The 72,089-nt window shown below is 36.6% G+C and overlaps 4 protein-coding genes across 4 annotated transcripts; 3 read left to right on the forward strand and 1 right to left on the reverse strand.

The window, feature by feature from the left end:
• Positions 1-1,117: 1,117 nt before the first annotated feature.
• LOC123886444 lies at positions 1,118-2,911 on the reverse strand. The gene has a single exon (XM_045935758.1). The coding sequence runs from the start codon at positions 2,909-2,911 to the stop codon at positions 1,118-1,120; it is 1,794 nt and encodes a 597-aa protein (XP_045791714.1).
• A 26,091-nt stretch (positions 2,912-29,002) lies between these two features.
• LOC123882841 lies at positions 29,003-32,378 on the forward strand. Its single transcript, XM_045931475.1, has 3 exons — positions 29,003-29,468; positions 29,838-29,861; positions 31,821-32,378. Exons 1-3 carry the CDS (start codon positions 29,258-29,260, stop codon positions 32,120-32,122), a joined length of 537 nt encoding a protein of 178 aa, XP_045787431.1. The 5' UTR covers positions 29,003-29,257; the 3' UTR covers positions 32,123-32,378.
• A 6,276-nt stretch (positions 32,379-38,654) lies between these two features.
• LOC123882842 (calmodulin-binding protein 60 F-like) lies at positions 38,655-43,052 on the forward strand. The gene is made up of 7 exons (XM_045931476.1): positions 38,655-39,328; positions 39,693-39,768; positions 40,069-40,127; positions 40,355-40,848; positions 41,079-41,239; positions 41,458-41,661; positions 42,113-43,052. Exons 1-7 carry the CDS (start codon positions 39,204-39,206, stop codon positions 42,812-42,814), a joined length of 1,821 nt encoding a protein of 606 aa, XP_045787432.1. The 5' UTR covers positions 38,655-39,203; the 3' UTR covers positions 42,815-43,052.
• A 12,652-nt stretch (positions 43,053-55,704) lies between these two features.
• Positions 55,705-58,706, forward strand: LOC123886445 (the record flags this gene model as incomplete). Its single annotated transcript, XM_045935759.1, has 2 exons — positions 55,705-56,823; positions 58,017-58,706. Coding segments are annotated over 2 exons (1,809 nt in total), but the record flags the coding sequence as incomplete, so codon positions are not given.
• Positions 58,707-72,089: the final 13,383 nt, after the last annotated feature.

Raw genomic sequence — 72,089 nt, forward strand, 5'->3', positions numbered from 1 at the left:
GTCCATAATATATTTTTGCAGCAACTTCCTTGAAGCACAAAAATATTTAAATCAAATCTTTTTGATTCCTTAATCTTTTTATAACAAACTTGAGGAACAAATCAAACTAGGAAATCTTTTGTTGACAGCTGGAGAAAGCAATGGCCAGCACACAAGATATTCTTCAAATATTTCTTCAAAAAAGATTCACTCCAAAAAAAAAATTCTTCAACAAAGATTTGATGCAAAAATATTGAAACATATTTTTGTAACAAATAAAACAAACCGCTTTTTGATTAACTTGCAGTAGAAGGCGCTTTTAGCTTGTTGGATAAGCATGAACATATTTGTAAATCAAATCTTCAAAAGATATAAAAACAGAGTATTATAACACGCGCAGCTTCGGGAGACACATGTTGTACGAACATGCTACAACATCTTGGTCCAACAGTTGGCTATTGTTGTTTTTGCAAAATTGTAGCAAACATTCAAAACCCAACAATCTCCCCCTTTGGCAAATTTTGGCTAAAAAATCTTAGACCAATGTTTATGAGAGATGCGGAGAACATTTTCCTTCAAGTCAACTTGAACACACAGCTAAGAAAGAAAGTATAATCATAGCAACGTTATTTCTAAGAGAAAGCTAACGAGCTATTAACATCAGAGGCATGCTACAGCGGATGGAAACACAACTTGCCTCATGCAGTACAACTAGAGAGAAATAAACTCTCACATAGTGGATTCAGATATAAGGAGAAATAAACTCCTTTATTTAGAGCAATCTTCATATCATGGAAAAATAAATTTCACACATAAAATATGCATATGCTAAGAGTAGCAGAAAAATAAATTCTACTCTCCCTCACTTCATGCATTCATATAACTACTACTACTACTACTACTACTACATATGCCAGATGCTAGAGCATCTGTCTTCACATCATCCAGATCAGAGAATCAGAGAAGTGAGAAGTTATATTACTCCTCCTTTTTAGCCCAAAATTCTGACAAATAAAGTCAGTAGCATAGAAAACCTGGAGTATCAGAGCGTAAAGAGCATATTGTGCATGTTACAAACCAGTGGCATATGCAGGTGCTCAGAAATCAGGGCCTAGCCCACACAGAATAGATTATAGAATCAGATAGAGGCACTTTCATCAGAGCCCTCCACTTGCATAACAGTACCATCATCATCCAATCCTCCTTCCTTAGCCACTTCAACTTCAAAAACCTGAATCACATGATCAACATACAGCTTCCTTTCCTCAAGATCCTTGCTAGTTGCCTTCAGGTCTGCTATCATCTGTTGTTTACTCAAAGTGTCACTAGACTTCTTGCCAGATGGTCCAACAATGTCTGCAGCATGTGACCCTTTAAACAATCTGTAGTTCAAAGACAGATTTGCCTCTCTAGCACAAGGTACATCAGCAGCAATGCATATATCTAGATGCTGACTCAAAATAATACCACATATCAGAGTGGGAAATGCAATAGGCATTTGCACAACAAGTGACTTGGCATGTTTATAGGTTTGATCAAAGATATATGAACCAAAATCAAACGCAGTCCTAGTGCCAATAACATAGATGAATTTGGCCATACTTATAGATACCTCTAAAGTGTGACTGGTAGGCACCCAATTGGCAACACCAATCTTGTTCAGCAGAGCATACTTGGCAATGAGTTTTGCAGAGAAAATTTTACTTGGCCATTTCCTCACTTGATTGTTGGTGAAAGTTTGGAAAATTTCATCATTAGATACTTTCATCTCATGTACACCATTTGTACTTCTACCAAGAAAATCATTCACAATAGCAGGGGAGAACTCAGTGCATCTTCCTCTGACACACACCTTCCTATACTCAGGGTTCTCTGGATCGTAACAATCTTCACCAATGTTGATAAAAAATTCTTTGACAAGTTTTTCATAACAACTCCCTAAGTCCTTAACAGTTTTCACCAGCCCAGCAGCTTCAATCAATTCTATAAGCACTTTGTAGTTCAGAAGATCAGAGCTCAAATTTCTTTCAAGTGAAAGTCTTCTATAGAAAATAAATCTCCACTTGGATGAACCATCTTCTAAGTGAAAGGACACATTATTAAGGGGAGTAGGACAGACATTCAATTGTGCTTTCTTTCCCTTCACAGTCTTCCTAGATGAGCCACCAGTTGTGACTTTCACTGCTTCTTCTTTAAATTCAGAATCACTGGATAGTGGTTCTTTTCTTTCTGAACTCTTCTTCTCTTTAGCAGATGATACATTGACCTTACTAGCACTTCTAGGAGGTCCAAAATTAACAGGTTTCTTAGTAGGGGTTGAAGTTTTCTTTCCCTTGCTTGGTGTATTGGTTTTCTTACTTCTTGTAGCAACACCCTTACCAGACCTACTTCTCAATCTTTTAGCAATAGGAGCAAGAGTCTTCTCAACTTGACTTTCTCCATAGTTGAGATTGTCCACATCAATCAAATTCAGATCTGCATTTTTGTCCTTCTTAGCAGATTCACTATGCTCAGACACAGTTTTCAAACTCTCATCAGATTGAGAGATCACAACAATATTATCACCAGAAACATTGTCAACCTTAGTTGTTTTTGGAGATTTCTCCTTTTCAGGAATATTCGCAGTATCTGGAGATTCGGGTATGACAATTTTCTCCAAATTTCCCTGTACTGCAGATGTTGTAGCATCAGGTGCAACATCTGTCTCAAGAACATTTTCCTTGAGTGATTCCAATACAGAGTTACTTTTGGCCTCAGTGGGAGCGCCAATATTAACATCAATATCATCATAACAGCCTAGACCAAGTTTCCCCAAATTTTCAGCAGTCCTATGATTTTCTAAACCTAGGGTTTCATAATCTTTAACAATTTCTTCATTAGGATTCTCAAAATTCTTGACATTATCATCTTCCTTAGAATTTGTTAAATACATCGGGGGAGAACTCCACACATTGTCCTATGACAAACACTTTCTTACCACCAGAAACATCCATCTTATCATCAATAAATACAAAATTCTTACCAAATCTCTAGATGTTTCAACATTACCCTTAACAGCGTGCATTACTAAACATAGACAAAATAAATTAATTGTTGCACGCCACACTAGCAATAATTGCTATAACTCCTCAAAAGTGCAGATGCCTAATTCGCCCATCAACTTCTCAAACGAATTTGCATCTAAAGCCTTTGTAAATATATCTGCCAGTTGCTTCTCAGTGGCCACATGTTCAAGAGTAACAATTTTGTTTTCAACAAGATCCCTAATAAAATAATGACATATGCCAATATGCTTAGTCTTGATGTGTTGAATGAGATTCTTGGAAATATTGATGGTACTTAGATTATCACAGTTCAATGTCATGACATCTTGCTCCACATTATACTCCTTCAGCATCTGCTTCGTCAATTGAGATCAACTACTTCCAACTCCTACATATTCGGTCTCAGTTGTTGACAAATGAACACAATTTTTCTTCTTACTGAACCATAAAATTAATTTGTTGCCCAAAGAGAAACATCCTCCAGAAGTTCTTTTTCTATCATCAGTACTTCCTACCCCGTCAGCATCACAATATACCACTAAAATTGAATTATCTGGTCTAGGGACTAAATCCCATACTTCATTCCTTTTAAACCAACTCAATTCTTTCTGCATAGCATTTACCCATAATTCATCAGTGAGAGCTTCCTTGACATTCTTGGGTTCAAACTTAGATACAAAACAAGAATTAGAATCTAAGTCATCTGTCATCTTCCCACCTGCTGAATCATCTATTACAACATTATTTGACTTCGTCATAGTTTTGGTTCTTGAATTGAACACATTGTAGGCTCTGCTGTTTGTAGAATAGCCCATAAATATTCCATTATCACGATGATTCTTCTGAATTCTGATTAATGGCCCTTTGTTGGTTTGAGAATCTTCAAAATCAATACTACATGACTCAATGTTGGACTCTTTGTCTAGGATATCTTCTGTGACATCAGTCTGTTGCAAAGATACATTACTTTCATGATCCACATCTTCTTTGGATATCAAACAAGTTAAGGGTTGAATCTTGTTTTGAGGGACCATAAATAACAATTGTCATTTGACTTTACACCTCTCATCAAAACATCATTCTTCTCATTAGTCACCAAACATTCTGATTTTGTGAAATTTACTTTTAAACCATGATGACATAATTGACTAATACTGATCAAATTTGCAGTCAATCCTTTCACAAGAAGAACATCATCTATTCTAGGAAGTTTGGTATGCACTACTTTTCCTACTCCCTTAATTTCACATTTAGCTTTATCTCCAAACGTGACAACACTAGTAGAATAAGATTTTATGTCAACCAAAAAATTCTTCACACCCGTCATGTGTTTAGAACACCCACTGTCAAAGTACCAGTCCTCTTTAGATGAAGGTCTAAAAGAGGTATGAGCTATTAAGCTTACATCATCACCCTTGGGTTTCCATTCTTTCTTGGTTGTAACCACTAATGGATCAGTCCTTGGCTGGTAAGATCAGTCAGGTTAACCATATAATTTAAAACAGAAAGGTCTTATATGTCCCTTTCTACCACAATAATGACATACCCAAGACTTGGACTTACGATTGGAATTTTTTCTTTGATGTTGCTTAGGATGCTGCAGCAGCTGTCTTGACATTGTTGGATCATATGCTTCCTTAGAGGGCATGTACTTCAGTTCTCGGTTGTAATCCTTTTCTTTATTAAGACCATGATAATTAAAACCAATACCTTTTGGTTTTCCAGAAATTTGCTTGTCTAAACTCTCATCTAATGCATCTGTGTTATTATGCATCAATACTAATTGTTTTTTCATGTGCTCAAGTTTTGAGTTTAGTTGTGTTACCTCGTTGTTGAGCTCAGATATTTTAGATAGGTTATCATACTTTTTAGCTTGTAGTTGACCAATGACCTTTTTCTGCTTTTCAAGTGTTCTACACACTTCTTCACTCCTGAGGCAAAGCTCCTTATAAGATGCAGCAAGTTCTTCAAAAGAAAGATCTTCATCACATGATTATGTATCAGATTGACATACTCCTGTGAGGACTGTGACATGCTTTCCAACTTCACTATCAAGTTCACCTTCAGAATCATCTTCATCAGACCAAGATACAATTAGGCCTCTCTTTTGATTCTTGAGATATGTGGCACATTCTGATCTAATGTGACCAAAGCCTTCACACTCATGGCATTGAACACCTTTTCCTTCATTGGGCTTTTCATTAATATTTGACTTTCTTTGAAAGTTAATGTTTCCACTAATGTCATTAGCATTGTTCCTGACATTTGTCCTTGGTCTTCTGTCCATCCTTTTCACGACTTCATTGAATTTCCTTCCAAGGATAACAATAGCTTCAGAAATGCTATCACTGGAGTCTACATCAACCTCCTGCTCTTCTTCATCAGTACTTGACCTAAAAGCGATGCTCTTATGCTTCTTTGCTAATTTTTCATTTTGGCTGCTGCTTCAAAGGTTTGTAACGAGCCTATTAATTCATCAAATTTCATGCTGGAGATGTCTTGTGCTTCTTCTATAGCTGTTACTTTCATATCAAATTTCTTAGTGAGAGACCTGAAAATTTTCCTTACTGATTTCTCATCATTCATCTTCTCTCCCAAGATATCAAAGTTGTTGGCATATTCCATAATTGTCATGTAGAAGTCATGAATACTCTCATCTTCTTTCATTGAGAGATTCTCAAACTTTCTGGTTAGCATCTGGAGTCTTGAGATTTTTACTTTGGAAGTTCCTTCATGAGTGGTTTTCAAGATTTCCCAAGCCTCTTTAGCAACAATACACTTCTTGATTAGTTTGAACATGTGTTGATCAACTCCACTGAATAAAGCATTCAATGCTTTGGAGTTTCCAAGAGCTGTTATATCTTCTGCAGGAGTCTTGTCTTCCTCTCATTTCAATTCTTCTGTATCAGCTCCATTAGCATCCTTTATTCTAGGATGTTTCCAGCCTTTGAGTACAGCTTTCCAAGTCCTGGTATCAATTGATTTTAGGAAAGCTACCATGCGTGACTTCCAGTAGTCATAGTTAGAACCATCCAGAAGAGGTGGTCTGCTCACATATCCTCCTTCCTTGTCCATATTGCCAGAAAATATCTTCCCTATAGCTCACCTAACATAACAGGGTGTCTGCTCTGATGCCAATTGAAATTCCTGGCACGTAGTGGACAAGTGCTGTGACAGATGCTACATCAGTTGTCTAATATAAAGTACATAACAGACAAACAAAATATAAACTGCAGAATAGTAAATAACACAATAGGTTTGTTAACCTAGTTCAGTGTAAACACACCTACTCTGGGGGATACCAATCCAGGAAGGAAATCCACTATCAGCAATATTACTTCAGAGCTAAACTCCCCCGTTTACAACTCCTCACTTAATCACTACCCGTTCTAACTTCTACCTAGGAACTCCTAGATATGAGACCCCTCTCACTTCCTCTCAATCACACAACCTGTGATTTAAACCCAGTAACAAACCAATTGTGAAGATACTCTTCAAAGACAAACCCTAACTCTATACTTCAAAGCTTAAGAGTAGGTTCACATAAACTAATAGCAACCCGTACTTAAAAGCTTAAGGTTACGATCACACACTACCTAACCTCCTTGCTTAAAAGCTTTGGAGTTAGTACACAAATTAAAACTTAAACACAGTCCTAAGCTTGCATCAAAGTGAAGCAAGGAAGGCTCACAATTAAAAGACTAAAACCCTAAAATACTCAATTTGTGATCGATGGCTTCAGTAAGTAAAATAGGTTTAGCCTCTTCCTTTATATAGGCACAACCTCGTGGGCTTTTCACAAAGCTTCACCTCCAAGAAATCTTCTAGAGGCAAAATATATTTTTGCCAAATCTTTTTTTTTGCATCAAATATTCCTTCCATAGATATATTTGTTGTAAATATATTTTAAAATCAAATCTTCAAATCTTCTTGAAGCACAAAGATATATTTGAAATATATCTTTTTTTAATTGTGCAACAATCTTCAAAATATATTTCAAAATTAAATCTTTCACAAAAATATTTGCATCAAATATTTTTGTTGTCCATAATATATTTTTGCAGCAACTTCCTTGAAGCACAAAATATTTAAATCAAATCTTGTTGATTCCTTAATCTTTTTATAACAAACTTGAGAAACTTGAGGAACAAATCAAACTAGGAAATCTTTTGTTGATAGCTGGAGAAAGCGATGGCCAGCACACAAGATATTCTTCAAATATTCATTCAAATATTTCTTCAAAAAAGATTCACTCCAAAAAATAATTCTTCAACAAAGATTTGATGCAAAAATATTGAAACATATTTTTGTAACAAATAAAACAAACCGTTTTTTGATTAACTTTCAGTAGAAGGCGCTTTTAGCTTGTTAGATAAGCACGAACATATTTGTAAATCAAATCTTCAAAAGATATAAAAACAGAGTATTAACGCGCGTAACTTCGGGAGACACATGTTGTACGAACATGCTACAACATCTTGGTCCAACAGTTGGCTATTGTTGTTTTTGCAAAATTGTAGCCAACATTCAAAACCCAACAAATATCTCACCAGATTCAGCGAGGCAACAATCAGGGTTTCAAACCCAAATCAGAAGATGTTCGTGGCAACATTTCACAACGGCTTGAAGGCGGGACAATTCAATGAGTCTCTGGCACAAAAACCAGCGGCCACAATGCATGAAGTTATGAAGCGAGCAGAATGCTATATTAAGGGTGAAGAAAGCAACGCAGAAAAAAGGAGCAGAGACTCAAGCTGAGGAAGCGGATATAGGGCCCCAAGAGGGTACAAAGCTGAAGAAGAATATACACGCCTCAACGATATCAGAGTACATGTACTAGATGAAATATTGAAAGCCGGACTAGCGAGACGGCCACCAGCGCCGGATAGAGGTGTAATAATGGGGCAAAATATAGATGTGTGGTGCCACTACCACAGATGCAAGGGTCACGACACAGAAAGGTGCTTTAGACTAAAGGATTTGATAGAGCAATTGATAAGTAGTGGACACTTGTTTAAATTCCTAGAAAAAGCAGAAAAAGGTAACTTACATGAGCGAACGCCGCCAAGCTCGCCAAGAAAGTCACCTAAGAATGACGAAGATGAGAAGGACCAGAAATGAGTAGCCGTCAACACTATTGCGGGAGGCTTCGTAGGAGGAGGCGAATCCGGAGTAGCCAGGAAGAGATATCTCAGGAGAATAATATAGGAAACAAGCTTGGTGGGGCAGGTGTCCTTCGCACCGGTACTAGAAATTTCTTTCTCGGCCAAAGATGGGAATGAAGTGTTTCCCCATGAAGATGACGGCCCATTTGGTTATTCAAGTTCAAATCTTGAATTACGACGTTAAGCGTGTACTCATCGACTCAGTGAGCTCATCCGATATAATGTATTGGGAAGCATTCAAACCGTTGCAGCTGGCAGAGGAGCAGTTAACGCCATATAATGGGACGCTCATAGGGTTTTCTAGCGAACAAGTGGAAGTCATGGGCCATATCACGTTGATGACGACGTTTGGCGAGAAAGAGAACGCCAAAGCGATCAAGGTACGTTATTTGGTAGTAAAAACGCCATTTACATCATACAATATCATAGTAGGCCGCCCAATTTTCAACTCTATAGGTGCGGTAATGGTAACTTTGTATTTGGCGATGAAATACCCTCTAGACAATGGGAGAGTCAGAATGGTTAGAGGTGATCAAGCCTTGGGTCGCCAATGTTATGAATCGAGCCTAAGAGTTAGGTGCAGCAAAGCCCCGGCAGAACAATTGCATATAGGTGAAACAGAGAATACACAGGCAAAATCAATAGAAGCTGCGGACTTAGACCCAAGGGAAGAGTTTCAGGATAAAAGAGTGAGTCCCTTGGAGGAGTTGGAGCCAATCCAAATTGGCGAGGCAGATCATCAAGTAACGAGTATAAGCACCAGTTTAGGTCACGAGGAATGGGAAAAGGTTATCGCAATATTAAAAAATAATGCTGACCTATTCGCTTGGAAGCCATCAGATATGTCAGGGATCGATGGAAACATCATAACCCACAAATTGAGTATCTCGCCAGAAGCAAAACCAGTATCACAAAGAACGAGGAAAGTTGGCGAGGAACGAAGAGCAGCGATAGACAAAGAAGTTGCAAAGCTGAAGGAAGCAGGATTTATAGACGAAATCAAGTACCCAGAGTGGTTAACTAACGTGGTGTTGGTTAAGAATTCAAGTGGAAAATGGGGAATGTGCGTTGATTTCACAGACCTTAACAAAGCATGTCCTAAAGATCCATACCTGTTACCCATTATCGACAGGCTAATTGGCGGAGCCTCCGGATGTAAAACTTTAAGCTTTATGGATGCTTACTCAGGGTACAACCAAATCAAGATGAACACCTTAGAAGCACCGCATACGACATTCATGTCCATGACATGCAACTATCATTACAAAGTAATGCCTTTTGGCCTGAAGAACGCATGAGCTACATACCAGAGATTAATGGATAACGTTTTCGCCCACCAAATTGGAAACAATCTAGAGGTTTACATAGTTGATATGGTAGTTAAGAAAATGAATGAGGGAATCCATCACCAAGATTTGGAGGACATACTAACGTCTGTAATAAAATACAACATGAGGTTAAATCCAGTGAAGTGTTCGTTTGGAGTACAAGCAGGGAAGTTTTTGGGATTCATGCTTACAAATAGGGGAATTGAAGCCAACCCAGAAAAGTGGCAGGCAATAATAGATATGAGGAGCCCAACGTCAGTAAAAGAGGTCCAACAGCTCACAAGGCGAATAACAGCATTATCAAGGTTTTTGTCTTGCGCTGGGGAGAAGGCGTTCCATTTTTTCACCACTTTGAAAAATGGTGAAAGATTCTGTTGGACAGAGAAGTGTGAGGAAGCGTTTCATCAATTGAAACGATTTTTGGCCTCACCCCCAATACTTACTCACCCACAAATAGGGAAGCCTTTGCATTTATACCTCGCTGTATCAGAGAATGCTATAAGCTCGGCGTTAGTACAAGATATAGAGGGGGAAGAAAGACCGATTTATTTCGTTAGTAGAGTGTTTAAGGGAGCGGAGGTCAGATATCAGAAGATAGAGAAGCTCCCCCTGACAGTAATAGTCACGGCTAGAAGGTTGCGCCAATATTTTCAAAGCCACATGATAATTGTCAAAACGGACCACCCGATTAAGTGTGTCTTAAAGAAACCAAATTTAGCAAGAAGGATGGTGGCTTGGGCAGTTGAGTTATCAGAGTACGACATTACCTTCGTGGTGAGGGGAGTATCAAATCCCAAGTCCTAGCGGATTTCATCTGATGACAGCCAATTATATGATGTTTTTAGTAGTAGATTAGAGTAGTTTTTATAGTAATTGAAGCTCAAAAGCAAGCAAATATCGGGAAAAGTGAAGTTACAAGGATTAGAAGCAAGAAAAGTGGAAAAAACAGCAAAAAAGGCCAAAAACGTAATAAACAGCACAATCCATCGTATCTATGATGAGATCCAGCGTGGCGCAATGAGAATGCGGTTTAAATTGAAGAAAATCTGCATAAAATCTTTACCATCGTAGCACGATGGCTTGTCATCGTGGCACAATGATGACTTAAAAAATAAGCAGAAAATCCTGATCAAATCTTCCATCGCACCACGATAGGATCCATCGTGGCCACAATGAGGCAAAATTACACGCCATCGTGGCCACGATGGGTGCGATGGAAGCGCAGAAAAAGCCCAAACCCAGCTGAAAAACAATAAATAGAGCCTTCCTCCTTATTCATTAAGAAATATTGAGACTTGTTCAATATTCACTCTAGAGTAGGAGAACTCTAAGGAGGATGCAAGGAGGCCAAGGAACTCCAAGGCCAATAAGGTTCTTTTCTTTCTGTCTTTGTAATTTTTTTCCTAGGTTTGGTAGAGTCGAGAAACTCCCTTACGAATGCTTGGTTGTATTATTTATATTATTTGGGTATAAATTCAGTTATTTCTATTTCAAACTCTTATTATCTGGTTTTAGTTATTTTAATATTGATCACATTAGAATAAAATCTAAGGACCTAGTGGATATCGCATAGGAAACGAAGCTAGTAATCCTGACTGGAGGACAATATGCTAGGGCCTACATGAGACCATTAAATTCAGTATCTGCCGTCTTAGTATAGGATTGGAAAGTACGATAATTTCTACCTTGCAGAGTATTCCTGTGGGTAGGTGACTAGTTTTAGGCACACGTGACAGCTTATAATTTAGGGGTCACTAAGGTGATGAGACCAAAGTTTAAACGAAAAATTGGAGCTCTGGATAATGGTGTCTAAATAAAGTAAGGGTAACGTTTAACTAGGCTCTATAAAGCTTGTAATAGAAATAGGAACAGATATTGCTTCAAACCTATTTTCAACAGTCTAAATCCTAATAGAGGGAAATAATTGAGCAACCAAGCAGGAGTAAGGGAGGGATCCGACCACACTTAACCACCCCGTGTGGTCACACACACACACCTTTTATTTTCCGCAATTTACTTTTCCGCACTTTTATTTCTTGCATTTACTAAAGTACCCGCAAAGATACCTTTAAACAAACAAAGCGAAGGCAACTATCATATTTTTAAGCGAAACTAGTAACCATAGCACAATCCCTGTGGAGAACGATAAACTTACTAATTTATTACTTGGTAGCGATTATGTGCACTTGAAGAACCACCGTCAAGTTTTTGGCGCCGTTTCCGGGGATTGTGTTTACAAGGCAATTAGCGTAATTTAGGAATTTTATTTTTCAAAAAATCCAAAAAAAAAAATATATTATTTTCGAAGAAAAAAAAATCAAAAAATCGTTCTTGCAAAGATTGAACTATCAGACGATTCTGGCTATGCAAGATTTGGTAATTAAGCGATCCTTTTTGTTAAAAACCTAAAGAGAGATCTTTTTGTTAAAAATCCTTTCTTGAATCTATATTCTCTTTTTCTTCAAACGTTACTACTAATCAGTTTCTTTGAGTTTAAGAAATGACATTAAGATGGAACTATGATGAACGTTGCGAGATTCGCGATTTCATCCTTGAAGTTAGTAAAAGTCACAACAGACCCGAATTTGAAGCCTGGGAATATATCAATGAATTCATCTTGAGACCTAGGAAACACTTGTCTGTTGAGAAAGCCTGGCATGCCTTTGTAGAAGAAAAGAATAATGAATAACTTGGCTGGGTTTTGATGATAACAAACTCACATCACAAAAGAAGAAAGCTTATGGAGGCTCAACATGAGGAAACAACATGAAGACCAAAGTATTAGACTTAGTATTTAAATTATTTGTAAGTATGGTCCTTATCTTTGATTTATTACTTTTAATAAATATATAACTTAGAATGCTCAGAAATTATTTTAAAATTAATTACACATAAATTTCTAAGTTAAATATAAAAGTCCATATGAAGCAAGCTTTTAAAATTATAATAAGCTGATTTTGAAAAATAGGTGTCAGGACCTTTTAAATCTGTCCGATCGTTAACCGAGTTAAAAAGATATGTAGCTGTTTGTAATCCCAAACTGTGCAACGTTTGAATTTTGAAAACATATCTGTTTACATCGGCTTTTCGTAACAACAGATTTAATTTGTTATGGACAGAATACACCTTTTGTGAACCATTGTGATTTTTAAACATAACTTTTTATTATAAGATTTTTTTGAAGAGTTGTTTTGCTTCATGGACATTTTCTAAAGCCTCTATAGATATATTTGTGATCATTACAATTGTTAAAAAAAAAACAACTTTCATATTCACAATATTTCTAAGTTATTAATATCACTTTTCTCATAAACTTTCAAACATATATCTTGTGAAACTTTGCCTATATTTTCATATCCATAAAAGTTTCTGAGCACTAATTAAGATATATACATTATTAAAGTGATATTGATTTGATAACAACCATACATGGTTTTCTTCATTGTAACTTTGTATTGTTGCTTGTTTTCCAAGGTTGTGGAAACAAGTGTTGTTTAAGATAGTGGGGTGCTATCTTGTGTTGTATGAGAATTTCACCGTAGGGTTTGGTGAAGATTCTTGTTGTTAAAGATAGTGGGGTGATATCTTGTGTTGTATGTTAGAAAGATTGTTAGGGGGTCTTGGGGTAAGATTGCTTGTAACAAAGATTCTAACATAGTGAAATCCTTCACGGGGTGTGAAGGTACTGGACGTACCCTTAGGTTAGGAGGGGAACCAGTATAAATCTTTTGTGTCCATTTTCTCTTTCCCTTCTCTCTTTTATTTTTCAACATACTGTTATTACCTTCATCATAACTTTCAAGAAAAATAAAACGAATCCAAAACATCTCTAAAATAACCAAAAAGTCTTCAAACCTAATTCCCACTCTCTTAGGTTGCACTCTTAAACTTACATTTTTGTTAAAAATCCTATCTTGAATCTATATTCTCTTTTTCTTCAAAAGTTACTACTAATCAGTTTCTTTGAGTTTAAGCAATGACATTAAGATGGAACTATGATGAATGTTGCGAGATTCGTGATTTCATCCTTGAAGTTAGTAAAAGTCACAACAGACCCGAATCTGAATCTTGGGAATATATCAATGAATTCATCTTGAGACCTAGGAAACACTTGTCTGTTGAGAAAGCTTGGCATGCCTTTGTAGAAGAAAATAATAGTGAATACCTTGAAGCACAAGAAGGGGCATCAGCTGAATCAGTTACCACCTAGATTGAGCTAGATTCCAAAGGCAAGGAAGGTGAAAACTCTGAAGCTGGTAAAGCAGTAGAAACTTTGAAAGGTGAGGAAGATGTACACATGGACGATGAGGAACCATCACAAACCAAGGAAACAGATGTCACAGACTTGGAGAGATTTAAGGAAACATTGAAGGAGTTAGAAACAAGTTCACTAAAAGAAAAGCAACAACCAGATGACTGGATATTCCTATGTGAAGGATGTGGCGAAGTTCTCTCAAAGAAGCCTCAACAAAAGCGGGACGATTTCAAAAGTCTCCCAATACCTTGTTCTATTGGGGAGGCAGATATTGAGGGAGCATTATGTGACCTAAACACTAACATAAATTTAATGACTCTATCTCTTGTAAACAAGTTAATGACAGATCCTTGGAAGCTGGAAACCACACTCATGACACCGGCGTAAAAAGACGAGAACTACCTGGTCGATAACGTCACAATCTTCCCATTGGGTATTCTAAAAGATGTGCCTGTCAAAGTCAATGACCTATTTATTCTGGTAGACTTTGTCATTATAGGTAATGAAGATAAGGACATGCCTATCATCTTTGGAAAGTCGTTCTTAGAAGCAAGTCGTGCATTGATACCAAATGAAGAAAAGGAACTTGTCTAAGAACTGATTGCATGGAAGAAGCACATATTGAAGATAAAAAGGAGGATAAAGACAAGCTTGTTGGAACAAAATTGATTTAAAGTTGTTGCCCCTAAATCCATTAAGGTTTTGATGATAACAAAGTATTAATGTACAATTGGAGATACTAAAAATTTATTTTAAGTGTGCAGAACTTATATACAGGCAAGCTCTGAAGAAGGCTCAGAAGTTAGTTCTCAGAGTTTCTCAAAAACTCAGAAGATAAGAATCTTCAGAAGTTATATGCGTCAGAGGATGAAGACATCAGAACTTGTTAAAGTCTGAAGTTAATCAAACTCTGATGTGTATCTTGGGTTGTGTGAAGATTCGTATTTGAAGGTCAACTCTTTTATCAATGAAGAAAAGGACCTCTCAACCTTGATCAGAACAACTACTTACATTTTATCTGTCCATAAGGGAGAACTTGACTTGTCTGGCTTCTTAGCTTAATAAGGAAAGTCTTCTCTGCACATGGTCAAAGTTACTGAAACTCTTACTTAGTTTTAGTAACATCCAAACTGCATCAAGACAGACACATGAAGACAAAAGGTTATCTCCATCAACGGTTATTTTGCAACGACTCTTTCTCTGTATTATATATACTAGAAGAGATGAACTGCAATATATAAAACATGCACGAACATTTCTTCATTCGCTAATACAATCTCTCAACCTCTGAACCGAGAATTTCACTCTTAGTCTAAATACTCTGAAGTCTTTGTGTACTCACTGTATTTGATCTTAAAGGTTCTCTTAAGAGCATTTGTATTACAATCAACGAACTTTATTTACTTTTGTTAGATTGAGAAGTCTCTTGCTGTGTGCTTGAGCATTGTGGTGAAGTCTCTTGCTAAGTGCTTAAGCAATTGTAATCTTGTGTGATTATAGTGAAATCCCTTGGAAGTGCAATGAGACTGGACTACTCTCATTTTGTGAGAGGAACCAGTATAAATCTGTTGTGTGCTTTTCTCTCTCTCTGATCTTGTTTATTGTTATTGCTTTTATCCGCTGCAAACGTAGTTAAGTTAAGAACTTTGAAAATGTTTTAACTTAGCTAAAACACAATTCAACCCCCCCTTCTTGTGTTTTCACACCTTCAAAGCTTTTTCAAGATTATGAGTCTCAACAAATGGAAAATGGAAAATTAAAAGTTTATGCAGGAACTTGAATACATGCTCTCTCCAGAGTATGATATGTTGGCCACCAATCAAGCTTCCGTTGATAATATTGAAATTCAATGTGGTGATCAAGTTGAGAAAGCATATGATTTGGAAAGGTAATTGGTTGAAATAGAAATAGACCGACGTGATGCAGAAGCTATAAAACCAACGTCAAACGTACGAGATGATTTCTATAGGGGAGCTGAACCCCAACCAAGGAAGATTCAAGAGCAAGATCTCTAAAAAAAGAGTATCCTAGCGACAAAGCCGAGGAAAAAACATAAATTGATAAAGTCATAGACATGATTTGTGCTTTGTTTGCTACCATCAAGCTGAAGAGGATATGGAAGCAACATCCTCTCTTCCTCAAGTTCATGGGATTCTTAACAAAGAAGAGGAAGAAGACGGATGATATATTCCTCTCTTCCTCCTCTCAATCACAGGCACTGTGATCGTACACGTTACAGTTTGTAGATGAAGACACACTTCTTAAACATTCACCAATTCCGTACTTCAAAGCTTAGGAATGGTTCACACACACTATCTCCTTGCTTAGAAGCTCCAGAGATATTACACCACAATTAACACACATTCCTTAATCTTGCATCAAGGTAACACAAGAACAAGAACACAAAGACACAATACTAAAACCCTAAACACACGCTTTGTCAAACACAATTGCGGCTTCGATACTTTGCACAAGGGTTTAGGCTTCCTTTATATAAACTGAGCTAGTAGGGGCTAGGTCTTGAATTGGGCTTCAAAAACGCAGCAGGTCTGAAAGTTGCTTCAAGGAATATTCTTCAATCGAATGTTTTGTTTCCATAAATAGTTGATGCATTCTGAAACAAAACTAGGTCATGACCTTCTTCTGGAACAATAGAAACGGCGCTACTTGGCGCACAAGTAAAATGATCGTGGATTCCATAAATATAAAAAGCGCAATATTAATAACAAGTCAGGCCCCGCCCACTGGATGTGGTATCCAATGTTGATGCATTCTATCCAACATTTTGCTTGTATCTGATGTTGACACCTTCAGTTCAACATCTAGCTTGAACATTTGTTTTAGCAAAATGAGGCCAACATAAAACTCCACCAATCTCCCCCTTTGGCAATTTTTGGCTAAAACAACCTAAGATCATTTCAACCAATCTAGAGAAATACATCACCTACCTTTCTTCAAAATCAACATAAGCACACAGTCATGAATTAAAGTAGAACATCGTCACATGTAACTTTCAGTAGAGCATCTCAGATGAAAATAGCATCTTCACATGCAACCTAAGAGTAGACGTATCACAAAAGAATAACAGAGGCATGCAACAATGGAATAGTGAACACAACTAGCCTCACAGAAAAAACGCGAATGGAGAGAAAAACATTCTCATAAAAAGAATCACTGGGAAAAATAAATTCCCTCAAAGCTGAGAAAAGTATATTCTCAGGTAGCATGATGCTTCAACATTTGTTAGCACATCGCGTCACACCAAATAATACTACTCCCCCTCAATATCAGAGATGAGCAAAAATTTAATCAAACATCATTGCTCCCCCTAAATAAGTGAATATCAAGACAAGCATATCAGAGCACCACATGCATATCAGAACTTACTCCCCTCAAGGCAGGCATGGCAAACATAAGCAAACCACTAAAATTATCAGATGTTGCATCATCAGATGGCACTTCAAAGATAGACGCATCATATAGCACATCATAAATCACAGCTACTACTACTAACTACTCACCCTTTTAGCCAGAAAATAGACAAAACAGGGTCTTCGTAGAATAGCAGAGAATATCAAGAAATAGTGCAGAGAATACCAGAACATAAAGTGCAGATTATTACAGACCATGCACACTAGGTGCCAAATTCAGGGCATAGCCCATAAATTGAAAATAAGTCCAAATGAAAATAAAGAAAATTACACATAAGCACTTTCTGAGGAGTCACTTTCCTCTTCTTCAACCTCTGAGTCCGCTTCCTCTTCTTCACCACTTGCCTCATCACTCATTGTTTCATCAACACTTGCATTAGCTGCTTCAACTGCAGCTTCTTCAAGCTTCAAAGTATGGATCATGCGCTCATATTGCAGCTTCTTTTCATCTAACTCCTTACAGGTTGCTTCCAGCATGGCAATGATCTCCTTCCTTGTCATAGGGGTATCAGCAGCAGCATTGGATGGTCCAACAATGTCTGGCACATGCTGTTTGCTAAACAATTTCTGATGAATGGTCAGAGGAGACTCCCTAGCTTTAGAGGATTCATCATCATGTCTTATGCTGGTATGCTGGGACAAGATAATCTCACAGAGAAGATAAGCGAAAGCAATAGGTTGCTTTGTGACAGAAGTTTTTGCATGTTGAACAATTTGATTAAAAATGTATTGACCAGAGTTAAACTTTGTACCTGTACCAATCATGATCAGCTTACCTAGACCTGTGGCAATGTCAGATGAGTGCTTAGTAGGTACCCAATTTGTAGCAGCAATGCGGTTAAGAATGACATACTTCCGAGTCAGCTTCATAGCAGGAACGTTTTGTTTCTTGGGCCATACCTTCACCTGGTTGGCTATGATTGTCTTGCACACCACATGGTCAGATACCTCTATGTCAGGATGAGGTTAATCAGGATTCTCTAGGGCCTTGTTGATAATACTTGGAGAGAATTCCACACACTTTCCCCTAACAAACACTTTCTAAAATTCCCTGCTTAGTGGATTGTCACAACTGTAACACCCTCAGCTAGCTACCCTTAAAAACGTGATCTTAAAAACTTTTTAAAGATAAGTAGCCGGAGCGCTACGGAAAAACATTTTCAAAAACGATCGTGCACATAACACGAAACGTCGCAGCGGAAAACATAACATAAAGGATTTTCAAAGCAATGAACAAAATAGTTCAAAAGATAATTCATTAACATAAAACATAAGTTAAGATGTTCGCATCGATATACGACGGAATACAAACGATCCCCGACTCGATGTTACAAACTACCAGAGCACTAATATACATCTCAACCAAACTAAACTTAACAAAACTATACAAAGGTAGCCTACACTAGCTCCTCACCAAAAGTGCTCCACACCAAAACGATCTGCAGCTAAAACTCGATCGAAACCTCGACCTGAATACCTGAACCCCCAAAGGTCCAGCACATAACAAATAGGTAGAGAGTTAGTAAACATAATCACATACATACGAATATAGAAACGCACCTATATTCAACCTATCACGTAATACTAACTCACACACATGCCTCGATAAGCAATACACCAGATAACACATACTCACAAATACACAACCAGATAGTTTCGCGTCGTTTCGGACCACACAAAGAACTCACATAACACATAACACATAATTGCACATTTACTCAAATGCGACTAATGCCAAACATTCAATGTCATGCCAACCTAGACACGACTAATGCATGTGGTACCATCTTCTTTATCAAGGAACTTACCATTGATATCCTTCTTTATTGGACAAGTCCAATATCCTTCTTTATCAGACAAGTCTGATATCCCTAAATAATGCATGAATTTATGAATGCCATGCATTTACCAAACATATGATAATCACTTAGCACGAAGCTACTGCTCACTACATGGATAACATAATCCATTAAACTTCTTTATCAGACAAACTGATATTCTTCTTTATCGGACGACCCGATATACAAACATACATATACTTCTTTGACATTTTATACAAATGTCATCACACAACACAATTATTAAACATATAATAATTCAAAACCAAAATAAAACCATGTTACAAGTGCCCAGATACACTTATAAACAATTACAAAAGTTGCAGGTTCAGTACTGTTCGCTAAGCGAATCCATAGCGAACAGGTAGCGAACTTATTCGCTAAGCGAATCTCCTTTCGCTGTAGCGAACTACATCAGAGGATTACAGGTACATGGCGAACAGGTAGCGAACTTGTAGCGAACATATTCGCTGCAGCGAACTCCTGTTCGCTAAGCGAACAACACCAGAAAAATATCTGTTCTTGAGTTTTCCAAAGGCGGTTTAACACTCAAATCCATCAAAAATACATCTAGACATGTTATAAATGCATAACAAGTGATCAATCATGTATATACCATACATATATACATGTATCAACAATCAAAAACACCAAAACACATCACACATACAAAATCATGCCAATTTCTTGCCAATTAAGCAAATTTGCAAAAACATGCAAAACCATCATCAAACATATACATATTCCCTCCTAGATGTTCATTAAGCATACTAAGATGAAAAGACATGTTTATGATAAAGAAACTTCACCCAAACCCCAAAGAAATTGGATGAGAGAGTTTAGGAATGGAGGCTAGACACCTCCCCTCTCTTGGATCACCCAAGCTTATGCTTAACCACTCTCACCTTAGATTGAAGGATGATTCTTGGCTTCTAACTCTCTTCTCCTTGCTCGTGTTCTTCTTCTTGCTCTCCTAGGGTTCTTGCTTTGCTTCTAAGCTTACAAACCTCAAACTTCTCATGAAAGCAAATTGTGATACTATTCCTTGGTTTGACTTGCTACTTATACCACTTCCTATGGATCATGAACCAAGCCCAATAGCCTAAGCCCATTAAGCTCTATCACACGCCCCAAGCCCACTAACACGGCAAAGGTTTCGCTCACAAACTTATGTTCGCGATAAATAATTATAGGTCGCGTAAATAAATATTTAACACTAACCCAAAATATAAGCACATATATAAAATATCGATTTACTAAAAATCGGGTCGTTACAACTCTACCCCCCTTAAAAGAATTTCGCCCTCGAAATTACCTAAGAGATAAAGCGGAGAACGAACCCTCAACGCGGCATCTTCGGTTTCTTGCATACCGGACTCTTGTGACCTTCCTCGCCACAATTGAAACAAAACACTTTCACCCGACAAGCATCGGCCTTGTGCCCAAACTGCCCACAATTGAAACACTTGTCGCTTTTCCTCGGGCAATCATATGACATATGACCCCGCTCTCCACATTTGTAACAACTTCCACTTCCTTGCTTCTTCTTTCCACTTCCATTGCCCTTGTTCTCATACGGCTTACCACGATCCAAACCTTTTCCTTTCCTATCATTCAGAACCTTATAGTAGTTGGTCTTAGCTTTGCTATCTTCATCACAAATCCTTGCCTTAGTCATAAGGGTCGGAAAATCCCTGATTTCAGAAAATCCAATCAAAAGCTTGATATCCGGACGAAGTCCACTCTCAAACTTGACACACTTATCCTCTTCGGCTTCCACCGTGTTGTAGTGTGGACTAAACACACACAAAGCTTCAAACTTAGCCGTATACTCGGCGACCGATAAATTTCCTTGCTTGAGCTCCATGAACTCGATCACTTTCTTATTCTTCACATCAGCCGGAAAGTACTTCCTTAAAAATTCCCTTTTGAAAGTTTCCCAAACGATAGCAACACCATCCACTCCAAACCTGAGTTTCACATTCCTCCACCAAACGATTGCCTCCTCTCTAAGGGCATAAGTTCCCAAAGTAGTCTTGTTCTCCTCAGAACAACACATTGCTTCAAAGATGATCTCAACCTCATCTAACCACTTGATAGCTCCCTCCGGGTTATAGCCACCGGTAAACAGAGTCGGTTTATGCGACATAAACCTTTCCAATCTTTTCTCACTATCCCTTCCCGGGTCATTATCTCTTACCACCAATGTAGTCAAAGCAGTCAAAGCTTGTGCAATCTGAGCGTTGGTCCTAGCAGCAGCCATGATTCCTGAACGAATCACAACTCAACGTTAGAATGTATTAACAGTGTACCCAACACATGCTTCATACAAGAGAAAGAAAATCCTAATGGCTCACATGAACCGACCTGCTCTGATACCACTATTGTAACACCCTCAGCTAGCTACCCTTAAAAACGTGATCTTAAAAACTTTTTAAAGATAAGTAGCCGGAGCGCTACGGAAAAACATTTTCAAAAACGATCGTGCACATAACACGAAACGTCGCAGCGGAAAACATAACATAAAGGATTTTCAAAGCAATGAACAAAATAGTTCAAAAGATAATTCATTAACATAAAACATAAGTTAAGATGTTCGCATCGATATACGACGGAATACAAACGATCCCCGACTCGATGTTACAAACTACCAGAGCACTAATATACATCTCAACCAAACTAAACTTAACAAAACTATACAAAGGTAGCCTACACTAGCTCCTCACCAAAAGTGCTCCACACCAAAACGATCTGCAGCTAAAACTCGATCGAAACCTCGACCTGAATACCTGAACCCCCAAAGGTCCAGCACATAACAAATAGGTAGAGAGTTAGTAAACATAATCACATACATACGAATATAGAAACGCACCTATATTCAACCTATCACGTAATACTAACTCACACACATGCCTCGATAAGCAATACACCAGATAACACATACTCACAAATACACAACCAGATAGTTTCGCGTCGTTTCGGACCACACAAAGAACTCACATAACACATAACACATAATTGCACATTTACTCAAATGCGACTAATGCCAAACATTCAATGTCATGCCAACCTAGACACGACTAATGCATGTGGTACCATCTTCTTTATCAAGGAACTTACCATTGATATCCTTCTTTATTGGACAAGTCCAATATCCTTCTTTATCAGACAAGTCTGATATCCCTAAATAATGCATGAATTTATGAATGCCATGCATTTACCAAACATATGATAATCACTTAGCACGAAGCTACTGCTCACTACATGGATAACATAATCCATTAAACTTCTTTATCAGACAAACTGATATTCTTCTTTATCGGACGACCCGATATACAAACATACATATACTTCTTTGACATTTTATACAAATGCCATCACACAACACAATTATTAAACATATAATAATTCAAAACCAAAATAAAACCATGTTACAAGTGCCCAGATACACTTATAAACAATTACAAAAGTTGCAGGTTCAGTACTGTTCGCTAAGCGAATCCATAGCGAACAGGTAGCGAACTTATTCGCTAAGCGAATCTCCTTTCGCTGTAGCGAACTACATCAGAGGATTACAGGTACATGGCGAACAGGTAGCGAACTTGTAGCGAACATATTCGCTGCAGCGAACTCCTGTTCGCTAAGCGAACAACACCAGAAAAATATCTGTTCTTGAGTTTTCCAAAGGCGGTTTAACACTCAAATCCATCAAAAATACATCTAGACATGTTATAAATGCATAACAAGTGATCAATCATGTATATACCATACATATATACATGTATCAACAATCAAAAACACCAAAACACATCACACATACAAAATCATGCCAATTTCTTGCCAATTAAGCAAAGTTGCAAAAACATGCAAAACCATCATCAAACATATACATATTCCCTCCTAGATGTTCATTAAGCATACTAAGATGAAAAGACATGTTTATGATAAAGAAACTTCACCCAAACCCCAAAGAAATTGGATGAGAGAGTTTAGGAATGGAGGCTAGACACCTCCCCTCTCTTGGATCACCCAAGCTTATGCTTAACCACTCTCACCTTAGATTGAAGGATGATTCTTGGCTTCTAACTCTCTTCTCCTTGCTCGTGTTCTTCTTCTTGCTCTCCTAGGGTTCTTGCTTTGCTTCTAAGCTTACAAACCTCAAACTTCTCATGAAAGCAAATTGTGATACTATTCCTTGGTTTGACTTGCTACTTATACCACTTCCTATGGATCATGAACCAAGCCCAATAGCCTAAGCCCATTAAGCTCTATCACACGCCCCAAGCCCACTAACACGGCAAAGGTTTCGCTCACAAACTTATGTTCGCGATAAATAATTATAGGTCGCGTAAATAAATATTTAACACTAACCCAAAATATAAGCACATATATAAAATATCGATTTACTAAAAATCGGGTCGTTACAACAACCCACAAGGATGTTGACAATAAACTCCCTAACCATCTTTTCATAACAACTTCCTAAGCCCCACTCAGTCTTGATCAAACCAGTAGCTTTGATCAGGCCTACTATATCTTCACGTTCCAAAATGTCTTTGCCTAATTCCCTTTCCAATGCAAACCTCCTTTTGCAGATGATGCCTCATCTCTGAGCATAAGAGGCCAAGTGAAATGAAACATTTTCACAGGGAAACTCTTATGTATCAGCAGCACTTTTCTTGGCAGACATTGCCTTCTTAGTAGGTGGCTTGATTGTTGAAGCATCCTTCTCAACATCAAAGTCAGAGTCACTAGATGGTGCACTCTTTCTTTTCAGCACATTCTTCTTCCTTTCAGAGGGAGGCACAACCTTGCTCCAGCTTTTCTTAGCACCATACTTGACAGGTTTCACATAAGAGCCCTTGGCTTTCTTCGTCACAGCAGGAGTAACTTTAGCAGAAGATGTAGGTTGAGTGGTTCTGATTCTAAGTCTCCTTCCAACCCCACTCTTGACATGCTTGGGTTGAGGTTCTTCATCTGTCTCAATATTAACCAGATCAACCAAATTTTGCCCTTCAGGGGTTGTTTTCTCAGATTCAGTAACATCATCATCACTATACACAGCTTTTTTCTTTCATTAGTAGCCACTTCGTATGTTTGTAATGATCCAACTAGTTCATCCAGCCTCATCTCAAAGATATCTTTGGCTTCTTCTATAGCGGTAACTTTCATATCAAATTTTTTAGGAAGAGATCTAAGCATTTTCCTTACCAATCTCAAAGTCTAGTAAGGTCATATGGAACTCCTGAATGGTTTCATAATCCATCATTCTAAGATTCTCAAACTTAGTGGTTAAAAGTTGCAGCCTTGACATTTTCACCTTAGAGGTGCCTTCATGAATAGTTTGGAGAATACTCCAAGCTTCCTTAGGAGAGGCGCATTTTTTTATGAGTCTGAATATGTGTTTGTCAACACCATTGTATAATGCATATAGTGCTTTTGAGTTTGCAAGAGCAAGCGCATCCTCCTCTTGGGACCATTCCTCCTCAGGTTTTAATTCAAGGGTTGGTTTACCCTCTTTGTCCACTTTCACAGGGAGGTCCCATCCTCTTAGAACTGCTTTACATGTCTTGCTATCTATTTGTTTTAGGAAGGCCGTCATGCGAGACTTCCAATAATCATAGTTTGAAGCACCAACCAGAAGAGGTGGTCTGTTGACAAGTCCTCCTTCTTTGTCCATATCTGCCAGAAAAATCTCCTTGAAGCTCACCCTAAAAGTCAGAACAGGGTGCTTGCTCTGATACCAATTGAAATTCCTAGCACACAATAGACAGGTGTTGATCAAAGTGTGTCAACACTTGTCCGTCACACAGAGCACAAATAATAAAGACAGTAAAATAAATAACACATGAGAGTTGTTAACCCAGTTCAGTGCAACGTCATCTACTCTTGGGGATACCAATCCAGAAATGAAGTCCACTATCAGCAGTATTAATTTGAAGCTAAACTCACTCGTTTACAACTCTTCACTTAATCCCTACCCAATGCAACTTCTACCTAGGAACTCCTAGATATGAGACCCCGTCCCAATTCCCACCTTAACATCACACTCAGCGTTGTTATCAACTCAATGAACACCAATGGTAGAGACACACTCCTATGAAACTAAGATTCACTCTTGCTTAAAAGCTTACGAGCAAATCACACATAACACTAGAACTCTTCAAAGCTTAGGAGAAGTTCACAATTACAACTCAATAAAACACAGGTCCTAAGCTTGCATCAATGGGATACAAGAAAGGCTCACAATTAACACTCTAAAACCCTAAGACTCACGCTTTGTAATAACACGGTTTTCGAAATTAGGGCTTCTAGAATTGCGGCAGCAGCAGACATATTTTCGAAATTAATAGTTATATTTTTGAATCACATAAATATATTTTCTAAAGTTATAATTCCTTTAGAAAATAGAACTGGGTTCGGCTGCCTTCAGAAACACATTGACCACGTGCGCCTTGTTGTGTAAGAAACCACGAAATAATTCTTCAATCAAATCATCGAAAGATTGAGTAGAAAATAATAAAACCAGCTGGCGCGCAGTCAGACACGCATGTGTTGCTCCAATGTGTACGTACATTTGTCTCAACACATGATGTAGGCACATATGTCTCAACACTTGGCTAAAAGATGTTTTTGCAAAATGTAGCCAACATAGAAATACCCAACAAGTATCAATTTAGAGCTAAACTCCCTCGTTTACAACTCCTCACTTAATCACTACCCGTGCTATACTTTCTACCTAAGACTCACCTAGGTATGAGGCCCTCCTCAATCCCTCTTCAATCATAGACAACGATTGGATCAACGGAACAAATCTGAACAAACTAGAAGACACACTTCCATGAAATTAACACCTAGCCAACGACTAAGTTCACAATTTGGAGTTGCTTAAAAGCTTCCTCCAAGTACAATACTCAACTCATTACCTACAGGTTTCTGAGTGAGGACATAGTGACCATCTCACAGCCCGAGTGGTTCACTTTACACCAACTTTCCTAGAGAGTGGCTCAAAGACACGAAACCCTTAAAAGACTACATCTTTGATATTCTATTTTAGCTTTAAGTTTCGGTATTTAAAATAGGGTTAACAACACCCTTTATATAGCAGTTGAATAGCTTGGACTCCAAGACAGAATTAGGTCTTCAAAACCTTGCGGCAGCAGCAGACATATTTTTGAATCAAATAATATATTTTCTAAAGTTATTATATTCCTTTAGAAAATAGAACTAGGGTTCGGCTGCCTTCAGAAACAATAGACCACGTGCGCCTTGTTGTATAAGTCACCACAAAATAATTCTTCCAGCAAATCTTCAAAAGATTGAATATAAAACAATAACGCTAGCTGGCGCGCAGTCAGATCATGCAGGTGTTGTTCCAATGTGTACGTACATCTGTCTCAACACATGATGTAAGCACATATGTCTCAACACTTTGGCTAAATGATATTTTTGCAAAATCTAGCCAACATACAAAAACCCAACAAGTAGTTTCTTCAATTGGAATAAGGGTCACAATTCATATACAAAATTCACAAACCTAAAGTATTCATGCGTTCGAGAGAAAAGGGTGAAGTGAAGAAAATGTATGAATTCGTGAACCATTTCTTTTCTTTGTAAAACTTTTACATTTTTTATGCAATTTTAATCTTTCTTTTGCAATTTATCTTTTCAAATTCTCTCATTCGAGTGAATCTTGTTTAATTTACATTTTCTTTTGTAAATTGTTCTTTCAAACTGGTTTATCAAATGTTTATTTCAATGATGAACATTAAAATCTATACACAAAACATGTCCTAGAATTTACTAGTTAGTCCTGCAAGTAATTAAATTAAACTAGCGGTTGTTTACGAAAAACCAGCGTAAATAGTCAGATGGTCCCATGGGTCTCTATTAGCTCTCCCATCGAATTGGTTCTCTCGTAACCCTGCTAGGTCGTTTCCTTTGATGTCAAAGTTGACCGGCTCGGCTGGTTGGAAACCAAGAGATATCTGCTCCGTGTCGGATCTCTCGCAGTAGTCTCCCATCGTTACTCTAGGTTCGGCTACCATATCATGCCTAGCCAGAATCGTTTGTTAATTTAATTTCTGCAACAAATTTTTAAAATTTTTTGATTTTTTTGGTATTTTCTTTTTCTAAATATTTACAATTCCTAAACTACGCTAGTTACTTTGTAAACACAATCCCCGACAACGGCGCCAAAAATTTGACGGTGGTTCTGCAATTGCACAGAATCACTACCAAGTAATAAAGTGATAAGTTTATCGTTCTCCACAGGGATTGTGCCAAGGTTACTAGTTTCACTTAAGAATATAGATAGTTTCCTTCGCTTTGTTGGTTTAAGAAGGTATCTTTGCGGGTACTTTAGTAAATGACAGGAAATAAAAGTTCAGAAAAGTAAATTGCGGAAAATATAAGGTGTGTGTGACCACACTGAGTGGTTAAGTGTGGTCGGATCCCTCCCTTACTCCTGCTTGGTTGCTCAATTATTTCCCTCTATTAGGATTTAGACTGTTGAAAATAGGTTTGAAGCAATATATGTTCATATTTCTATTACAAGCTTTACATAGCCTAGTTAAAAGTTACCCTTACTTTATTTAGACACCATTATCCAGAGATCCACTTTTCGTTTAAACTTTGGTCTCATCACCCTTGGGACCCCTAAATTATAAGCTGTCACGTGTGCCCAGAACTAGTCACCTACCCACAGGCATACTCTGCAAGGTAAAAATTATCGTACTTTCCAATCCTATACTAAGACGGCAGATACTGAATTTAATGATCTCATGTAGGCCCTAGCATATTGTCCTTCAGTCGGAATTACTAGCTTCGTTTCCTATGCGATATCCACTAGGTCCTTAGATTTTATTCTAATGTGATCAATATTAAAATAACTAAAACCAAACAACAAAAGAGTTTGAAATAGAAATAACTGAAATTTATAAATATTATAAATAATACAACCAAGCATTCGTAAGGGAGTTTCTCGACTCCACCTAACCTAAGAAAAATAAATTACAAAGACAGAAAGAAAAAAACCTTATTGGCCTTGGAGTTCCTTGGCCTCCTTGCCTCCTCCTTAGAGGTCTCCTACTCTAGAGTGAGTATTCAAAGTATTGAATATTTTGGAATGTTTGTGAATGAATAATAGTGAAGGAGGAAGACTCTATTTATAATTTTACAGCTGGATTTGGGCTTTTTTGCGCATCCATCACACCCATCGTGGCCACGATGGCGTGTAATTTCGCCTCATCGTGGCCACAATGGATCCTATCGTGGTGCGATGGAAGATTTCTTCAGGATTTTCTGCGTATTTTTCAAGTCATCATCGTGCCACGATGACAAGCCATCGTGCCACGATGATGCGCTGCTTTATTATATTTTTGCTCTTTTTTGCTGTTTTTTCCACTTTTCTTGCTTTTGGTCCTTGTATCTTCACTTTTCCCGATATTTGCTTGATTTTGGTCTTCAATTACTATAAAAACTATACTAATCTACCACTAAAAACATCATATAGTTGGCTGTCATAAACGGTGCATATAAATTAAATTCTTAAGTATTTTATAAAAACATTATACATTAAATATTTTATAAAAAATATATATTTATTAAATATTAAAACAGTAATTCAACGCATATAATTTTTAATATTATAAAATTTGAAAATTTTAGTTTTTTTTCTCTATAGATAGTTATTTTTTATATAAGTTTGTTAATATTATTTTATTATATTTCAAAATAAATTATTAAATTTATTTATTCATAGTGATTTTAAATATATTATCATAACTTTTATGAAATATTTTATCAAACATTTTAAATTAGAGTTTATTTTAAGTTTTTAAAAAATGAAATCAAAAGTCAGATCAAACGATACCTAAATATTACTTATTACTCTAAATCCCAAAAATAAATTAAAAAACATTAAATAAAAAAATTAAAAAAAAAAAAGAGAGAGAAAGGTTGCAAGGGACATGACAATGAGATAGGAGGAAGAGAGACTCCACCATACTGTTGTTTCTATGACTTGTTCAAATTAATCATATCAAATCAAATTGACAAAGAAACACAAAAAACGCACACTAACCGCGTAGTAAAAAAAGTAGATGATAGACAGCAACTAGAAGAAGAAGAAGGAGGAGAAGAAGAAGAAGAATAGAAGAACATCATTCATTCATTCTCAGCCAGCTCACACAAAATAGATCTGATAGAGAAAGAAAATGTCACGAGGTAGATCTGATTCTGGTATATGGTTAAGATGGTGTTTGGTTTTATTTGCAATGGTATCAGCTTTAGGAGTTTGTGGTCCTGCTCTTTACTGGAGATTCAAGAAGGGCATCAGTCTTCGTACTAATTCTCACTCCAAACTATCCTGCCCTCCTTGCATCTGTGACTGCCCTCCTCCTTTGTCCCTCTTCCAAGTCGCTCCTGGTAACTACTAACTAATTATTTCTTAATTTTTACATCATTAATTAACTTCCCACTTATTCCTCGATCTCTTGTTAGATCTATATTTTATGTCCACCGCCATACCTAATTTCAGATGTCCAAACATATCATTTTGATTAGCTAGCTAGCTATTGTTTGTGTGTTTCTTAATTCTCATGTTTATATTTGGTGTTCAATTTGCAACTGATTTTGATGATTGGAATAATATGTTTGTTTCTATCTTTGATGATGCATGCATTACCTGATTTAGAAAATGTTTAATTTGATACATGTTTGCTTCAAATTCATTGTGACATGTAAACTTAATAATAACTACTTGTTTATTTACTGATTCATTTCTTTATTACACAGGGCTGGCCAATCTCTCTGTCTCAGGTTAGAGTTTCTTTTCATGGATTTTTTAAAAGCATAACAATTTCCCCCCGATCATGTTAACTCCGCCCGCCCATCCTCTACTCTTTTACAATATTGTTTTCAAACATTTTTATCAGGAAGGATTCATACTGTCCATTTTGTGTTATTTCAAGTTCTATTTTAGTTTTTTTGCGAGCTATTAAATGATGGGATGCTGAAATCCATCATTAACCACAATCGACCAGAAAGAAATACTACTGAGCACATGATGAATTACTAAAAAACAACTACCAATAATATCAACAACTTAGAATAGGCTTTTATGCCGTGTGATTTGACCTATTCGCCTGCCAGTAATTGGGTGGAGATCGGATCAAGTGATTCACATAACTAAACATCAATTTAAGGGGTATTGTTGAAGGCTCGAGAGAATAAAGGAGCTCTGGTATGATATGACAACAAGGTCCAATAATCATTGGGCCCAATCCATACAAGCACGGTTTCTAGAAGTATGTAATAGAAGCGAGTATGAGTCGGTTAGTTTATCCCTTGAATTTCATGGAATTTCTGTTATACAGGGAGGGAATGGGATTGGAGTGGGCATTCATGAATCCTGTTAGAAAACAGTTAGGGAGAATACTCTCTGGTTAGGAGCAAATCTGCTCCGGTTAGGTGTTCTAGTAACTCTGCTTATCATTACTTTTCTGCATTTCCACCATTGTAGAGCTCTCGAGCTTAATACTTCCATTCAAATAACAGGGTTTCTATCAATCAAGATCATAGTGTCTATATTCGAGCAATAAGATATGTTTACAATGGAGTCATGGATAGTGTAATTATCGAACCTGCCTATCATGCGATAACAGAAGACAAATTATAGCGATTAGCGAGAGTCTGATATGATATATGCTTTTTTACATATGCTAATAGTCTTAGTTAGAAAGTCAGCAGAAAAACTAAGAAGTTTGAAACCTGGAGATATCCTCTTGAAACAACGTCATTTTTATTTTAGTAGAAGGGAAAAAGAGTATACGGTATGTATGTTTGTCATAATTAAAATGATTATACACAATTTTATAGGAGAAAACTAGAGACTGTTTATACCACAATTCATATGAATTAAATATCTTTATATCAAACAAAATCATGGGGAACTCGAGGACGAAATTATAGGATTCTGGAAGAGCAGCTGAAATGGAAGAGTGCTCGAGTGGTGTATAATATTATATGTAATAAAGAAAAAGTATCACCCACATCCAACGAAAACATTTCCAGCTTAGCTATATAATATTATATGTTATGAGATTGATTGTTGGGCGATAAAAGGCCAACAAAAAGGAAGTTCTATGTTGCAGAGATCAATTATGACCTGTGATGTTATAAGTTTTTTTTTTTTTTTTTTTTGTATGTGTGTGTGTATATAGTGTATAGTAATTAATAAGTTTTTTAATTTGCCCACTGTGCTTATGCCATATAATATATCCTTACACCATCTGACATGTTTATGGCAGATTTTTGGCTCGCTGCATGGGCGGAGCCAAGGCCCAGCAAGCCTGGGCAGTTGCCCGAGCTCTCGCCAAATTTTTTGGTATTTTTAGGAGTTAGTTTAGGGTAAAACGGAGATTTTTTGTTCCAAACTGAGATTTCTAGGGGTTAGTTTAGTGCAAAACTAAGATTTTTTGTTAGACTATATATTATGTCACATGTGAAATTTTGCACGGGCTCTATAATTTTTCTGGCTCCGCCACATTGGGCTGCCATAATCTGCCATCAACAACACTAGATGGATGAGTAACACAAAATATTATACTAGGATTGAGAACAAATGAATTGGAGAGAAAGTGTGTTAGCACCTCTGTTGGAAAGATTGCAGAATATCACCTTGTGTGGTATATGTATATTTATCATGCATAAACTTCTTACTAAATATGTTGCATATAACTGCATATGAATGACATCAGTTATTCTGCTGATCAACAGATTGTGGAGGTAACAATCCGGAACTAAGGGAGGAAATGGAAAAGCAGTTTGTGGACCTACTAACGGAGGAACTAAAGTTACAAGAGTCAGTTTCTGAAGCGCACACGCGGCACATGAACATAACTTTGGCCGAAGCAAAAAGAGTGGGATCTCAATACCAGAGAGAAGCAGACAAATGTGTAGCTGCAACTGAAACATGCGAGCAGGCAAGAGAACAAGCTGAAGCCAAGCTCACCAAAGAACGAAAGATTACTTTAGTTTGGGAGAAACGGGCACGTCAAATGGGTTGGGAAGGAGAATAACTGCATCATGTTTATTATTCATAGATTAATTCTTTATGGTTATAATCATCATTATATATATAAGCATGGTTCAAAATGCTTGAGTTGTCAAATGATTCTCCTCCTAATACTACTATGTTTGTTTGTGACTGCATATGTGCTAGTATCAACAAATTTTACCCCACACCTATGATACTATCCATGGAAGCTAAAAAACTCATCAAACATGATCAGGAACTTCATTAATTTATACACTATATTTGGCTGTTTCCAAGTACTCCTGTGTCTATTTTTTGTCATTGCTTGTAATTCCAATAAGCTAGAGCTTAGATTCTGCAGGTTTAACTGGTTGAGTTGTCTTCTCATATTGATTAGATTTCCTTTCTCTACATTTAACAAAGGAGTTTACATATTTTTCCACCTTATACTATGTACTTGAGAATCATAAAAAATTGCAAACTAACTTTGGGAAGTGTCATACACCCATGTAGTTACTCTTTTACCGGTCTCTATTCGTCTTATACAAAGACTTGATTAATAATATATTTGTCGCTAAAAAAAACTTTGGAAAGAGATAACGTGTTTGTTTATTAAGTTTTGATATGAAGATGCCTGTTTAAGATTTTAGAAGTATTAATAACTCCAAAACTCTTTTACCTAAATCTTAACTTAAAACATAAGCCATAAAAGATGTATGTTATGGCGGTAAATTATATATCATACAAACTTTAAATTATTTCTAAGAATAATTAATGTAATTGATTTCAGATTATATACCTTCACTATAATAAAAAAAAAAAAAAAAAAAAAGAACTACAATGGATTTCAATTAAGCAGTTATGTAATAGGTTGAATTTTTTTACATGATTTACTTAAAATGTGGACCTTGTGTACCCGTGAGCTTAAATCGTTTGGTAGTTGTGATTTAAATTCCGAACATTTCATTTTTTTTTGGCACACTCCGAACATTTTATTTATTCACCTTAACGGTGAAATTTTGTCCACTATAGATTACTTAAAAAAAAAAGAGTTTTTTGTTTTTACAAAAAGAATGTGATCCATTAATAAGTCCCATTTGCAAAAGCACATTTATTTATTTATTTATTTATTTATTTATTTTGTTACTGATCAATTATTTGACCTACAATATAAAAACTTACAAGCATATGGACAGTTGGTTCTGTAGTTGTATTATGTGGGTGCTGGGTGCATAATAATCTGAAAAAATCAGTATCCACACATGGAAGATGACGGGGAATTACTAAAGAATCATGAACAAATCAACAAAGAATCTCGGCAGATCTAGCACTTTATGACCTCGTTTAATATTAATACGATTCAACAAACTGTGTCGGTTGGGCTGTCATTGGTTCATTTGCATATTTTCTTTTTTCTTTCTTACCAAAAATAAAGAACTTATATGTTTCCGTGAAGTCTATGTTATTAGACTGAAAATTTTGATTACAGCATCTCCAACGGTGGATACTTATTTTTTTAAGTACTAGTACTTAATAGGTATTTTCATTGGAGCAAAATATAAAGAGTACCTAATAGGTATTGGTTCTACAATAAGAAGTGGTACCTATCTTGTTTTTGTGGGTCTCATTTATAATGATAGTATAGTTATTGGTGGAATCCTTTTAGAACTTTTTAAGAGATTTGGGTTGGAGGGATTAAGTACTTATTAGTAGGGGTGCTCGTGGTTCGGTTTGGATCGGTTTTGAGGTAAAAACTCATCCGATCCAAAAATAAATTCATTTGCGGTTTGGTTCGGTTTTGGATGACAAATAAAAAAAATCCGATCCAATATTATGCGGTTTAATTTGGATCGGTTTTTGGATATCCAAATTATAAATTGTAATTTTTTTTAATAAATATAAATATTATAAAAAACACTACAAAATAATAGTTTGACATTTTTGACAAAATAAATATTAAGTTTGATGTAAAATATAACATATAATATATTGAAAATTAATATTTTGGAATGACAATTACCAATTATATTCGAAACATATAAAAAGTAAAAAAAATAGATTAAATTAAACTAACATATAGTATTATCAAAATTTAAAATAGATTAAATTAAACTAACATATAGTATTAACAAAATTTAAAATGGAAAAAAAAGGTTAATGCAATATATATATTTATACTAATAAAAAGATAAATAAATATTAAAATATATGTATGCGGTTTGGTTCGGTTTGGATCGGTTTTAAGAAATCAATCCAAAATCCGATCCGATCCAGCGGTTTTCACAAAAGAACATCCAAACACATCCAAAAAACTTCGGTTTTTTGCGGTTTTTGGTTTTTTTGGATCGGTTATCGGTTTTTATTTGGATTGGTTTGGATTTGAGCACCCCTACTTATTAGGTACTATTAATAAAAAATTATAAATGAGTGATGTATATATGTGGGGTCCAGTTAAATACTCAAAAATGAGTATCTCCATTGTGAATGTTCTTAGAGTTTAACTTCAGAATCTTGTCAATCGATACATAAAATACCTGCTTCATACTCTTAACACAACTCCCTAATATATGATTTTTTGTCTCATGGTGTTGCATTTAGTAGGGTGTAATTTTTTTGCCCTATAATTATTTGAGTTTAATTGATATGCACCGACAGTGTAAAATAGTTTTACACCATCGTCCAATAAACAACCATCATTTTGCCATGTCATATCAAGAAAGTGGGGTGAAATGAGGTGATGTGGCGGAAAACATGGTTGGTATTGGTTGATAGTGTAAAATTATTTTACACCGTCGGTGCATATCAATTAAATCCTAATTATTTTATTTCATGGTCCAATTATATTTGCACATTTTCTTTATTTTTTTGGTAGTGAAAAAGAACTTGTTTCCGTGAGGCCTAATTCATCAATGCCAATATTATTAGATCAAAATTTGAATTCAAAACCTCGCATTTATGTGTTGGTGAATTTCAAGTGGTGCTAGTCAATTCGTCTATGAATTAAAATAAAACAGAACATTTGTTGTTATAGATCTCTTCTCTTTTTTTTTTTCTAATAAAAATTCCAATCTCACTCTCCACATTCTCTCACTCGCCTTTTTAAACACAAGAGCATACACAAAAACCTTTGCTTCATACTCTTAACAGTAACACTACTACCTTATATATAATTTTTTGTCTCATGTTGGCACACAGGGGCGGACCGATATGGTGGCCTATTGCGGCTAGAGGTGGGAATAGGCTAGGCCGAGTTAGGCTTTGCCAAGTCTGAGCCTGGCCTGTCAAAAAATCGAAGGTCTGAGCCTGGCCTGTGGCCTATCATAGGCTTAAATTCTAGGCCTGAGCCTGGCCTTTTGAAAGTCTGATGTGGCCTGTTAGCCTGTTTAAAAGCCTATTTCATATGAACATATTTAAATAAATAATTATATTTATTTTGAAATATACTTATGAACTAATAAAATAATGTTCCATTTGATATTTTAGAGAATTTGACTATATATGTCATCATATTTCAATTCTAGTTTATAATAATACATTTATATATGTTAAAAACTAATGTAGATTAATAAACTTAAATTACTTAAAAAGTTAATAGATTTATAATTTAATCAAAGTATAAATTTTAATATATAAATAATAATCGTAATAAAAATATTATTCATGTTAACTTAAATAGGCCGGCCTAGTAGGCCTCAAAGGCTTTTTTAATGGCCTGCGGCCTGACCTTTTTAGCTAAATAGGCTTATAAAAAAGCATTGGCCTGCTCTATTTAAAGAAATAGGCTGGCCTGACCTGAGCCTATGTAGGCTAGGCCTTAAGGCCATGTAGGCCGGTCTGGCCTGTTCCCACCTCTAATTGCGGCCTTGGCGACGGTGAAATTTTCATTTTCAATAGGTATATATATATATTATCGCTGATTTTAATCACAACGTTTCATGCGTCTCAGTGATAATGTGGTGCAACCTGTGATTGAAGTATCTTGTGTTTGAATTCAACAGACCGCTATTTTTATTTAAAATTGAATTATTTTAAAAATAAAATTGCTAGGTTGCCACCACAAATAATAATAATAAATCAAGAATAATAGTTGTGGTATATTTTTTTTTTGGCTTAACTACATATTTGGTCCCTTACGTTTATTTTAGGTTTTAATTTGGTGCTTTACGTTTAAAAAGTATTAGTTTGCTCTCTTACGTTTATTTTAGGTTTCAAGTTAGTCCTTTCTGTCAATTTTGTCACATGTGGCAGCCAATTTGCATATGTGGACAGACACGTGGCACTCGGACACACTGACACATGTACTATTCAAACGGTGTTTGTCACAAAACTAACGGAAATGATTAACTTGAAACCTAAAATAAACGTAAGGGACCAAATTTATACTTTTTAAACGTAATGGACCAAATTGAAACTTAAATAAACGTAAGAGACCAAATATGTAGTTAAACCATTTTTTTTAAAAGGAACATACATAATATCAGAGAAATCAAATTATATCGGTGACATTTTAGCCCGGATAAAATTTACCATAAAAATTGAAAATTTATATCACAAGCACATATATAGTAACTTCAATGAATTTTGATAGAATTGAACTTGACATAATTTTTTTTTTTTAACAAGCCAAAATGAGATATATATAAACAAAAAGTCTTCTTAGCACAAGACGTGCCAAGAACGACCAGATAAAGTTACACTAGATCAAAGAAATACAAGAACCAAAAGAAACTATACAAGGCCCAGACAAAGCATAGGACTAGACCACCAACTATGGCAGTTCAAAGCTAAAGTACTACTCGTCGCTTTCAACCACCTGTAGGAAAAAATCTTGATCTTGTCCAACATATGATGCACTGAGTTTGTTGAGCCTCTGAACAATCTATGGTTTCTTTCGGTCCATACAACCCACACAACAGCAAGCCATATAAGCTGCATGAAAGAACGTCGTGCTCGAAGACATAATTTATTTTAATTTATAATGTGTTGAACGTGAATTGATACCATAAAAGTGTTCGAGTCCACATATCTTAACTCAACTAATAAAAATTTCTAAATTATTAAGTTGAATGTCATCATTGGAGTCAAATTCCGATCATTCACTTTGTGTGTGAGTTTTCGATGAGTTTTCAATAACGAATCTATTTATAAAAAAATATAAGTGTTTTAAAAATTTGAATGAAAATTGCTTTTGAATATTTGGGTTTGATGTCTTCCTAGCAATTAGGGGCGTACATGGACTGAATTGGGTTAGGTTTGACCAAAACCAAAACCCGAACAACATAAAGGTATTTCGGATTGGGTCGAATAAAATAATCACCCATTTTAGGATTGAGCCGGATTGGATAAACCCTGACTACTGTCTGACAAGTGGACCAGTCTATTGTTGAGTAATAAATTCTCGATTGAATGAGTTCGTATCCACATGGATCGTGCCAAATTAATTAGTTTCGTTTTGGAATTAACAGAAAATAAAGTGTTGCGTTCTCTTTATAAAAGATAGTTTAAAAAAATAAAATAAAAGATAGATTAATTCATAATGAGAAGGATGGTTAGGCGGTTTCGAATCCATCCCCTAGTCCTACTTGATTAATTCAACTGAATTTGCCTAACTCAAGTACATTGCTGCTGGCAATCCTTATCAATGAATATGAAAGCGACCGATTCGCATAAATATGTACCATACGAGGACTATGGTATGGTAGTAGAGCTGTCAAAACAGGCGGCCCGGCCAATTTCGGGCCGGCTCGGGCTTCGGGCTTCGTCGGGCCGGGCTAAAAAGTCCGGATAAAAAAAGGCTACCAAAATTAGTGTCTGAGCCCGGCCCAGTACGGGTTGTCGGGCTTTCGGGCCGGCCCTTTTTTTTTTTTTTCTTCTAGTGCTCAAACTCAACCATATAAATAAGATTAATAATTTTCGCGCATCGTATTTTTACTCATCCGCTATCTACGAGTTTCTCGCGCGCCCTACTTTTACTCATCCGCTACCTACGAGTTTCGCGCGCCCTACTTTTACGCATCCGCTACTTACGAGTTTCTTGCGTGTCATATTTTTACTCATCTGCTACCTACGACTTTCTCGCGCGCCCTACTTTTACTCATCCGCTACGTACGAGTTTCTCGCTCGCCCTATTTTTATTCATCCGCTACGTACGAGTTTCTCGCGCGTCCTATTTTTACTCATCCACTACCTACGAGTTTGTTGGGTGCCATAATATGGACCTTTTTTATTTTGGTCCATGTAGTTTCTTTCCGGTTTTAAGTTCTGCACATTAGAAAATTAATTCTCATTCATTGTTTTGTTCTCCCGATTACATTTTACTACCATTTAATTTTTGTCTTCTTAGAGCATTTTCCATGTCACTTCTTCTACTGCAAAACTGAGGTAATACCAAACTTTGGAAACTCTCCATCTTCAAAATTACCTTCCGTTGAAAGTTTATCTTTCCGAATCATTTACTTTGGATTCCTTTTTGTTCTTATCTTACCACAGAAGTCAGCTTTTGACGTTGCACATCGAATCGAAAGGGTTGACATGAACGTGGTACCAACTAAAAAACCCGGAAAATAATTCGAGCTAGAATTTTCAAGGTCCGAATTCGGAAAAAAATCGCACTAGGCGGGCCGGCCCATTCGAGAGCGGTAGTAAACAAAAGTGTGATTACAAATGCAGGGGTGATTCTGTCTTGTCACCGACACCAACTAATAACAAAGTCAAAAGACAAATGAGACACCAAAAAACGCGGTTTCAATTTCCAACGTCCATGAACACATCCAATCCAGCTGGGAACATCAATAATATCAATTATATATTCCAACAAAAGGACCCTTTTTTATTTATTAATATTTTTAATTAATAAAATAATAAACTTTGTATTGTATGTTTATAGATCTATTACTAATAAACAAGTGTCCATATTTTTTTGGTCATGATATGATGAATGATCCTTGAAACTAATTTGTCAAACAAACAACCTTTCTTGCTTTTTTTTTTTTTTTTTTTTGTGTTTATAAACTTTCTGTTTCTGGGAAGCTTCTTGTGTGCAACTAAACTATCTTATGGATCACTAAGAAGAATAGACCAATTTTCAATATATCATTCATTGGGATTGGATAAAGGTTCTAGAAATGGAAAGTTCCAAAAACAATAAATTGGAGAAAAGAATTTATGATGTAGTTAATGATGATGATGATGATGATACACAACACCAACTTGCTCAGTCCAAGAAGCCAAAATTACCTGGTTTAGCCAGGTATTACAATAGAATAAGTTCATTATAGTGGTCAAATTGATTATTTCTAAGTTGTTTAATTTACTAGTTACTACTACAACTTTGTTTGGAATGATTTCCATTTTTAAGTGTTATTGTTAAGATGATTAATTAGTATGCACTACTAGATCTTTGATAACATATCATGACACCATTAGTTAGACTACTATTATGTGATGTGATGTGACTCTACTAATGCAATGTAGAGCATGAAATTTTTACTTTGAGAAATGATCATCTAAGTTAGATTACACATGATAGTTTTAAATTCCTTTTTTTTTTTTTTTTTTTGCATTTTATTGACAAATTGGTGACACTTCCACTAATGATTACTAGAAATTTACAGTGTAATTGTGGAAGCTTTGAAGGTGGATAGTTTGCAAAGACTCTGCTCATCTTTGGAACCACTTCTCAGAAAAATTGTGAGTTATAGTACTTTTTCCAGAACTTTGTTTTTACTTTTTTTCTAAATCTTTAATCAATTGTCCTGTGCAATAATAGACCCTTTGGTCGAATATTTCACAAAAGTCGTCTCATCAAATCAAAGTGCAGTTATCTTCAAATGCTATGTCACTATCTTGTTTTTTAAAAGAAATTATAATTTTATACGAGGCCTACAAGAACATGAAGTAAAATGAGCAATGCTTTCGTTGTCTATAATGTGTTATTACTATTAGCTCTTCGGTCTTCACTTAAAATCATTTTAATTCCATGATCTACAGGTCAGTGAAGAAGTGGAGCGTGCTTTGGCGAAATTGGACCATGCCAAACTAGGTGATAGGTGCGTTCCCTCCCTAGTCAGATCGACTAATATTCTGAAAATCTTCCTTACCGATTAAAATGTATTCATCAGTATTACATTGATAGCTAATAAGCGATTTAATGGAACTTTTTTTTTTTTTTTAACAAATTTTAGTACTTGCAGTCATTAACACTGTGATGTATGTATATTAAGATAATTGCAGGATTATCCTAACAACTTAATAAATTACATTTTATCTATGTCAGGTCTTCAATACAAAGAATAGAAGCACCAAGGGAAAAGAATCTGCAGCTTCATTTCAGGACAAGAATGCCACCACACTTGTTCACAGGAGGGAAAGTTGAGGGAGAGCAAGGGGCAGTCATCCATGTTGTTTTGTTAGATCCGAACACGGGCAATGTTGTTCAAGTTGGACCAGAATCAGTTGCTAAGTTGAATGTTGTTGTACTTGAAGGTGATTTTAATGACGAAGTTGATGATGATTGGACAAAAGAGCACTTTGAAAGCCATGAGGTAAAGGAACGCGATGGTAAAAGACCACTTTTAAATGGAGATTTTCATGTTAGCTTAAAGGAAGGAGTAGGAACATTAGGCGATCTTTCTTTCACTGACAATTCTAGCTGGATAAGAAGCAGAAAATTCAGGCTTGGTGTTACGGTGGCTCCCGGGTATTGTGATGGGATTCGAGTGCGTGAGGGAAAGACCGAAGCATTTGCTGTTAAAGATCATAGAGGAGAATGTAAGTTTTCTAAAATATTGAACGCTTCACTTCTGGTTTTCGCTTATGACGTATGTAGCACCAAGACTTTAGTTTGAAACTATATAGCACATAACATGTGACTATAACCTTCTAAATTTTTGCATCAGGTTCTGCTTGAATTGTGACTCAAGAAAACAATATTAAGGCTTTATTTAGGCAAATTTAGTGTAACAAAGTCCTCTAAACATATTATTTTGTGCAACTTGCAGTATACAAGAAACACTATCCACCTGCTTTGCATGATGAAGTTTGGAGATTGGATCGGATAGCAAAGGATGGTGCACTTCACAAAAAATTGATTCAATCAAGAATAGTTACGGTAGAAGATTTCTTGCGTCTTCTTGTCCGCGAACCTCAGAAATTAAGAAGTGTAAGAGTTCAAATGTTTTTTGGTCATCAACCATCCATGACATCACTTTTATCTAATCATATTTTTCAAAAGGACTAACTTTAGATGCAATATCATAAGTTCTGTTCTTATTTTTCCTCTCACAAAGAGGTAGTTTTTTTTCCACATAAAGCAGTGCTTATAAATTAACCTTTTCAAAATACTCTTTTTTATAAGCTAATTTGCCATCTTTATTACAGATACTGGGGAGTGGAATGTCAAACAGAATGTGGGAGAACACTGTGGAGCATGCAAAGACATGTGTCTTGGGTACTAAGCTATTTGTTTACTACACTGATGTAACTAATAGTACTGGAATTATGTTTAACAACATTTATGAGCTGAGAGGCCTCATTGCAGATGGCCAGTTCTACTCTTTAGAAGCACTTACTCCAAATCAAAAGGTCAATTTTCTATCTAATATCATGTTTATAAACTAGATAGAGACAATCCTCACCTTACAAGCCAGTTTTGTAAGGTTGAGTTAGGCCCAATACTTAATTCTAAGATGGTATCAGAGCCTCCTCCACAATCCGTTGGGCCGCATGCTATCAAGTTCTGATCGGGTCATCCACCATTTATATCCACGTCCCAAGCCCAGCAGTGTTGGGCACGAGGGTGTGTGTTAAGAAGTTCCACGAAGGGGTGAGTTAATTAGATTCATTAATCATCAACTGAACGTAATTAACAACTTGTTTAAACTTCATTAATTAACCACGAAACGTAATTAACAATGTTTTTGTAAGACATTAACCATCCAAGTTGTTTTGAAAAATTATTGTTCCTTTTTGTGTCAAAATAACACAGCTCCAAAAACAATAACTAAATTAGCTCATTTACTAATTTCAATTACAGATGTCTGTAGATTCCTTGGTGAAAAAAGCATATGATAATTGGGACCAAGTCATAGAATATGATGGAAAAGTGTTAAATTCTTTGACTAATTCCAAAAGGGGATCAAGATCTGTAGCAACTCATACAATGCATCACAACAATTTCCAAGAGCAGCAGTACAAATCTGCGAAGGGAAGAGCGTCCTATGTCTCATCCGAACCAAATCGACATTTGCAAATAACAAATAACTACTCATCAAGTCTTGATTATCAGATGGTTGGGACATCAATAAATGATTCACAAATAGCATTACAAGGAACCATGAATTACAATATGATAGGTGATAATAATAATAATAATCCTGAAAACGGAGGTAGTTATTATCACGGAGACTGGTCTAGGCAGAGAAATGAACAAGGGTTGGAAGACATTGTAGCCGAAGAGCTTCGACTTAGAAGCTCACAGATGCTAGAGGGTGATGATATGCAGAGGTTACTAAAGACAATTAATGAAGGTGCTAATTTTGGTCATTCTAATGAGAGTTGTTACACCTACAGACTTCAGTATGAGCCTCAAATGTATCATTCGTTTGTCGAGGATCCTGTCAAGTGCTCAGGGAAGGCCGTTGTTGGGTGGCTTAAGCTCAAAGCAGCATTAAGGTGGGGAATATTTATTAGAAAAAAAGCTGCAGAAAGAAGAGCACAGCTTACTGAATTGAATTAAGTTCAAACTTGAAATGCTTGAACTCATTTCACCAACTGCAAAAATGAACATGCTTACAGACAGAACAAAACCAACCATACAATTATATTAAATATTAGGTAGCTTTTCTTCCTTGTAACAAGCTCTCACGTAGTTAATTTTATTTTTTGGTTTTTACTTTATATTTTTCATTATGATCTGTATTTTCCATTTGTTACTTATAAGAAGTTTGTATCTAAAGTTTCTTTTTCTTTTCTGATACTGTATCATGAAATTAATATTTATGAGCAAATCCCACGTGTAGTTTCATAATTTCTTATGAAGAAATTTGGAGAAAAGTTATGTTAATAAGATCTGTAACATCCATGAAAAATCTCATACCTATTTTTTTTTTGAAGAAGCTAAATTAGCCCACTCAAATTGGCACCAGAGAGAATCGAACCTCAGACCTCAAGAGGAGCACACTCCCAGTCTCAGGTCCCAAGCCAATACCAATGCACCAACCCAAGTGGGTTATCTCATAGCGCGAAAAAACAATAGTGAAACAATTGAATTAGTTGACTGCAAAGTAGTCGATAGCGCGCTAAAGTTTCAAATCTGGACTGCTACATATATACTATATAATTATGCATAGAGTTTAAACATGTCTGATAAAGTTTCAAATTTTCGCATAACAATTTTGATGTAGTTTAAAATTATTGCTTAAACGTGTCTGATTGTACATTCTGCATTACTTTAATAGCAGCTTAGGCCTTAGTAATCACATCACAACTAAATGGTTTGAATGAATAATGCAAATTGTAAAATGCAATTCATAAAAATGATGAAAAAGGTTGGTCTACAGCTACTGCGATAAGACGTAGAGCAAAACAAATTAAGAATTTTCTTAATGAAACTGAAAATATGAAGGTAATGTGCGCAACATTTAAGAACTACAAGTATCAGAACTTCATATAGGTTTTTGACTCGTCGTAGGTAACCATAACTTCGATAGATGCTTGAGGAAGAAACTGAAATAAATACATATTATCAGTTGAACACTAAAACAACTCAGCAAATATAGAAATTGCCGATGTTACGTAACACGAGTAAACATCACTTTTGTTAACAGTCTCCTCTTAGATAGAGGTGAGACGCCCCTCTGACTTCTTTTAGATTGTGTATGGTCTCATTGAATATGTCATCACGACAAAGACATCTGACACACACGGACACGTTGACACTAAATTTGTCTCTAACTTTGATAGGATCTTGGCGAAAAAGGTTGATCAATAAAACAATTGAGCAAATATATATAAACCAGCACAAAACTGCATAATGCCGCACACAATAAACCGGAAGCCTAGATAAATAGATTAAGGATGCCGGATGGCAAAAAACCCAAACCCGAGAGACCCACCCGAACCCAAATTCAAGTCAATGGGCGAAACCCGATTTGACTGGGTTTAGGTTTGGGTTCAGGTGACACCCGATAATATGGGTGTGGGTTTGCTATCAGTCAAACCCACACCCGAAACCCATACACCCACCCGAAATATTTTATAATTACCTAATTACCCCCATAGTCTCCCTCAATTTCCTTGGTATACCTTAAATTTTAGTTGTAATTTAATTTCTTGAAAGTTTATGTTATAATTTCCTTGCTTACCGGTTGTTTGTCTTCTGCAAATAAAATTAATAAATAAAATTGGATTAAAAAGAGGACCGATGGGTTTACATCCGCTCATCCCTTGCTCATCCCTCGAATAATCGAACGGTAAAGCTAGACAAACTAATATTAATCCTATTTGGTATTTTCGGAATCTCATCCTATTTGGTATGTTAAATGGTTTCAAGATATTATACACTGAAACCATTAGTATTGTTAAATGGTTTTATATAAATACTAAGGTGGGAGGAATATATATATATGGGGAGGGATTAAATTACACCGGTGTAACATTTGAGTAATGTTACACTGCTCAATAACGCTTTAACGAATACAAATTTTACAAAATCTACCGTTTGATTGAAAGTTTATATTGTATAGATCATCTATGTTAAGTTTTATAAAAATCTAAAATCGTTTGATATGTTATTGAGATAAATCAAGATTAACAGTATTCGATAAAAGCGCATAAACCATTAATCTTGACCGGTCTCAATAACATGTCAAACGATTTTAGATTTTTGTAAAACTTAACATGGATGATCTATACGATATAAGTTTTCAATCCAATGATGGATTTTGTAAAATTTGTATTCGTTAAAGCGTTATTGAGCGGTGTAACATTACTCAAATGTTACACCGGTGTAATTTGATCCCTCCCATATATATATATATATATATATATATATATATATATATATATATATATATTTATATATATATATATTATTCTGGAAACGATTATGCTGATTAAATGGTTTCAGAGAGTTAAACAGTGAAACCATTTGTATTGTAAAATGGTTTTATGTGTTTACTGAAACCAATATATTGTGTTTTTATGGTTTTAAAAATCTTGAAAACCATTATGCTGGTTAAATGGTTTCAGATTGTTATACACTGAAACCATTTCTATTGTAAAATGGTTTTATTTTAAATACTGATTATTACTGAATCCATAAGTATGGTTTAATGGTTTTGATAGTTTTCTATGTGAAACCAAAATAATTGTCTAATTATTTTGTAATAAAACAAAAAACCAATGGTTTCATCTAATGATTTATGTTAATTGTAATAAATTAAACCATAATTACAGTTCATGTTTTAGTATGTAATTTTAAATTAAAATATGACTACATAATCATCCAACACAATTAATTGAAAATAGATTCTTAAAATATGTACTTCAAAGGAACAAAAGTTATTATTTAATTGGAAATGGGGGGCGCGTTAGAAATTTGGGGGACGCGCTAGAAATATGGAGGAGGAAATAAACTAGGGGGCTCGTAAGAAATCTAGGGAGAAAAAGGAAAAAAATTGGGGGTGCGCTAAGCAAATGGGGGGCGCGCGAGTAAATGGCGGTGCGCGAGTAATGAGGTAGCATATGGGAGGCGCACACAGTAAATGGGGTAGCATATGGGAGTGCGTAGAGTACATGGGGGGTGCGTTGAATAATTTTCATTACTTATGCATGGTGCTTAAATTTAGCTTATGCATCATAACCAAACCCGTAGTTTTAGTGTGTATTATTAGTACTATTTTAATAAAATATATTTCGCAATGTATATATTTATTTTAATTTTTTTTCTTAATAATGTTTAGTTTTATTAATTATAATTATTTTTTTAAAAAAAATATATTATAAAAGGCTATTTTTGGCCAAAAAACGTAAAAAAATAAAAATGAACCTGCTGTCTGTTTCAAACAAGACGCAGGCACTGAAAACGAGCTTGGTCAATGACGTGTCTCTCTTTTCCGCCATCACATGCACATGGCTGCTCTGCCATTTCCGCCATCCCTGCATACATGGCGTGAGCCTCGATTCCGCAATCATCCAGTACCTGCACGCGATAGATTTTGTCCCCAAAGAGGGGTATTACCGAAATTATTTGAAAACAGGGGTATTAAGAAAAAAAAAAAAACTGGGGTACAGGGAGAAAAAAAAATATAAATGCTAAAGTATAGCGAATGATCACAAGGTCAAACATTATCTTTTCAGGGCAATTGATAGATCAATGTTTGAACAAATCTTGGATAGGCGCACTGCCAAGAGTGTTTGGGATTCTCTGAAAAGAAAGTACGGGGGAAATGATCGCGTGAAGAAGTCAATGCTAAACTTTTTGAGAAGAGAGTTTGAGGTGCTGGAAATGAAAGATGCAGAAACCATCACTGAATATTTTGCCAGAGTAATGACTGTGGCCAACAAAATAAGAAGCAACGGAGAGGTCATGTCTGACTCAAAAGTGGTGCAGAAAATTCTTCGAACATTGACAGAGAAATTCACCTATGTAGTGGTTTCAATTGAGGAGTCAAAAGATACAGAAGAAATGTCCATTGACGAGCTTCAAAGTTCTCTGGTTGTTCATGAACAAAAGTTTAAAAGAGTCAACCGTGACGATGAGCAAGCTCTGAAGGTGGAAAGTAGTAGAGGAAGAGGAGGATACCGTGGAAGAGGACGCGGAAGAGGGAGACAATCTTTCACAATGGAGTGTTTTAAGTGTCATAAGTTGGGGCATTTTCAATATGAATGTCCTGAATGGAACAAAGAAACGAATTATGCAGAATTGGATGGTGATGAAGAGCTTCTTCTAATGGCTCTTGTAGAAGAAAATGAAGCAAAGTGAAATGATGCATGGTTCTTGGACTCGGGGGTGTTCTAATCATATGTGCAGAGACAAAGGTATGTTCTTAAACATTCTAGAAGGACATAAGCACTTTGTTAAATGTGGAAACAACTATCGGATATCAGTGAGTGGAAAAGGCAGTGTCTGGCTGGTGTTTAATGGCACTAGTTTTCTCGTTCAAGATGTATATTATGTTCCAGAGCTTCGAAATAATTTGTTGAGTGTGGGACAGCTGCAAGAAAAAGATCTCACCATTCTCATAAAAAATGGAATGTGCAATATTTATCATCCTAACAAAGGATTAATTGCATACACCAATATGAGTGGCAATCGTATGTTTATTCTCTTCAATAAAAGCTCCAGCATCACTACTCATGTTGAAGAGGGTCTTCATACTTCATCTGAACTCACATATCTTTGGCATCAAAGGTATGGCCATCTAAACTACAAAGGTCTAAAGACGCTAAAGACAAAGAAAATGGTGTGTGGTCTGCCTCAACTAGAAGTCTCAAGTGTCACTTGTGCTCATTGTTTCACCGACAAACAACATCGCAATCCAATTCCTAAGAATAGTGAATGGTGTGCTAGCAAGGTCTTGGAACTCATACATGCAGACATTTGCGGACCAATAGAACCAGTCTCAAGCAGTGGAAAAAGGTATCTCTTATGCTTCATTGATGACTATAGTCGAAAGGGCTAGGTTTATTTTCTTTTTGAAAAATCAGAAGCATTGGAATGTTTCAAAATTTTCAAAAGTCAGGTTGAAAAGGAAGCAGAGGAATCCATCAAGTGTTTGCGGACAGATAGAGGGGGAGAGTTTAACTCTCTCAATTTCAAAACCTTTTGTGAAAAGGAAGGAATAAAGAGACAACTCACCACAGCATATACACCACACCAAAATGGAGTAGCAGAACGCAAAAATAGAACGGTGATGAACATGGTGCGTTGCATGCTATCTGCAAAACGCGTTCCTAAACTGTTTTGGGCTGAAGCTGCAAAGTGGACTTTCTACCTATTGAATCGATGTCCAACACATGCCGTAAAGAACATCACTCCTCAAGAAGCTTGGAGTGGAGTTAAGCCCTCTGTTCAACACCTTCATGTTTGGGGCTGCATAGCTCATGTGCATATACCAGAAGCAAAACGAGGTAAGCTTGATGATAAAAGTTTTCCTTGTATTATGTTGGGTATGAGTGATGAGTCAATGGGTTACCGTCTGTTTGATCCTAAGACTAAGAGGATTGTGGTTAGTAAGGATGTAATATTTGAGGAAGAAAAGAGTTGGGATTGGGGTTTAAATTATAAAGAACAAATAGATGCAGATTTTGTTTGGAGTAATGATGATCTTAGTAGTGATGAAAGTGAGGGGGGGCACGAAAGTGAAAATGATGGTGAGTGTGATGATGAAAATAATGATAATGAAGAAATAAGTCCTCGTGAAAATGTGACTGAAGGGAGAGAAAAGAGACCCCCAGGTTGGATGCAAGATTTTGTAAGTGGTGAAGGGTTGAGTGAAGAAGAGGAAGAAGAAACCTACATGGTGCAAGATGACATGGGTGATGATCCGATTCTATTTGAGGAAGCGGTGAAGCATGAGAAATGGAGGAAAGCAATGGATAGTGAAATAAAGTCAATTGAAAAGAACCAAACTTGGGAGCTTTTGGATCTACCTATAGGAGCAAAAATAATTGGAGTTAAATGGATTTTCAAGACAAAGTTAAATGAGAAGGGTGAAGTAGACAAGTACAAAGCTCGATTGGTGGCAAAGGGGTATTCCCAACAACATGGAATTGATTTTATAGAAGTATTTGCTCTAGTTGATTTGATGAAATACAAAAGCAAGTATTTTCGTTATATCGTATCCACAGGGACTAGTGTGATATCAAATGTTGGTTTGCGATTTCCATGATTTTAAGTGCGGGTTTTTGTAAGATTTGTTTTGAAAACATAAAAGTGCGATTTGGTTAAAAGGATTTTTAAACTTTCGGATAACAAAAAGTTGTCGGAACTAGATTCATTATCTCGTTAGCATGTATCAATCAACCTCACTATATATATTTTATTTACCAATCATTATTATCACATATCACACATCGAACGTATCCGTATCCGGATTACGCCGTGAAATCTATTATATCTATTAACGATCGATGTCTCAAATCATTAATCGACATAATAGCATTAAGATCTGATATTTGACGTGATTATTAAATTCGACATCTATGTCTAAACATTGAAGTTTAATAAGTGATTATCTTTACTCTCGATTCAAACAATATATGTCTATGCCGTTCAAATCTTTTAGAAATAGACGATTAAAACAAGATAACACTTATAATGATTGATAAAGAAAACATATATATTAAGATTGAATTGACTACATGATCACAAAATAACTACATCTAATCCCAACAACAAAGGAATTTAGCTAGACATGATAAAAGTAAACTTACAAGAACAATGATGAAAAGGGATGAAGAACATCTCTTGATTTCTCAAGTACAATGATGAATCCACCTTCAAGAACTCTTAAAACTAATGTTACTTATGTTTCTGAACTATTACAAAACTATATATCTAAGAGAATGGCTTCTGAGCTCTATTTATAGATTTTCAGGACAGTGGAGTTCGCTAAGCGAAATGATGTTCGCTGAGCGAACTAGTTACTTAAGCAAGGGGTTTCTTGACACGTAGCAAAAAGCCTGACTCATCATTTTGTTCGCCGAAGCTCGCTATGTCTCGCCATCAGACCATTCCTCCCGGGTTGTGCTCGCCATCTCTCGCTATCTTTCGCTGAGCGAATGGTTAATTTGTTGTCCTGCTCGCTGAATCTCGCTGAAGCTCGCCATGGACCCTTAACCCACTGGTTTTGTTCGCTGCAGCTCGCTATGGTTTCGCTGAGCGAAGGCTTCAAAATCCTGCTTTTCTAGCCATTCCTAACAAAATGCTTTGGGATCAATTCCTCTTTGATTTAATGTTATATTTACACCAAAAGGGGTTTTAATCAAGATTTCTTCATAAATGTATTGGTAAGTGCCCATAATTCATGATACATTTTAACTAAAATTGGGCACTTATCAAATCTCCCCAACTTAGGACTTTGTTTGTCCTCAAACAAAAGGTAATATTTCAAAAATACAAGCTCAAAATTTTAAATCTCAGGAAAGGTTTGTAATCAATCAAAGTTTTTGAAATTTCTTTTCCTAAGCATGAGTAAAACAATGCCTACTCAAGACTATTCCTTAAAACATTCAAAAGAACAAAGCATGATCATGAATTGATTGCTATGTCTAAGCAAAATTCTCAACATCTTTATCAAACAATCAAGACTCAAGTGTTATCAAAAATTTCTCACCAATATATCACTCAAGGGTAAGTGTTTCACTCAATCCAAACAATGTGTATGCAACAATTCAATTCAAACATTCATCAAAGCAATGTCACAAAACATGTCGTCAATCGTGGATCACTAAGGACTTTATTAAGCTTGTAACGGGGCTGGGCTACAAAAAAATCATTGTTTTTCTTTGGATTTCAAAAGGCCTCAAGGATAAGAGAGCAAAAACAAAACTTACAGAACTTCAAATTCATCTAAAATTTCGCATTCATTTACTCCCTTTCTTTCCTTTCTCCCCTATTTCATTGGTGATTCTTTTCTTTCTTTACAATGACACTTTCTTCACAAATTTTTTTTCTTTTTCTTTCTTTTTTTTTTCTTTTCATTTGTGTCAATCTTTTATTTTTCAACATTTTTTTTTTCTTTTCAATCACCCAATCCACTACTTTTCCAAATCATTTTTGTAACATCTGTAACCTACTTCTCCCCAACTTGAATCTTAACATGACCCTAATTGAAATACAATTGCTCTCCTATCCTAAGACAAGGGTAGAGTAGTTGTTTTTCCATTCTTTCGGTTTCAGGGTTTATAAAATAAACAATTTTCAAAATTTTAAGGCTCAACAAGGGACACAAAAGATCACTATCTCACAAGGTAGGTTAAGTTTGGCCAAGTAGTTATCACTCAAATAGAAACAGGGCCTTGATCATATCCACAATATCAAACTCATTAGTGACAGCAAGATTAAGTTAAAATTAAATGAGCACACATCATTGCTGGCTCTCAAAAATTTATGTAAACAATGGAAAGTTCACACATTCTCACCCGGCTAGGTTGATAACACAAGCTTCAATCATGTTCAACAAAAAACATTGAAAATCATCTTAGAACAATCAACACAATTCAAAACCATGTTAGGTTCCTAAGCCTATTTCAAGGACTAATCAAGAAGTTTAGACATAAAGTTCTACAAAACATTATTACCATGCTTGATCATTGATTTACCACAAACCTAACTTCAGATTTTTCCTAATCATGTGAGCTTGTTTGCAAAAAGCTATTCATAATATTCACACTACTTAAAAACTTGTCACCAAATATCAAACATTAACATTTAAAACATTAAAAGACATTGTCATAAAACATTGTCAACTACCACACCACATGTTCAAAATACAAAAGCTTAACACAACCACATAAAACATGAATTAAACTTGTTCCCAACAAAACAACTAAATAAACCAACTAGTAAAAGAAATAAATGACTGAAAGCTTGTAAATTTTCACTCATTTTTGTGAGCTTTCAGTCATCATCTGAATCTGCTTCTTCTTCATCTTCTCCCGCCATGCTTGCATCACCCTCACCACCATCATCTTCTTCATCATCATCCTCCATACCAGCTTCCTCATTGTCACCAGCATCAGCATCTGGTGCCATCCCTCCTCCAATGAAAGTAGGCCTGACCTCAGGCCAATGAACATAGGATTGAAAATCCTCAGGGTTCATTACTGGCTGGCCTGTATGCGTCCAATAGATGGATTCATGAACAGCTGTCATTGCCCGAAAACCTGCATCATTCTGATCATATAAATGAGTAAAGAAATTATAAAAATTTTGATCAGAGAATCCGGAGGTGGCTGGTTGAGTAGGTGGCTGTGGTGGTGGTGGTGGTTGTCGTGCCCTTCTCCTCTTCGGCTTACAGTAGCGGTCAACATAATCATCATTGATAGTAGGAATTTCCTCATTCCCAATTTGAGGAAGATGCAATCTGTTGGCCGAGCACAATCCCATAATGAGACATGGGAAACCTAAAGGACTCTTGCTCTTTACCTTGCTAGACTTAAGTGCCCTATCCGAGTGACCACTTAGAACAATTTCTTTCATCCACCTAGAGATTATTCCCGCCACATCTATTTCCAAATCCTCATTTATGTAATGGATGAGGCCCAGGATGTTCATGGTGGCATCTAAAGGGTGGGAATTAGGTTGGATGTTGTACAAAACCAGGTTAAACAGCAGCACAATGAAGGTTTTCATATCCTCTCGCATTGCCCTCAAAGGTGTTTGGGTTGCATTACAGACAAAATCAGTGTTTGGTCTAAGTAGCTTACTCCTCATAGACTGAGCATCCCAAGTTCCCCGATTCCGTTGTTTTTGGAATGCACACAGTGTTTCATTGTGTGGCAATGTGAAAGGGTTTCCAAGGTATGCATTGATGGCATCGCGGTCGAATCGGATGGTGCGACCACGAACCATGGTGGTGTAGGGGAAAGGTTCATCACCTTCTGGGAGAGCATTAGCATAAAACTCTCTTACAATGACCGGGTTGTAGGTGGTTGGTGGGTGCACAATTTTTTCCCAACCCCGGAGTTGCACAATTCTCACAAACTTCTCATAATCTCCATGCTAAAAAATGTCAAAGATCCTCTCACTCAAAATTTTTCTCTTTTCTAATGCCCTAAACCGATCAAATTGTTCTTGCCCTTTGAATCGGTTCATGTCCAACTCTTCGGTTTGGTGGGAAGAACTTGCGATGGTTTTCTGTTTCTTACCAGCTGAAGGCTTCTTTGGTGCCATTTCCTGAAATAAAATATAATTAGATAACACAATAACAGGGCACAATCAAAGAAAAATTGTTGCAGGTTCTGCAGGTGTTCGCTCAGCGAAGGCTCAGCGAAGGCTGGCCTAAATTTTTTTTCAGGTTCGCAAGCCTTGGCTTAGCGAGGGCGCAGTGAAATCAAACATGAAAATTTTCTTCAGGGTCGCAGGCGCTCGCTAAGCGAAGGCATAGCGAAGGGTTGCGAACACAATTTTGCAGAAAACAGGGTAAATCAACAGAATCTGGATTTTTAATCATTCTAATCATTTCAATCATTATAAACCCTATAAAAGGAACCAAACTCATTCAAATTCTAACATTAGAGTGTATTCAAACCGATTCCTAAGAAACTTGTGCAAAACTACCATATATATTCACTTTTCAATTTGAATTTTAAACTTATGAAAGTAAGAGTTGAAAAGGATTTAATACCTGGGTAGTGATGTAGAGATGGGATGCACTAAGTGAAGAATGAATGAGTGGGTGTTTGTTTGTGAGTGGAGAGAAATTTTCTTGAAAGAGGAAGTTGTAATGGAGAGGTTTGGAGTGAAATGAGAGGATAAGATGGAGGAGAATGTTGTTTTAGGGTTTGGAATGTTTTTGAAAACCGTGTTTGTGGTAGTGGGTGGTGAGGTGGAAGCATTTTGGGCCAGCTGTCCATTTAAAATTTAAGTTCAGGATTCGCAGCGTTCGCTGAGCGAATATAATGGTCGCTGAGCGAACCATACCAGAAAAAAAATTTCTGCTGAATCCTTTGGCACAGCTTACACCAAACTTGCTCCTACCATCAAAATTATATTATGCATGCTAAAACATTAAATTACTTACAAAATTGGGTTGCCTCCCAACAAGCGCTTGTTTAACGTCATTAGCTCGACGTTCTTTTTGGAGCTTCAAGGATCGGAAAGTGGGATTTTGGTAGTGACACGATCAAATTCACCACCAAAATAGAGCTTCAATCTTTGACCATTCACAGTCCATGTGTCATTGGTAGCTGGATCTTCCAACACAACAGCACCATATGGTTTCACTTCACGGATTTTGAAAGGACCGGACCATTTGGATTTAAGCTTTCCCGGAAATAACTTCAATCTTGAGTTGAAAAGCAAAACCATTTGGCCTGGCCTAAATTCTTTGTTGACAAGCCGTTTATCATGATAGCTTTTGACCTTCTCTTTGTACAACTTAGAAGATTCATAAGCTTGGCATCTCAATTCATCCAACTGTTGTAGCTGAACTTTTCTTTTCTCTCCGGCTTGGCTTTCATCAAAATTCAAAAATTTCAAAGCCCAATAGGCTTTATGCTCAAGCTCCACCGGAAGATGACATGCCTTACCATATACCATCTGAAAAGGTGTAAGGCCTATTGGTGCTTTGAAAGCTGTCCGATATGCCCATAATGTTGGAACAAAATTGGTTTAAAAATGTTTGCCCCTAAATCTATAAAGGTTTTGATGATAACAAAGTATTAATTAACAATTGGAAGGACTAAAAATTTATTTTAAGTGTGCAGATATAAGCATCATATAAGCTCTGAATGAAGTTCAGAGGATGTGAATTCAGAAGTTCACAAGCGCTCAGAAGATGTTGGACTTCAGAAGTTACAACGTTCAGAGGATGAAGACTTCAGAACTTCTTGTCTGTCTACAAGCTTCATCAACCTCTGAAGATCTCTTTGAAAGCTGTGAAGATTCCCTTCACCAGTCAACTCTTCTACCAATGGAGAAAAGGACCTTTCAAGCCTGATCAGTTCAGCTACCTCTGTTTTGTCTGTCCTAACCTGAGAACGTGGGTCTTCAGTTTTGTTAGCTGAATAAGGAAAGTCCACTCTGCAGCAGTCAAAGTATCTGAAACTCTTTCTTAGTTTTGGATACAACCAAACTGCATCAAGACAGACTGCTTGAAGACAAAAGATTATTAACTCCAACGGTTCTCTTTGCAACGACTCTTTTCTAGTGGTATATATACTAGAAGATTCAGCTACAACGATATACAATTATCAAGATTTGAACGTGCGCTGAACAAACTCTGAATTCTGTGTATACAAGCTCTGAACCTCTTATCAAGTGTTTTTTGCACTTTACTCAAATACTTTGTACTCTCTGTATTTGTTCTCTTGAGGTTCATCTAAGAGCATTTGTATATTTTTATATACTTTACTATTACTTGAGGAAACTTAAGCTTGTGTGCTTAAGTGTGAAGTCTTAAGCTTGTGTGCTTGAGCATTGTTGAGAAGTCTCTTGCTTGTGTGCTTGAGCAGGTGTAATCTTGTGTGATTATAGTGAACTCCCTTGGAAGTGCAAGGGGACTGGACTACTCTCGTTTTGTGAGAGGAACCAGTATAAATTGCTTGTGTGATCTCTCTCTCTCTCTATCTTGTTATTATTTGTGTTATTTATCCGCTGCTAACGTAGTTGAGTTAAGAACTTGAAAAAGTTTTAACTTAGCTAAAACACAATTCAACCCCCCCCCCCTTCTTGTGTTTTCACACCTTCAATTGGCATCAGAGCACCTGGTCTGTTACTTTCACTTAACAGTGAGACAGTAAAGATCTTGTGAGAACACTATGTCTGGAGGAGATGATAGTAGTACTAGAACTACTGGTGAAGGTGAGGCCAGTGGTGCTGGTGGTGGTCCGAGAAATGCTTTTGGTTTTGACTACTTAAGTAATGAATCACATGAACATAGTGGCAACAGAAAAGCCCCTATATTCAATGGTGATGCTTCATTATTTGAGTGGTGGAAAGAGAGACTGTATAGCAATATTACTGCTATTGATCATGAGTTGTGGGATTTGGTTGAGTTGGGAGTAACTTTTGTAAACCTAAATGAACATGGAAGGTTGTCCATTGAACATAGAAAGTTACTCACACCAGCTAACCTAAAAACCTACACTAAGCATCATAGAGTAAAGGACATTGTTGTTGGCGCTATTAGACATGAGGATTATGTCAGAATAGAGAACAAGTCTACTGCTAAATCTATCTTTGATTCTATGTGTGCTACCTATGATGGTAATGAAAAGGTTCAAGAGGCTAAAGCTAGTCTTTTGATAAGGCAATATGAACTATTCACTATGCAACAAGATGAAAACATTGAGACTATGTTTACAAGGTTTCAAATCCTTGTATCTGGTCTTAAAGCTCTCAAGAGAAGTTATTCCACCTATGACCATGTTCAGAAGATTCTGAGAAGTCTTCCTATTGCTTGGAGACCTAAGGTCACTGCAATAGAGGAAGCTCAAAATCTCAAGACTCTGAGTCTTGAAGCTCTGATAAGCAATCTCAGAAGCCATGAGATGGTTCTGGATGCTGACTCAGAAACTAAGAAGAAGTCCAAGTCAGTGGCTTTACAGTCAACTAAGACTACTTCTAAGGCTCTTAAGACTCAGCTTCTTGATATTGAAGAAGAATCTTCTGCTGATGGTCAAGAGGATGAGATGAATGAGGATGAGTTTGCTTTATTCACCAAGTTTCAGCAATGGAACAGATTTAACAAAAGAAATTTCAGAGGTAACAGCTCCAGAAATTTTGTCAGCAAAAAGGATGATCAGAAGAACTGCTTCAACTGTAAGAAGCCAGGACACTTTATTGCTGACTGTCCAGAAATGTCTGCTAAAGACAAAAGCAAAAGATACAGCTCAAAGAAGCAACAATTCAAGAGTAAATTGAGAAAGAGTCTGATGGCTACTTTTGAAGAGCTATCATCTGAGGAAGAAGTTGAGGAAGAAGAAGAGGCAAATCTAGCCCTGATGGCTTCAGCTGACTCAGATGTAGACTCAGACGATGAATCAGAATCAGATTCAGAAGTAACTGATGAGGTATTTTCTGATTGCTCTAAATCTCAACTTATAACTGCACTTAACAAGGTCATTGAGAAACATCTCAGAGTGCTAAGTAAACAAAAAGTTTTACAAGAAAAGCTTAACACTCTGACTGAGCAAGCAGAACATTTTCAAGGTCTATATCAAGAAACTCTGAATAGAGTAGATGACTTTGAAAAGGGTTGTGCTGTTTGTCACAAACCTATTGATGAGCAGGAAATAGCTCTTCAACAGTTTGTGCATCTCAACCTTGGGAAGAGCAAAGCTGCTAATAGAATTTATAATGTTTTAAGACATAGAGGAGAAGGACTTGGCTATGAATATGGTAGAACATATTCAAAGCTGAAGACCTTTGCCAAAAAGGTTGGAAAATCTTGGGTTTATTATGTTGTTCCACCAAGTGAAGAGGGAAAGAATCCTGGTAGTGTTGAAAATGACAATGATGATCTGAATGATTTAGAAGCTGACAGCTCAGAGGAACCAAGTGCCTCAGGATCTGGAAAGAAAAGCTCAGAAGATAGAAGCTGTTCAGAACCTGAGAACATTAGTTCAGATGTTCTGAAAGCTTCAACATCTGAGACTTCAAATTCTGAATCCAAAGGAACTTCAGTACCTGAAGCTAGTCAATCTAAAAGATCAGAAGTTTTTAAAAGAAAAAAGTCTAACTTCAAATCTCAGATGAAGTACAGGACTCAGATTATTTATGATTCTAGAGTCAGTAGATATAATCAATCAGAACTTGGGATTGATGATAAATACAAACCCTGGAATCATAAACAATCCAAATCCTGGAATAATAACAAATTTCAAAAGAAAAGATTTCAAAAAGGTCATTATTCCAAACCAAGATCTTTCTCTAACACTAGACAACATAATAAGCATGTTTGGACTAACAAGCGTGGACCCAGAAGATGGGTACCAAAAGCTGAAATTATGTATCATTCAGATTTACCAACTAGGAAAGGATATGTCCTACCTAAAGTATGGAAACAAGTCCTATGCAAAGGAAGAAGGGCTTATGTCCTTGACCAATGGCTGACAAGTTCTCAAGATAACAATCAGAACTTGATAAATGAAGAGGAAGAATATTGGGATGACCTTATCATTAACTGTGATAAAGAGTTCCACCGTAGTGATTAAAGTTGTTTCTCATACAGCCTGTCACTCAAAGAAGTATCATGAATCATTCATGGTATCTGGATAGTGGGTGTTCAAGGCACATGACTGGTGATAAACAACTATTTTCTAAGCTGACTATGAAAGAAGGAGGTTCTGTTGGTTTTGGAGGAAATCAGAAAGGAAAGATAATAGGTACAGGTACAGTAGGTAATTCCTCCCTATCTATTAATGATGTTTGGTTAGTTGATGGACTTAAGCATAATCTATTGAGCATAAGTCAATTTTGCGACAATGGTTATGTAGTTGTCTTTAATAAGGAATCATGTACTGTATCTAATCAATCTGATAACTCCATTATATTCAAAGGTCTGAGAAAGAATAATGTTTATAAAATTAATCTTTCTGATTTGAATGAACAAAAAGTGATGTGTCTTTTGACCTTGAGTGAGGAAAAATGGATCTGGCATAAGAGGTTAGGCCATGCTAACTGGAGGTTAATCTCTAAGCTTAGTAAGCTTGACCTTGTCAGAGGTTTACCCAAAATCAAATATCACTCAAACACACTTTGTGGTTCATGTCAAAAAGGAAAGATTACAAAATCTTCTTTTAAACCTAAGAACATTGTCTCTACCTCAAGACCATTGGAACTTCTTCACATTGATCTTTTTGGACCAGTTAACACTGCTTCAATCAATGGAAAGAAGTATGGATTAGTAATTGTTGATGATTACAGTAGATGGACTTGGGTAAAATTCCTAAGAACAAAAGATGAAGCTTATGATGAGTTTAGCATCTTCTGCAAACAAATTCAAAATGAAAAAGGCTACACTATTTTAAAAGTTAGAAGTGATCATGGTGGAGAATTTGAAAATGAACCTTTTGAAAACTTTTGTGAAAAATATGGCATTTTGCATGAATTCTCTTCTCCTAGAACTCCTCAACAAAATGGGGTTGTAGAAAGGAAGAATAGAACTCTGCAAGAAATGGCCAGAACCATGATGCATGAAACTAAAGTAGCAAAGTTTTTATGGGCAGAAGCTGTAAACACAGCATGTTATGTTCAAAATAGAATCTATATCAGATCTAAGTTGAACAAAACTGCTTATGAATTGTTCAAAGGAAGAAAACCTGATATTTCTTATTTTCATCAGTTTGGATGTACGTGTTACATCTTAAATAACAAAGTCCATCTAAAGAAATTTGATGCTAGAGGTTATAAGGGTATCTTTATAGGATATTCTGAACGCTCAAAAGCATACAGACTGTATATTTCTGAAACACATACTGTGGAAGAAAGTATGCATGTCAAATTTGATGACAAAGAGCCTGACCAAGTGTCAGAGCTTGTGGAAGGTTTGTCCAGATTTCAGGTATCAGAGGATCAATATTCAGATATTCCAAACTACTCAGAACATCCATTCTCTGAAGTACCTCTGAACACAATAGTTCCTACAGACTCTGAACAACCAAGAACTGAAGCATCTGCTGAACCTGATGTTGATGAGTCTGAAGATGATGAGCCCCCAAGAAATACTTTCAAATACAAATCATCACATCCAGAGGAACTGATATTAGGCAACAAGGATAGTCCAAGGAAGACAAGATCTCAACTGAGAAATGAGGAATCATTAGTTGGTCTTATCTCAATGATGGAACCTTCAAAGATTGATGAAGCTCTGAAGGATGATGCTTGGATTGTAGCAATGCAAGAAGAGCTGAATCAATTCCAAAGGAATGATGTATGGACTCTAGTGCCTAAACCTTCACACAAGAACATTATTGGAACAAAATGGGTATTCAGAAACAAGCTGAATGAACAAGGTGAAGTGGTAAGGAACAAGGCTAGATTGGTTGCACAAGGTTATAGTCAACAAGAGGGGATTGACTATACTGAAACCTTTGCACCAGTTGCTAGGCTTGAAGCAATCAGGTTACTTCTATCTTATGCTGTTAATCATGGAATAACCTTATATCAGATGGATGTTAAGAGTGCCTTCTTAAATGGTTTCATTTCTGAAGAAGTGTATGTTAAACAACCTCCTGGTTTTGAAGATGTCTCAAACCCAGAACATGTTTTTAAACTAAAGAAATCACTGTATGGTCTGAAACAAGCTCCCAGAGCTTGGTATGATAGACTCAGTAATTTCCTTCTTGAAAAGGGGTTTGAGAAAGGAAAGGTTGATTGCACACTCTTTAGAAAAACAACCAAAGAAGACATTTTAATCATTCAAATTTATGTAGATGATATTATTTTTGGTTCAACTAATGCTGCTTTGTGCAAGAATTTTTCTAAGATAATGCAGGATGAATTTGAAATGAGCATGATGGGAGAGTTGAAGTTCTTTCTTGGAATTCAAATCAATCAGAAGAAGGAAGGAACTTATGTTCATCAATCAAAATACACTAAAGAACTTCTGAAGAAATTCAATCTAGATGACTGCAAGATAATGAATACTCCTATGCATCCAACTACCAACATGGGCAAGTCAGATGATGAAGGAAAGGTAGATCAAAAGGTCTACAGAGGTATGATTGGTTCCTTACTCTATCTGACAGCCTCTAGACCAGATATTTTATTCAGTGTTTGCTTATGTGCAAGATTCCAGTCAGATCCCAGAGAATCTCATCTTACTGCTGTAAAGAGAATCTTTAGGTATCTGAAAGGAACAACTAATCTTGGACTTCTCTATAAGAAATCCAATGATTATGTGCTAAATGGATTCTGTGATGCTGACTATGCTGGAGATAAAATTGAAAGAAAATCCACAAGTGGCAATTGTCAATTTGTTGGTGAAAACCTTATCTCCTGGGCTAGTAAGAGACAAACTACTATAGCTTTGTCTACAGCAGAAGCAGAATACATTTCAGCAGCTAAGTGTTGCACACAACTACTCTGGCTAAAATATCAGTTAGAAGATTATCAGGTAAGCAGTAACAATATTCCTTTATATTGTGATAATACTGCAGCCATTCATTTATCTAAAAATCCTATTCTACACTCTAGAGCCAAACATATTGAAATTAAACACCATTTTATCAAAGATTATGTTCAGAGAGGCATTATAGATATTAAGTTTGTTGATACTGAAAATCAATGGGCTGATATTTTTACTAAAGCTTTATCTGTTGAAAGATTTGATTTTATTAAGAAACATCTGAACATGTTTTCAATCTCTAAATGAAAAATTTTTTTTGGCAATTAAAGTGTAAGAGGTTATGTATATCAGAACTTATGATTCAGAACATCTGAAACACAAGCTCTGAAGTACTTAACTCTGATAGAGAATTTTAAATAACTCAGAGGCTCTGAACTATTTAAGTGGGAAACGTTTAGTATTCACTGCTGAACAGTTGTCCATTAAAATAGCAGTTACCGAGTAAATTTCTGCACGTGGTCTACGTGTGTCAGGTAGTGGGTGGTTAATGATGATTTTTGGTATTCAACTTTCTGTCAATTGGCGTAACTTCCCAAATTTGCTATTTTCGTGTTAACTGTGTGCATTTAAATAAAACTTACACAATACACTTGCACACTATTCACTTTCACAACCTACACTTTCATATTCTCTCTAAACCTCCAACAAACTTTCTTTCTCTCTCGTTAGTTTTCCAAACCTTACCCTAATCTCCAACAATGGCTGGTGCTTCATCTTCTTCGTCAAAAAGGATTCCACCGTTTATTTTCAAAAATCTTCAGATCGTTGGGAACGAGATGGAGTTTCCAGAATCTGAACTTACTTTTCTCTCAGAGAAGATGGTTGATTTCGATGGTCTACAAGCTAATGGGTTTGAAGTTAAGAAGTACTTTATCACTCAAGGATGGGATAAGTATTTCGACATGCTTAATGGTCTCATTTATCCAGATTTGTTGAAGAAATTCTGGATGAAAGCAAAAGTGTTTGACAAGCATGAAGCTAAGAAGGAAGAGCTTGCTGCAATAGAAAGGAATCCTAGTTTGAAAGGAAAAACTAGAAAGGAAATGGGTCTGTTGGAATTCACTGGTATACAGATTAGGTCAAATATCTGTGGGATGAACATGGCACTCTCGCCTATCCATTTCAATGCTCTTCTTGGTCTACCTAACTCTGGGATAGAGTTAGATGCGTTTGAAAAGGATACAAGATACAGAGATGATCTTCTGCATCTCATATGCACAGACTTCTCCTTAAAAGGGAAAGTAAAGGGTTTGACTGATGAATGCAGAGTTCTTTTCAAGATCATCTTAGCAGCTATTAGTCCAAGGGTTGGTGGGACTGATACAATCTCATGGACTCATCGTCATCTGCTGTATTTCCTTCTGACTGGAAAGAAGGTTAATCTTGGAGATTACTTTTTTGAACGGATTTGTGAAGCCATTCTTGCAAGTAAATCTCAGAGGAAAACTACTATAGTTTATCCTAGGTTGTTGTCAGACCTTCTGCATCAAGGTCATGTTGTTCAGAACTTGAAGAAATTCCACCCTGAATTGGTTCAGAAGAAGTTTTATCCAGAGATTCTGAACGCTAGTTTTCTGTCCAAGATGCGTTTGATTGCATCTAAGCCTATTGCTCCCCCACAAGAGTTCTCTGTTAGGCTTGAAGATCGTCTGTATGTTGAAGGCTACCCTGTTATATCTGAAGCTGATGCTGAGCATGTGATTCAGGACTACTTAGAAGTGCTCAGACAAGAAGGTTTTGTTGTTGACAGGAGTATGGTTCCTCCTGCTCCTGCAAATCTGTATAATCCTTCTAGGAAGCCAAAGAGAAAGGCTGGCACTCAAGAGGATCTACCCAAGCCAGATCTTTTAGCTCAGAAGAAAATTAAAATTGAACAATCTATGGCTGAGCAAAGGACTAAGAGGAAGCATGAAGAAACTGCAAACAAGGCTGCTGAAGGAGCTTCCAAAAAGCCTATTGTTGTTGAGGAAGACAGTTCATCTGAAGAATCTGAGTCTGAAGATGACACTGAATCTGATGAAGAAACTCTGGTTTCAAGGTTGAAGAAAAGACCTGCTCCTATTTCAAAAGATAAAGGTAAGTCTACTAAGTATGTCTTTAATGAAAATGAGATTGGAATAGGTTACACCAAACCTCTCAGAACTGTTTTACCAACTTCTGATATTCCAACTTCTGATAACCCCCTATCTGAACTAGAAAAACATCTGAGCCCTGACCCTCTTAACAATCAAACTTTCACCCAGAAGCCTTCATCACCTCCCAAAACTAAATCACCTCCACCTCAACCCCAAAAAGACTCACCTACCAACCTCTCCCACAAAACAACCCTCTCCACTTAAATCTCCTAACCCAACCCCTGAACATATTGCTCCTGAACCATCTCCTGAACATATTTACCCTGAATCAACTTCTGACATTTCATCATCTGAATCAACCCCTGAACCATCTCCTAACCCAAGTGCTGAACATGCTTCTCCTGAGCGTATTCACACTTGTGCTCCCAAGCCTTCAGATGCAGAAGTTGTGATTATTGACAACCCTGCTACTGAAACACCTAATCTCTCTACCATTCCCAATCCTTCACCCTCCTCATCCAACCCTTTTTGTAATCTATCCACTCAGTTTCATGATGACTTAAGTAGATTATCTAAGATAAAGGACAGGTTCTTAGTTTGTCCTTCTGATGTGGACCTAGAAGTGTCACGCATTAAGGCAAGGATTTGCAATGCCTTGGATAATGCTGCTGAAGAAATTAAGGCTGTGATTGGAAAAAGAGACTTGGATGTGATAAGCTTCATGAGGGAAAGTCTGGCTAGGGCTGAATTGAAAAGGTTAACCATGTTTAATCATGCTGGATTTGAACTTGCTAAGCTGGAAGCACTTGCTGCTGCTGAACAACGTCTGAACGCTTTCAAAGTCATCTGGATAGACTCCAAGCTGTTTCAGAGTCTTGAAGCTCAGAGGTCTGAGTCTGAAAGGTTAGAAGAAGCTGCTGCAAGAGTTGCTCAGTTGGCAAATGAGTTGCAACCAGAGAACATTTCAGAGGATGATGTGCTTGCTGTTCAGAATCAAGAGGATGTACTGATGATTGATTACCCAGAGGAAGGTGAACCCTCTGATAAAGGCAAGGCACCTTTTGTTGAAGAACAAGCGCCTTTGGTTCAAGATCAAGCTCCTGTTGTTGCTCCTGTTGTTGGTGATCAGTTGCAGATCTTTCAAGAAGCTCTGAGGGAGCAGCAAGAAGGTTTAGAAAGGCAAAGGACAGCCCACCTCAACTTGGAATCCAAAGTGGATGGTCTGGTTTCCAACGTGGGATCTCTGAATGACAAATTCGACCAGCTCTTAGCCTTTCTTAAGAAACCCTAGGATTCTATGCACATGTTTTACGCTTTCTTTTTATTCTCTGTTTATCCTCTGAACAATTTTCTTTTTAAGCTATATTTTTTATGTGGTTTGTTTTATGTTTTGTTTATTTTGCTTGTGCTAATTTTCTTTGATAAATAAGAACATAAGAACACAAGATGCGTTTAAACGAAAATTTTTATTAATGCTTTGACAATGTTGAGTACATTGGTAAAAAGAAAAAGAAAAAGACAACCTAATCCTAATCAGATGGATAAAACTCAGAAGAAATCTCTGATTTCTCCTCAGCATCATCTGATGAAATTTCAATGGGATCCGGGTTTTGCTCTTGTTCTTCTTCTTCTTGTTCCTCTTCTGGAACATAGCTAGCCAGAAACTCAACATAGTCAGCATCATCTTCATTCTCTTCAGCCTCAGAATCTGATGAGATGTTTATTATCTCCGTGTCTTGTGGTATCTTGTTGTCTTCTTTATCTTTTTCATCGTTTTCGCGTTTCTCTTCGTTCTTCTTTCTCTTAAACTCTGCGATGCGTAAACTAAATCTTTTCATTATTCCTAATCTCTCTTGCTTCCCTTGTCTCGTCTTGTTTTTACTTGAAGCAGGCATTATACCTCGTTCACCTTTTTATAAACCCTTGAGCGCGTTGGTTTTCGTTTTTTAAAATTAATTCACCTTTGTAACAACCACTCTTCTTCTTTGACTGTCTTGGTAATATAATTTTTTTTACTTTTTGATAATGACAAAAGGGGGAGTAGTTACGCATTAATTGATAAGTGATAAGTTCAAAACTGAAACCACTTTTATCTCGCTTTTATCCGTTAAATTAAAAGTTGTTACTTTTAAGTTGTTTTACGTATTTCAATGCGGAGACTAAGTTAGTTGAAACTAAAATAAATTTCATAAGTAAGGATAAGTTAAGAGTGCAATTTTAACTTAGCCTTATGAGACTTAGGGGGAGAGCTTGCAAACCTCTCACTCTGAAGAAAGATATGAAATTTGTTTTATTTCAAACCATCTTAATCTTATACTAAATTAAAATATCATGGATAAAACATAAAGTTCAGACTTTATGAAGTATCAATCTTAGGGGGAGCTTGCAAACCTCATAAACCTAAGAGAAACATGATAAGTTAATTTAACAACAATTGTCAATTAATACTTATGTTTGTCATCATCAAAAAGGGGGAGATTGTTGGAACAAAATTGGTTTAAAAATGTTTGCCCCTAAATCTATAAAGGTTTTGATGATAACAAAGTAATAATTAACAATTGGAAGGACTAAAAATTTATTTTAAGTGTGCAGATATAAGCATCATATAAGCTCTGAATGAAGTTCAGAGGATGTGAATTCAGAAGTTCACAAGCGCTCAGAAGATGTTGGACTTCAGAAGTTACAACGTTCAGAGGATGAAGACTTCAGAACTTCTTGTCTGTCTACAAGCTTCATCAACCTCTGAAGATCTCTTTGAAAGCTGTGAAGATTCCCTTCACCAGTCAACTCTTCTACCAATGGAGAAAAGGACCTTTCAAGCCTGATCAGTTCAGCTACCTCTGTTTTGTCTGTCCTAACCTGAGAACGTGGGTCTTCAGTTTTGTTAGCTGAATAAGGAAAGTCCACTCTGCAGCAGTCAAAGTATCTGAAACTCTTTCTTAGTTTTGGATACAACCAAACTGCATCAAGACAGACTGCTTGAAGACAAAAGATTATTAACTCCAACGGTTCTCTTTGCAACGACTCTTTTCTAGTGGTATATATACTAGAAGATTCAGCTACAACGATATACAATTATCAAGATTTGAACGTGCGCTGAACAAACTCTGAATTCTGTGTATACAAGCTCTGAACCTCTTATCAAGTGTTTTTTGCACTTTACTCAAATACTTTGTACTCTCTGTATTTGTTCTCTTGAGGTTCATCTAAGAGCATTTGTATATTTTTATATACTTTACTATTACTTGAGGAAACTTAAGCTTGTGTGCTTAAGTGTGAAGTCTTAAGCTTGTGTGCTTGAGCATTGTTGAGAAGTCTCTTGCTTGTGTGCTTGAGCAGGTGTAATCTTGTGTGATTATAGTGAACTCCCTTGGAAGTGCAAGGGGACTGGACTACTCTCGTTTTGTGAGAGGAACCAGTATAAATTGCTTGTGTGATCTCTCTCTCTCTCTATCTTGTTATTATTTGTGTTATTTATCCGCTGCTAACGTAGTTGAGTTAAGAACTTGAAAAAGTTTTAACTTAGCTAAAACACAATTCAACCCCCCCCCCCTTCTTGTGTTTTCACACCTTCACATAATGCCGCGTCTAACTTCAATGACCAATCTTTTCTTGATGCGGACACAGTTTTTTCAAGAATTTTCTTTATTTCACGATTCGAAACTTCTGCTTGTCCGTTAGTCTGAGGATGGTATGGTGATGCTACTTTGTGCTTGACTCCATAATGCTCAAGTGCTTTGGCTAGTTGAGAATTGCAAAAATGTGACCCTCCATCACTGATAAGCACACGAGGGGTTCCAAAGCGGGTGAAAATGTTTCTTTTTAGAAATTTTATCACCGTTTTGCCATCAGCTTTTGGTGACGCAATTGCCTCTACCCACTTGGACACATAGTCTACTGCCACAAGAATGTATTCATTTGAAAATGATGATGGAAAAGGGCCAATGAAATCAATGCCCCAGCAATCAAATACTTCAACAACATGCATGTTTTGAAGTGGCATTTCATGGCGCCTTGAAATTCCACCTATTCTTTGACAGTTATCACATCTCCGAGCATGTTCATAAGTGTCTTTGAACAAACTCGGCCAAAAGAATCCTGACTGCAAAATTTTTGCTGCTGTTATCTCTCCATTATAATGGCCTCCATATGGTGAGTTATGACAATGCCACATGATGCTTGTGGCTTCCTCTTTGGTAACACATCTCCTCAACAAGTTGTCTGCTCCAATTTTAAACAAATAAGGATCATCCCAAACATATTGATTTGCTTCACAGAGGAACTTTTTCTTTTGGTGCCAATTGAGATCATCCGGTATTAATCCGGATGCTTTGAAATTAGCCATATCAGCAAACCATGGCCTTTCTTGCACCATAAGCAGTTTTTCATCAGGGAATTCTTCAAGAACCTCACGTTCATGTTTGGTTACCTCATTGTTTACAAGTCTTGATAAGTGATCAGCTACCAAGTTTTCTGTTCCCTTTTTATCTTTTATCTCAAGATCAAACTCTTGTAGTAAGAGCATCCACCGAATGAGTCTCGGCTTAGAATCAGCTTTTGTAATCAAATACTTGATAGCTGCATGGTCAGTATACACAACAATCTTTGAACCAATCAAATAAGAACGAAATTTCTCAAGTGCATACACTATAGCAAGCAATTCTTTCTCGGTTGTTGCATAGTTAACTTGTGCATCATTTAATACTTTGCTTGCATAGTGTATAGCATGAAAAATTTTGTTCTTTCTTTGTCCAAGGACTGCACCAACTGCATAATCACTAGCATCACACATCAATTCAAATTCGAGTTTCCAGTCGGGTGCTATGATTATGGGTGCAGTCACCAATCTTTCTTTCAATTCATTAAAAGCAAGTAAACATTCATCATCAATTTTAAAAGACGTACCTTTGTTAAGCAGATTGCTTAATGGTTTGGCAATTTTGGAAAAATCTTTGATGAATCTTCGGTAGAAACCGGCATGACCTAGAAAACTTCTGATTCCTTTGACATTTACCGGAGGAGGGAGCTTTTCAATGACCTCCACCTTTGCTTTATCCACTTCAATACCCTTGGAAGAGATCTTGTGACCAAGAACAATGCCTTCGGTTACCATGAAATGACACTTTTCCCAATTAAGAACCAGATTTGTTTCAACACACCGCTTCAGTACGGTGTCCAAATTCTTCAAGCAATGTTGGAATGACAGACCGAACACGGAGAAATCATCCATGAACACTTCAATGCATTTCTCTATCAAGTCAGAAAAGATTGCTTGCATACACCGTTGAAATGTTGCCGGTGCATTGCACAATCCGAAAGGCATTCTTCTATAAGCAAAAACACCGAAAGGACATATGAAAGCTGTTTTTTCATGATCGTCGGGGTTGACTGAAATCTGATTGTACCCCGAATAACCATCTAAGAAACAATAGAACTTTTGACCAGATAGTCTCTCAAGCATTTGATCCATAAATGGTAATGGAAAATGATCTTTTCTGGTTGCTTTGTTGAGTCTCCGGTAGTCTATACACATCCGCCACCCGGTGACGGTTCTTGATGGAATCAATTCATTTTTATCATTTGTAATCACTGTCATTCCTCCTTTCTTTGGAACCACATGGACTGGACTAACCCAAGCACTGTCGGAAATCGGATAAATCATACCAGCTTCAAGTAATTTCACCACTTCTTTTCTTACAACCTCCTTCATTGTTGGATTCAAACGACGTTGGGGTTGTGCAACTGGCTTATAATCATCCTCCATCACGATACTATGCATACAATAAGATGGACTAATACCTTTCAAGTCGGATAATGCCCATCCTATTGCTTCTTTGTTGTTTTTCAGCACTTGAATCAGACTTTCTTCTTCACCTTTTGATAGAGAACTGCTGATTATTACTGGTTTTTGATTATCATCCCCAAGGAAAACATACTTGAGGTGTGATGGTAATGTTTTCAGCTCAAGCTTTACTTCTACCGGCTTTCCATCCTCCTTCAACTCCTCAATCTCTACTTCAGGTTGAGGTAATTCTTTAAAAGCATCAAGTTGCTTCAAGAAGTCCTCAATCTCTTCTTCTTTCTCGGGGTCAAGTGCTTCGAAAGCATCGGTCAAGGCCTGTTCAAGAGATGAAGGTCTATGTGCTTGCTTTCTCACATCTAATATGGCTTCTTCAGTTGCATCAAGTTTGAAGCACATATCTTTCTCATGTGGATGCTTCATAGCTTCCCACAAATTAAAACTAACTTCCTCATCTTGAACTCGAACTTTCATCACCCCGTCATCAATATCAATCATCATACGAGCTGTTTTCATGAACTTATCAACCTTTACAAGAACATCTTCAGCCATTCCCGACGGACGAGTGATGGATTTATCAGCAAGTTGCAATGTCATTCTTGTACGTGTGATGTCAAGACCACCAAACCCGTTGGATCACCGATAACGGAATAAGATTTATGCTCGATCCTAAATCAATAAGAGCTTTTCCAACATTCACATTACCAATGGTAACCGGCAACGTGACTCTCCCCGGATCTTTTTCTTTTGTCGGAAGAGTTCGTTGGATAATAGCGCTACAGCTTGCATCAAGTTGAATGACTTCATCATCATTGTACTTCCTCTTCTTGGTAAGGATTTCTTTCATAAATTTTGCATATGTTGGCATCTGCTCTAAGGCTTCGGAGAATGGAATGTTGATTTGCAATCTTTTAAAGATATCCAGAAACCTTGCATATTGCCTTTCTTTATCTTTCTTTGATGGAGTATGTGGATATGGTAGATGTTGAGGTGAAAAATTCTTTAGACTACTCTTCTCCTTTCTCACTTCAACCTCCTTCTCTACATTTTTTTCATTTTTTTCATTTTTTTCTTCTTTTTCAACTAATTCCTCCCTTTTGTTTTTCTCTGCTTCATTCTCACTTTCTCCTTCCTCATCCTTATCTGCTCTTTTCATAACCTCCTCTTCCTTTCTCAAGTTATCACCTATTCCTTTGCCAACTTCCTTACCGCTTCTTGTTGTAATTGACTTACATTGGTCTTTTGGATTTGGTTCGGTGTTGGCTGCAAATGATCCTCCTTGATTCTTGTTATTGGCCATTTCTCTTGCTATTTGACCAATCTGAGTCTCAAGATTTCTTAACACCGCGTCATTCCCTCGTTGGTATGTCTGCATTTGTTGGTGTTGTTGTTGGTTTTGCTTTGTCTGCATCTCCATGAACGATTTCAATGTCTCTTCTAAGTTTGTTTGTTGAGATTGTTGTGGAGGTGGTTGACTGTAACTTTCATACTGTCTTTGCCTATTTGATGAACCAACATCTTGTCTCCAACCTTGGCCATAGTTTGAATTGTTACCTCTTTGATAGCCAGCATTTTGGTACTGACCTTGCCTTTGTTAAGCTCCCATGAAATTCACTTCCTCATTAGACGGAGGACAATGACCTGTTGGATGGTCTCCGGTACACAATTCACACGCTGCAACCTGTTTAGCTTTAGTTGACACTTCTTGAAGAGTCATCAACTTTGACATTTGTTTGGATAACTCCTCCACCGTGTTGGTAAGAAGCTTATTTTGAGCCAATACAGCATCTGATGGATCAAGTTCAAGAATCCCATGCTTCCTTTGAGTTTTGCTGCGTTCACCTTGTCGATCACTAAGTGACATTTTTTCAATGATAATCGTAGCATCTGCAGCACTTAATGATAAAAGAGAACCACCTGTTGTTGCATCTAAAAGGAGCTTTGAATCCTGCAAAAGACCATTTCTAAAAATATGAATTTGGGTTAGTTCATCAAATCCATGATTAGGGCATTTGCGCAGCATTGCTTTGTATCGATCCCATGCTTCACATAGAGTCTCATTGGAGCCTTTAGAAAACACCGCGATTGATGTCTTTGACTCCATGAATTTATGATGTGGAAAGAACCGATCAAGAAACTTCTCTTCCAAGGTATTCCAATTTGTCATAACTTGAGCTGGTAAATCAAGGTACCAATCTTTGGCCTTTCCTATCAATGAATATGGAAACATTCTCATGAACACCGCTTCCTCCTCCGCTTCAGGAGCACCAAGTGAACCGACAATTTCATAGAATTTGACCAAATGGTTGTACGGATCTTCATGTGACAAACCTGTAAAAGGGTTAGCATATAATAATTGCAAGAGTCCGGTTTTCATCTCTGTTTGTCTTGCACCTCTGGGAGGCCTTGTAAGATGAGCAAGTCTCCGTGGACTGTTGTGACATGGCCTTATACCGGCACCTTCGTTACGTGGCGGATCGTCAGCCATCTCTTCGGCAATTGAGGATGTTGAAGAAATAGAAGCAGAATTTTCTTCTTGCAGCCTCTTTTGTTTGGCTAAATGTTTCTTTTTCTTTCTTTGACTGTTATTCCTTCGAGCTGTTCTTTCGATTTCTGGATCAAAAAGTAAATTCTCTGCAGAAATCTTTCCTCGCATAAACACGACAACAATCTAACCAGACAAGTTAGCGTGCACAAAAGATAACGAATAGTAACTGAAATTAAAAAGTACAAAATTGCTTAAAACGATAGAAATTGCGATTAAACAACTAATATCAAACGCCAGTCCCCGGCAACGGCGCCATTTGATGAAATACAAAAGCAAGTATTTTCGTTATATCGTATCCACAGGGACTAGTGTGATATCAAATGTTGGTTTGCGATTTCCATGATTTTAAGTGCGGGTTTTTGTAAGATTTGTTTTGAAAACATAAAAGTGCGATTTGGTTAAAAGGATTTTTAAACTTTCGGATAACAAAAAGTTGTCGGAACTAGATTCATTATCTCGTTAGCATGTATCAATCAACCTCACTATATATATTTTATTTACCAATCATTATTATCACATATCACACATCGAACGTATCCGTATCCGGATTACGCCGTGAAATCTATTATATCTATTAACGATCGATGTCTCAAATCATTAATCGACATAATAGCATTAAGATCTGATATTTGACGTGATTATTAAATTCGACATCTATGTCTAAACATTGAAGTTTAATAAGTGATTATCTTTACTCTCGATTCAAACAATATATGTCTATGCCGTTCAAATCTTTTAGAAATAGACGATTAAAACAAGATAACACTTATAATGATTGATAAAGAAAA

This window comes from Trifolium pratense, linkage group LG5 (genome assembly GCF_020283565.1).
Source record: "Trifolium pratense cultivar HEN17-A07 linkage group LG5, ARS_RC_1.1, whole genome shotgun sequence".
NCBI lineage: Eukaryota > Viridiplantae > Streptophyta > Magnoliopsida > Fabales > Fabaceae > Trifolium > Trifolium pratense.

Bases quoted from the DNA above. Each gene is read 5' to 3' on its own strand.
- LOC123882841 (XM_045931475.1), top strand. From the start codon at position 29,258: ATGTCACGAGGTAGATCTGATTCTGGTATATGGTTAAGATGGTGTTTG. The intron at 29,469-29,837 runs GTAACTACTAAC...TTTATTACACAG, and splicing joins CCTCTTCCAAGTCGCTCCTG to GGCTGGCCAATCTCTCTGTC. The intron at 29,862-31,820 runs GTTAGAGTTTCT...GCTGATCAACAG, and splicing joins GGCCAATCTCTCTGTCTCAG to ATTGTGGAGGTAACAATCCG.
- LOC123882842 (XM_045931476.1), top strand. From the start codon at position 39,204: ATGGAAAGTTCCAAAAACAATAAATTGGAGAAAAGAATTTATGATGTA. The intron at 40,849-41,078 runs GTAAGTTTTCTA...TGCAACTTGCAG, and splicing joins TAAAGATCATAGAGGAGAAT to TATACAAGAAACACTATCCA. The intron at 41,240-41,457 runs GTAAGAGTTCAA...TCTTTATTACAG, and splicing joins AACCTCAGAAATTAAGAAGT to ATACTGGGGAGTGGAATGTC.
- LOC123886444 (XM_045935758.1), bottom strand. From the start codon at position 2,911: ATGTATTTAACAAATTCTAAGGAAGATGATAATGTCAAGAATTTTGAG.